Here is a 72,089-nt window from a genome sequence, read left to right on the forward strand (position 1 = left end):
ATTCAGGACCTAGGCATAGGAAGGACTTCATGACCAAAACACCAAAAGCATTGGCAACAAAAGCCAAAATAGACAAATGGGATCCAATCAAACTCCACAGCTTCTGCACGGCAAAAGAAACAGTCATTAGAGTGAATCAGCAACCAACAGAATGGGAAAACATTTTTGCAGTTTACCATCTGACTAAGGGCTGGTATCCAGAATCTACAAAGAATTCAAACAGATTTACAAGAACAAAACAAATAAGCCCATTCAAAAATGGGCAAAGGATATGAACAGACACTTTACAAAACAAGACATACATGAGGCCAACAAACATATGAAAAAATGCTCATCATCGCTGGTCATTAGAGAAATGCAAATCAAAACCACATTGAGATACCATCTCACGCCAGTTAGAATGGCGATCATTAAAAAATCTGGAGACAACAGATGCTGGAGAGGATGTGGAGAAATAGGAACACTTTTACACTGCTGGTGGGAGTGTAAGTTCAACCATTGTGGAAGACAGTGTGGTGATTCCTCAAGGACCTAGAAATAGAAATTCCACTTGACCCAGCAATCCCATTACTGGCTATATATCCAAAGGACTGTAAATTGTTCTACTATAAGGACACATGCACACGAATGTTCATTGCAGCACTGTTTACAATAGCAAAGACCTGGAATCAAACAAAATGCCCATCAATGATAGACTGGACAGGGAAAATGTGGCACATATACACCATGGAATATTATGGAGCCATCAAAAATGATGAATTCGTGTCCTTTGTAGGGACATAGATGAACCTGGAGACCATCATTCTCAGCAAACTGACACAAGAACTGAAAATCAAACACCACATGTTCTCACTCATAGGTGGGTGTTGAACAGTGAGAACACATGGACACAGGGAGGGGAGCGTCACACACTGGGGTCTGTTGGGGGGAATAGGGAAAGGACAGTGGGGGGTGGGGAGTTGGGGAGAGATAGCATGGGGAGAAATGCCAGATATAGGTGAAGGGGAGGAAGGCAGCAAATCACACTGCTACGTGTGTACCTATGCAACTATCTTTCATGTTCTTCACACGTACCCCAAAACCTAAAATGCAAAAAGAAAACAAAACAAAACAAAACAAAATGTATAGCAGAGCTGGGCATGGTGGCTCAAACCTGCAATCCCAGTACTTTGGAGGGCTGAGGCGGGTGGATCACTTGAGGTCAGGAGTTTGAGACCACCCTGGCCAACATGGTGAAACCCCTCTCTACAAAAATACAAAAAAATTAGCCAGGTGTGGTGGTGGTGCCCACCTGTAATTCCAGCTACTCAGGAGGCTGAGGCAGGAGAATTTCTTGAACCTGGATAGTAAAGGTTGCAATGAGCCAAGATCACACCTCTGCACTCCAACCTGGGTGACAAAGCGAGACTTCATCTCAAAAACCAAACAAGACAAAACAAAAACCGTTCAGCAAACCAAGAGATGTTTTTCTGTTCTTGAATCTCAGGGTCACCTTTAGCTAAAGGTGGTTGCTTTCAGTGACTGAAAATATAAATATACGAGTAGGACTTAGGAGTTATTTTCCCCAAGGGTATCAGCAAAGCTCGGTTGCTTAAGACACTTAAAATCCATGACTTATCAAGGTATCTGCTCTTTTGGACTCTTATGCCCCTGGTTTGGAGGCTTTTAATGTAAGTCCAGACTTCAACTGCAAGCCTGTAGCAAGCCCAGATGCAGTCCACCCTCCACTCCGCCTCCACCTGTGTAAATTGCGCTGTCCGGGCTTGAAGACTCAGCTCAGATTCATCTCTCCCTTAGACCTTCCCAGAGAGCTGTAGCTGGAAGTGACCTCTCTCCTCTCCCAGCCAGTTCTTCCGCAGACCTTTCTTCCTCCTCCTCCTGTTCTTTCTCTTATTCCTTCTTATTTTTCTAGCACATTTCTCTTACTCACTTTGTTAGTTAACTTTTATTCTTCCACTTGGGTGAAAGCCCCTTGAAATCAGGAGCCATGATTATTCTTTACATATTTCCTAAGCACTACGCTTAATGCTGGTCTTATGGTAAGCAACAAGTGGAAATTGTTGGGTGGACTCATCAGCGAATTCTCGCTGCTCTATTAACTCAGCTGTTACTTATTGAGAGCGTTAGGACTCGGGGACCCAGTTGCCCAGTTGCTTTCCATTCACACGATAAAGCATTGGTTCAGGATAACTCTGAGGTTTCCTAGCCTTGGGTGACCCGACTCAGCATAATTCATAGTGGGCACATGGAGCTTTCTCCAAGGTAGCTTAGCTATCTGTCTGTGTGCGGGAACTACAGGCTGTCATTCAGGGTGATGGGGGTTACTGACAAGCACCATGCTACACGCTGCTGCAAATGCTCAGAAGAGTGAGAAACATCCGCTGAAACATCAAAGCCTGTGCTTGATACTAGGACCAGGGCAGGTGATGTAGCGCAGCACTGTCCAACGTCAGTCATTTGTATAACTTCTTGATGTTTTTCTTAGACTGAAAAAAATTTAAATAAAGGTTTCTTTTTAAAGGAAACCTTATATCACACTGGAAATGGAAAAGTAGCCTCGTTTGCCATAACGAGTTAAAGCATGAACATATAATGAATGTTTACTCATATGACACTCCAAGTTGTACGGGCACACGTGTCCCAGCACTGCTGTAAGCCATGGTGCATGTCAATCTGGAAGGCCCTGGGGAGAAAGAGGCCCTTGTGTTTGGGCCTGCTATTGATCAGTTGTGTTGTTTGGGAAAAGTTACTTAACGCATTTGAATTTCCATTTCCTCATCAAAAGAAAGGGAATAAATACTGTTGCTCCAGAACAATAAGGTATGTAAAGTCATATTTGGCCCACTGCCTGGCAAACAAAAAGACAGGAAAGTAAATAATTTGGAGCCTTCTTTGTGCTTTCTCCATGAGCAAATATGACGAGAGTTTTTATCAGAGCAGGGAAATAGCAAGTACTGGATGTGCTTTGTACATCAGCCATCACTGAACTTGAGTGACACCTTTTCATACTTGAACCATTTCACGTGTGTGTGTGTTTGGTGGAAAAGGCTTAGGAACGTTCTTGTGTTCCCCCTAGAGCCCAGGTCACGGTAGCAGAGGTGTGAGAATCAAGTCTTCACACTGACGCGATCTCGTTTCTTTACCGTCCCTTTCTCCGTGACCCTGTTTATCCCTGGAGTGGCTTCCTCTATCCTCAGCCTCCAACAAAGTCCTTTTATTTGACTTCCTCTGGGAGATTCTGTTGTTTCCTTCTCTGAGTCAGGTGAGAGAGAGTAGAGTGAGACGAGGTAACTGGGAAGAACTCAGGACGGCCGCTGCTCAGCCAGGCTCCATCCAGCCAGGCGGGAGAGGCTCCGTGGGCTCCGGCTATGTGCCTGGGGCATCTCAGGACCAGGCGCCTCTGAGTCCTTCCACCAGCCCCACCTCCCCACTCCAGTCTTGGGGGAGCCATTTCTCCTAGAAATAACCTTGCGCCAACTGGACCGCAGCTCCCTGGGCCCCTGTGCTGTGCCTACCATCGCCAGTCCTTCTGCGGGCTGTGACGTGTGAGGAACTCTGAGGGTCTCACTCTTGTCAGGGGACAGTAAGATTTACAGGAGCCAGATGGCTTCATGATGAGGGGTTATAGAAATAGAAGCAGGTTGGGCACAGTGGTTCATGTCTATAATTCCAGTCCTTTGGGAGGCTGAGGTGAGCAGATGGTTTAAATCCAGAAGTTCGAGACCACCCTGAGCAACATGCAAAACCCCATCTCTACAAAAAACACAAAATTAGCTGGGTGCGGTGATGTGTGCTTGTGGTCCCAGGCACTCTGGAGGCTGAGGTGGGAGGATCGCTTGAGCCTAGGAGGTGTAATAAGCAGTAATCATGGCTCCATACTCCATCCTGGGCAACAGAGTAAGACCTCGTCTCAAAAAATAAATTAATAAATAGATAAATAAAATAAAATAAAAAACGGAAACAGAAACATCCAGTGTCTCTGGATGAAACACTGGATGAAGCGGAAATATCCAGCTTCCCAAAGCCCTCTCCTTTTCCTTTGTGGATGAGTGAGTGAAGTCACAGGAAATGGAGGAACTTCTCCAAGGCTGGAGACTCTGCTGCTTCTAATTCACCTGCTTGGAGTAAATTTTTGAGTTTGCTGATGGCAGCTCAGGAGTCGTTTATTTCACGATTCTTGATAATTTATCATTATCATGTATTGATGATTTTTTACCATAATTTATTAATTGTTACTATGAAGGTTGGATGCCTAGATGAGGCTACAAAAACCCTCTAACTCATATTTTGACTCATATTGCAATGGAAAACTTGCAATACGATACAATTTTTCAGTGTTTACGATTATATTGTAAAAAGCAATACATGAAAAATTAGTTAAAGAATTTTAGATTGGCATCTAGTGATTGAGGGCAGAAGGCGTGCCCTTAGGGTGGATGGGGGCCAGGTGAGGCTTCTACTTGGAGTCGGGAGTTATTTTCTCTTTCCTTCCCCCATTTCCATCCTCTGTTCCTGCCATCTTCCTCAAATGTGTATTGAACACATGGCACATTACACACTTTAGGCACAAGTAGGAAAAACTATATAGTTCCTGTCCAACTGTAGAAACTCAGCATGACAAAAACTCAATGCAATGAGTTTATCAAGAAAGAAACTCAGAGTCACGTCCATATGTGCACAGATGCACCTGTGTGGGCATGTACCTGTGTGTGTCTGTGAGGGCTGGGCTTGCCAGCGAGGTATTTTCATAGAAAGCCACATTTTAGTTTCTAGAGCTGAAATTTCAATGGAAAGAGGGCAGTGACATGAAAAGCAGGTGGTGACATTTGGGGCTAAGGGAACACATGCAGAGACGCGGAGAACTGAGAAAGCCAGCCATGTCAGGACCAGCCATAAGAGTGCAGTGTGCTTGGCAGTGGCAGCAGGAAATGGAGGAGCCAGGGAAATTGGAGGTCCCAGGGGCCTCGGTGCTATGCTAAGGTCTCAGACTTTCTCTGAAGGTGATGGTGACCTTCTAGAAAATTGCAAACAAGGCCTAACTAACTATGGTAGGATGGCCGTGGGAGGACTGGGAATCAATGCATTGGAGGTGGGAGCCATTGAGAGACAGTAGCGTGTGGTGAAGAAGACAGGCAGGCGAGGAGCTAGTAACAGGGCATCTGTTTAACATTCTAATCTCTGTCTGCTCTTTCCTCCCCACTGCTGCCTATGCAAACAGCCTTGTCTCCTTTCGAGCTCACCTTGGTGCTCTTTCGACAGCCTTCCTAAATCTACCTTGCCATCCCTTCCTTCTGTTCTCGGTTATTTTTATCACGTCCAAATATCATATCACTCACCTCAATCTCAAAACTCCCACTGGACTAGAAAGGCTGCAAGGACTCCCTACCTATCTGACACTTCCCTTCCCGACCGTCCCTCGTCTGCTGGATTTTAGTGCCGCTTCTGACACTCATTGGTCATGGGACTTGAAGCAGAACCCTCTAGACTTTGGTTTTCCTTACATGAGAAAATAAAATTTATAGGCCTATTTTCAGCGTCATCATGAAGACTAAATGAGATGGATGGCTCAAGAATAAATGCTTGACACAGAAGTAGACAGAAGTGGAATTTCATGAAGATTACTTTCCTTCTAGTTATCAGTTTTCTTTGCTCTTTGATAAATTTGGAAGTAATGCAAATGTTTCACTACAGACAGAAACCCAGAAAGAAAGAATTTGTGTTAAGTTGGCTAATAAAATTCTGATGACGGCCAGGCATGGTGGCTCATGCCTGTAATCCCAGCACTTTGGGAGGCCGAGGTGGGTGGATCACCAGGTCAAGAGATCGAGACCATCCTGGCCAACATGGTGAAACCCCATCTCTACTAAAAATGCAAACATTAGCTGGGTGTGGTGGCGCCCACCTGTAGTCCCAGCTAATCGGGAGGCTGAGGCAGGAGAATTGCTTGAACCTGGGAGGCAGAGGTTGCAGTGAGCTGAGATCGCGCCACTGCACTCCAGCCTGGCAACTGGTGACAGAGCAAGACTCTGTCTCAAAAAACAAAACAAACGAGCAAAAAAACCCAACAAAACAAAACAAATTCTGATGACTACCTCAGAAAATTCTGATGGTAGCTACTACACTAATCTATCCACCTATCTATCCAACATCCATCCATCCATCCCCCACCTCACACAGACACAAATACATATAAATACAAATAGGGATAGCAACCTTCCTTCCAGCTAAAAGGGCCTGTTTTAAATCTGAAGAGTTTCCATGTAAGTAATTAAAAACAGATGACAATGTGGACCCCTGGCCCTCAGATTTGTCTTTCTAATTGCTTCCTGTCCATCTCCATGTTGATGTCTGAAAATCCTGTTCTAAGGTTGACCTTGATATTTGCTCCTCTTCTTAACATTTTTTCATCTTGGTTAATGGAATCATTATTTGCCCACAAAGTCAGCTAAGCCAGAAACCAAAGCCATGCCACATTTAGTTTTCTTTTTTCTCGTGTAGTGTCCCCTGATCCGTGCTTCCTAAACATTCTGGGTCCCATCCCCTGCCTGCCCTCTCCCCTCCCATAGCCACATCACCGTGACTGGGGTCTGTAGAAGTGGGAGGGAAGATGATCATCACTTGGAAGACAAAACGGACTCTCCATTTCTTGAGACAATTTTCTATAACACTTTCCCAAGTGAAATTGATAATTACAGGCATGGAGGGGAGCTCTGAACACAGGAGTGGGGTCTTCCTGTGCGGAGTGTGTATCCTGGTCACACATCCTTCCTGCTTCCTGCCCTCAGACCCTGGGCCTCACCTGTCCCTTTGAAGCTGTGAAACTGTGACTTAAAATAGATTATCTAGTTTCTATCACATATTTTGAGTTCCTTTCATTTAGTACACCTTTGATTTCCAGTTCCCATCTTTTTCTAAATCCCTATCTTAAAAAAAAACAACAATGTTTGAAGCCTTTGCGTTTTTGTTTCTTTCATGTAGTCCTTAAAAATCTCATAATTTTAATTGTAATTATTTTTATGGATTACAATATAATATTCCTAAAGAATTTTAATTTTCTTCTCCTATGTTTGGCTGAAGTGCTCTATGTATTCAGGTACACTTTTTTTTTTCTAGATTAAAGAGCTTCTTAATGTTTCTACTGTGTCCTTAGTTTCTTGAGTCCCCTAACTACTAACTTCTAATCCACTATTTCTTTATAAGAAAGAATTTGGCTGGTCATTTTCCGTGGTTTCTGGGAGGAAACCTCTAAACCTTGGGAACTTCCTCAGCGATGGGAGTGTCCTTGTTATTCATGGTGGGGCCCTTAGACCATGCCTGAGTTTATGCCAACGAGGTGACTCATGGAGCATCACTGGACAGCTTCAGGATGGGGGCTGCCATGCTCTAAAGACCAACAGTGTGATTAGAGGGCTGGGGTTTTGAGCCATGTAATTTCAACCTGATACCTTGACCTTTGGGGAGGAAGAGAGGCTAGAGATTGAGTTCAATCACATGGCCAGTTCGTCAATCAATCCTTCATGCAATGAAGCCCCAGTAAAAACTCTGGACACCTGAAGCTCAAGTGAGCTTTCCCAGTTGATGATTCACATTGACGTGCCAGCAGAGCAATCCATCCTGAGATTTGTGGTCCTCACAGACCTCCCTGCGTGTCTCTTTATTGGTCTGGTCTGAGCTGCATCCTTTCTAATGACTGTTGTCATAAGAACAGCGCTTTCTTGAATTATTTGAGTCATTCTAGTCAATTATCAAACCTGAGGGGATCAAGCTAAGCCCTGAATTTGTAGCTAGTTTGTTAGATGTGAAGGTGGCCTGGGCACCCTGGAGCCTGAGGCTGACATCTGAAGTGAGAGCAGTCTTGTCCAGGGCTGTGAAGTTGGACCCAACTCCAGGCAGTTAGTAGGAGAATTGCACTGCAGGGGAAAATGGCCTTCGATACATTCCTTCCTTCCCGCAGGGCTTCTATTTCACAGGACTGACTTGCTCTCTGCTCAGCTGGAGTGCTGCGCTCCTTCAACCTCTGACCGGGATGCCTTTCCTCTCCTCTTCCACAGTTCTTTTCACCCATCAAGGTTTGACTTTCGTGTCACCTCCTTTGGGGAATTTTTCCTTATTACTCCCTTTCTGGCTGCCCTCTCCCTTTATTGAACTCCCACAACACTGGAAATTACTGTTTACTTTCAGAATATATTATTTTCCCAACAGGATAATAAGAGACACTGAGGCTCTTATCTTAAAAAACGTCTCCTGCTTGACTTAGCACAGTAGTGAGCGCTCACAGCCTACTATGTACCAGAAAACTGAGCAGCGATTGAGTAAAGGGATACTTGTGCCAGCGTTTGTATAGACTCTAGGCTTTCCCAACTCACAGAAGAGGTTCATAGAGCTTTAAATTTGGAAGAGACTTTGATGGTCATCTGGTAAAATCTCTTCCTTTTGTTTATTAGGTACTCCACAAATATTTGTTTAATGAATAAAATAAGGGAAAATGAGCCCCTGAGATGATACTTGACCTGTCCCAAGTCCCAAAGCTATTTTTTTTTGTTATTGAGAAATAGCTGGTTCTTTTTTTTATTGCATTTTAGGTTTGGGGGTACATGTGCAGAACTTGGAAGATAGTTGCATAGGTACACACGTGGCAGTGTGATTTGCTGCCTTCCTCCCCTTCATCCACATCTGGCATTTCTCCCCATGCTATCCCTCCCCAGCTCCCCCCGCTGCTGTCCCTCCCCTATTCCCCCCAATAGACCCCAGTGTGTAGTGCTCCCTCTCTGTGTCCATGTGTTCTCATTGTTCATCACCCGCCTATGAGGGGGAACATGTGGTATTTCATTTTCTGTTCTTGTGTCAGTTTGCTGACAATGATGTTCTCCAGATTCATCCATGTCCCTACAAAGGACATGAACTCATCATTTTTGATTGCTGCATAATATTCCATGGTGTATATGTGCCACATTTTCCCAGTCCAGTCTATCATCAATGGGCATTTGGGTTGGTCCCAGGTCTTTGCTATTGTAAACAGTGCTGCAATGAACATTCATGTGCATGTGTCCTTATAGTAGAATGATTTATAGTCCTTTGGATATATAGCCAGTAATGGGATTGCTGGGTTAAATGGAATTTCTATTTCTAGGTCCTTGAGGAATCACCACACTGTCTTCCACAATGGTTGAACTAATTTACACTCCCACCAGCAGTGTAAAAGTGTTCCTATTTCTCCACATCCTCTCCAGCATCTGTTGTCTCTGGACTTTTTAATGATCGCCATTCTAACTGGCATGAGATGGTATCTCGATGTAGTTTTGATTTGCATTTCTCTAATGACCAGTGATGATGAGCATTTTTTCATATGTTTGCTGGCCTCATGCATGTCTTCTTTTGAAAAGTGTCTGTTCATATCCTTTATATGCATTGAACTGATGACTCCAGGCCAACCCAAGATTGTAATAGGATCCCGCTGTCTCCTTTCTGTGTGATCTCACTCAGTGGATGCATTCTCTGCACCCACTCCATCATTGGAAACAGAGTAAAAGTCCCCTTTCTAGAACTAATACAATTCAAATGATCTTAAATATCTTAGAGGGTAAATGGCTTTTTATTCCTTCTTTCTGAAATAGAAAGATGTGGCCTGAGATCAAGCAGGCGAACAGTAGAAAATCACATGAAGGCCTTTAAATCCTTCATGAACATTTCCTCTTGGAAGACTTATTTTATGTATAATGAAATAAATCTATAATCCTAATATCTAGGGTGAAAGGGAAATAGGAAAATAGCAATACCCAAATGTGAGGTCTAGTTACTAACTATGTGTAAATCTTAATTATTTCCTTCTTCTTTTTTTTTGGAGACAGAGTCTTGCTATGTTGCCAGGCGCCAAGCTGGAGTGCAGTGGGGCGATCTCGGCTCACCGCAACCTCCACCTCCTGGGTTCAGGCAATTCTCCTGCCTCAGCCTCCCAAGTAGCTGGGACTACAGGCATGTGCCACCATGCCCAGCTAATTTTTGTATTTTTTAGTAGAGACAGGGTTTCACCATATTGGCCAGGATGGTCTTGATCTCCTGACCTCGTGATCTACCCACCTCGGCCTCCCAAAGTGCTGGGTTTACAGGCTTGAGCCACAGCGCTCAGCCAAATCTTAATTATTTCTATTAAAATACCTGTATATTTACTTCTCAACAACAGCACAAGTATTCTATTGCTTAGAAAGATGTTTTGAGTATTTTAAAGTAATTTTACAGCAATTTTGTTGATTTTCCAGATGAGCAGTGCTGCTGGTGATGAACTTGATAATTCACTAACGGAAGACTGTAGAGAATCCCTGCTTCCTTTTAGAACTTTAAGTAAAATTATTTTCATGGTATCTTGTCACTCCCCTCCACCAGGATTGGCTTGGAAGAGGTCTGGAAGGGAGACTCTAACAAGTAGTCTTGGGTTACACAATCTTATTTTCCTCTAAAACACAACAAAAGTGGGTATGTTCAGAGCATGTGGGAGGCAGTGGAAGAAGAAAACACACTGTGATTGGGATGCTGTCCGTGTTTGCTGGGAGTGAAGCAGAAACCTGGGGCTGCCCTGGCATGCCTGTGGCCAGGGCACCGGGTGCAGAAGTCCTTGGGTCCTCTGGAGGCAGCTACCCTCCCATGCAGCTGCAAATGGGCCTCAGCATCCATGGAGCCAGCACCATAGGGATGCTTTCCACATGATGAGGATCTCAGAAGAGGTCGAACCGGCTTCTTCCTGAGAGAGGGTGGGACTGGCCATGAAGGGAGATGAGGGTTAAGAGCGTTGTTTTCTGTGCAGGGACTCCTCATAATGACACCAGGATGGGAGCAGCCCTGGACTGAATTGTCTGACTTTAGCACGTTCTTTATCTTTCACAGATCTTCATTTTCCACGTGTAAAATGGCAACAACCGTCCCCACCCAGTCAGACATTCTGTAAGGACCGAATGTGATTATGTGCACAGAGACTGCAGTGCCCAACACGGAGAACATGTGCAATAGCTGTTGAGGGTGAACTTACGCAGAGTCACAAGTGCTGACCATCTTGTCTATCCTGTATGGGATGTGACACGTGCGCGTCAGGGCTATAAAGGAGGAAGGACACTGAACGCAGCCTGCTTGGGGCAGGGGCACGGTCCAGTACTCAAGGGAGGTCCTCTCCAGGGGTTTACCTTGGTTCTCCAGCTGGGACTGACTTAGATAAGTTGTCCTTTCCTCATCTCTGAGGCCCTGGAGACAAAGTCTCAGACAGTGAAGATGAGGGAGGGGGAGGAAAACCAGAATTTCTTTCTCTCTGTGTTTGAAAGGCCCGTTCCTGGAGCCTCTGGCGGGTGAAGGGGAGAACTGGGCTTTCACTGTTTGGTGGAGATTCCTGGGCCCTGGTCTTGACTCCAGTGCTGGGGTGTTTATTTAGGTTAAAATGTATTCATTGTTCCTTTTAGTGCATTCCTTACCTTAAGTGCTTATTAACTTTCTAGGGAAATCTGATGGATTTGTTTAAAGATGATTTCAAAGTATTCTGAGTTCTTTTAAAGTATGCTTTTTGTTGTGTTTTAGAGGACAATAAGATTGTGTAACCCAAGGCTACTTGTTAAGAGTTCAGTGAATATTAATGGGATAATACAAAAGCGAAGATCAAAGCCGCCTGTTTAGGGTTTAGTCAGTGGCTAGCCCATCCGCGTGGACATACGGCTGTTATCTGAGAAGAGGGAAAAGTGGCTGCTCAGAACACAGGAACTGCAAAGGAAGCTGACTTCATCAGTCCTCGGTGGCCTAGGTCATAAGGACAGGGTCCCCAGTCTGGGGCTGTCTAGCCCTCACTGCCTGTTAGGCGGCTGATCAGCATTGTCTTCCAGCTCTACCTTTGCAACTATCCCATGAGATTTTACATATTGTGTTTAAAATCAAAGAACATTACATCTCCCCTGCTCTGCCGTAGGGTCTTTCCATTGGCCTGGAATAGATAATATCCATTTGCATAGTCTGTGATGAAAGGGTTTGTTAAGCAAAATATCAGTATAAACAAGACTTCAGAGAGGATGTTTCCAGTGCAAACACTTGGAAGCACTCACGAGTCAAGTGCAAGCAGTTTACAAACTACAGATGTCTGAGCTGGGGAGTGTGTGCTTAGGGATGTCTCTGTGTTTGTACTTCTATTTTTACAATCCATCCAAGTAGGTCCTATTACAATCCTCATTTAACAGAAAAAGAAACTAGGGGTCCGAGTGATTGAGTAGACCTTCTAAGGTCACATAGCCAGAAAACAGCAAAGCCACACCGTAGTTTTACCAGCAAAGACAGAGTCTCAAGAAACATGTGTATCTGATGTGTGAAGGGTGAGAGAATGTCCAAGGGAGCAGGTAAGAGCACAACCAACTGAAGCGGCTTACACACCTGGGGATGACTTTTCTCCCTTAACGAGAAGGCCACAGAGAAGCGTTTTCCAGGGTTTGTTCTGTTGTTTGGCAATGCCTAGGGGGCTGTCCTTGTGATGCTAGGGGTGGTTTTGAACATCTTTCCCTCACAGGACAATGTTGGAAGGCAGGAGGGAGGGCTGGCAAAGTGTGCTCTACTCATGTGTGTCTCATTTTTTAAACAGAGAGAAAAATCTCTCCCAGAAGTTTTCCTTGGAAAATTTTTCCTTCCAGACCAGGCTGGTCACAGGCTCTTGCCCAGCTGCAGTGCACTGCTGGGGATTCGTGGGCTCAGCAACGGGAGGAGACGCTTCTGTTAAAGCAAGTGTGGGAGAATGCTTTTCCTGCTGCAGTAGCCTTAACCCCCCGAGAACTGGGAGCTGTCCGAAGCCCCAGCTTTGAGCACCTCTGCAGTAAAGACTACAAGTCTATAATAAGGCTGTAAACTTGGGTGGGACGCCTTTGTCCTCTCTTGGTGACTGTTTGATTATTATAACTCGTTTTTAAACAAAGAAAGGATGAACTGTTGGAGCACTGAACTAAATGGGGAAAAGTTTTTGAAAACACCTTCCACCCAGTAAGAAGGTGAGTGTAAATGACAGCTGTGGTAACAACGGCTAGCGTGGACCACAGGCTGTGCTAAGAACTTGGCCTGTGTTATTCTCATTAATCTTCATCACAACGAGGAGAATCCCTATTTTATTTTATTGAGACAAGGTCTTACTCTCTCGCCCAGACTGGAGTGCGGTGGCGTGATCTTGGCTCACTGCAACCTCTGTCTCCCAGGTTCAAGTGAGAATCCCCATTTTATAGCTGAAAAGACTGAGGCTTCCAGAGGCTAAAGCAATTTGCCCACCACCACATGGCTAATACCTCACACAGCCAGCCCGGAAGCACAGCACCTCGTGACGCCCCTCCTGTGCTGCCTCTGGGTTAGTGGGTTAGGTTCCTTTCCCTGTTTGCTCTGAGAGAGGCCCTTTATTGGGGTGCAACAAAGCAGTCACTACTCCCCATGTCCCCTCAGTAGTTCCTGGGGCTCTGTCCTTTTGGTCTCTTTCTTAACCAGCTCCTGGGTCCTGGGGATGCTGTCCTCTTTTGAACTTTGCTTTGTTCCCTGCTGGTCACTCCTCTACTTCCTTGTCACCTGAAGGGCCATCCACAGTAGCATCCTCTGCAGGGGATGAGGCAGGGTAGGACCGTGGTCCTGATTGAATCCTCTATTCGAGCCTCCTTTAGACTGTCACGTTGGTTTCCCACTCCTTTGCAAAATAAAGTATGTGTGGAAGTTTTGGAATCACAATTCTCCTGATGGAATCACATTCCCAGGTATTTTCTTGCCTAACCAGCCTTTATAACCAGAAATGCAATAGTGGAAAGATTCTTCTGCTGTCCAAAGCCAGTCTCTAGGCTTGTGGGCTGGTCTTTTTTGTTCCTGATGTCTCTTGCACCTCAGGGAGGAAATGAACAGGTCAGGAACCTGGGCACAAAGATATTATGCAACCTTGAAATTCGTCTCCACTCTGTACTGCCTGGGGCATCTTCTCTACTGGCGCGAAGACCTAGTATTTATTGCTTATCTCATTATTTAACATTTCATGTGTGGTGGAGGCTCCAGATTGAGCAGAAGCTGGGGTTACAGACATGTCTGGGCGTCTGATGAACTCACTGAGGCAAGCTCAGAGCCAGTGTAGATTTGCATGGTCTTTATTTAAGAAAAGAGGAGCATGAAGTGGTGAGCTCAGCCAGTGATGTTTGTCCTGGAGACGGGTCCCTCTGCCCTGCACCAGGAATGTGAGTCTGAGCCTCTCACTGGAGAGTGAGGCTTCAGGCACAAGTGAAGGATCAAAAGTCTGGGAGTCTTGGAGGCACAAGAAGCCTTCTGGGGAAGCCAAACATGACCCAAAGTTAGGGAAGGGACGATTCTAGTTTCTGTAAGGGGCAGAGCATGGCTTTCTTGCATGCAATGTGCACAGTAGGTACCCAATGACTATGCACTCATTGGAAAGGAGAGGGGAGGAAAGGAAAGAGGGACAAAAGGAAAGAGGGAAGGACACTTGAGGAATTTAGAGGGCTAAGCATCACCTGAAGGACATATACTTTGAGAGTCCTAGAACACTCTACTCAAGTCACACACTTCTCAGCTATCATGCTGAGTCCTGAATCTAGGCCATGAAGGCCCTTGAGAAGTCCTGGGACAGCATTCATGAGCAAAGGATGTCTAAGAAGAGTACAGAGAATACTAGGTAGTGAAGTCTAATTTTACAGAAACACCCTCCAGCCCCACAGGAAGAACCAGGTGAGGCTTTGTGGGTGTAACCTGGGTGGTATGCCTTTGTACTCTCTTGGGTACAAAGAGAGTGGGTGGGTGGAAGCAGGCTGTGGGACATGATTGTTTAGCTGTGAAGGGCACAAGGTACCTGGCTGTGGGGTGATGGGCTCAAAATCCACCCTGCTATCTGCTTGTGAAGCTTTGGCTGGGTCTGGCTGCAGTCACCGAAGGAGCTGCCTTATTCTAAGTGCACATGGACTAGCAGCGGCTTCCAGAGGAGCGGTGACTTTGACTCTGTTTGTCACAGGGCTGGGAAGCCCCCAAGGAGACTTTGAATACATGCTGTACAGGGACAGTTGTCTTCCTTGTGGCAACTTTTCAGCAATCATTTATTGATCAATTCATTATTGCTTACTTTGGTCTTATGAAACTGACAGAGATACAATTGTATTTCTAGCTATATAGCTGGACGTAAATTTTCAACCTTGATTGTAAACCAAAGGCATAGAAGTGTGGGGCTAAGAGGCAGGAGCACGTGATCTGGGTTGGAATTATACCTCTGCCTTTGGAAGACTGATTGAAACTCTCTGTGCCTCTGCTTCTTACTTTGTAGGATTTTCATGAGGATTAAATGGGCTGGCATTCATAAAGCTCCTAGGACCTGCTTGGTGCTTGCACAGAGGTCAAATGTGCCAATTTGTGGTTTACATGGAATACCTCCATTCCTGCCTGTCCTCCTGTCTCCACCTGCTGCCACTGGAGGGGTTGCTTGGAGCTTTGCAATAATCTTTCTTTCATCCATGGAGAAAGGAGAAGGCGGTCCAAGGCAGGGAGTGCTTGGGGGAGCCTCCTGCAGGAATGCGCTCTGTGGACCTTGCTCAGTTCAGACCAACAGGTGTTCTTTGCATTCCAGGCCTGTTTTCTTCCAGGAATGCACAGGTGAGTATTTCATGGTCCCTTCTTCATTTCCTCCTGTGGGTATTTTCAGGTATCCTTGACAATATAAATACTTCTGGGTAGTTTGCAGGCATATCACGAGGTGGCTCGGCTCAGTCAGACTCCTTTCTTAGTTGCATGGAGGCATGGGGATTATAACAGGGTGGCATGGAAGCTTGGGGATTAAAACAGGGTCTCATGGAGGCGTGGGGAGTGTAACAGTGTGGCATGGAGGTGTGGGGATTATAACAGGGTGGCACGGAGGCATGGGGAGTGTAACAGGGTGGCATGGAGACGGGATTATGACAGGGTGGCATGAAGGTGTGGGAATTATGACAGGGTGGCATGAAGGCATGGGGATTAAACAGGGTGGCATGGAGGTGGGATTATAATAGGGTGGCATGGAGGCGTGGGGAGTGTAAAGGGTGGCATGGAGGCATAGGGATTATAACAGGGTGGCATGGAGGCATGGGGATTATGACAGGATGGCATGGAGGCGTGGGGATTATGACAGGGTGGCATGAAGGCATGGGGATTAAACAGGGTGGCATGGAGGCATGGGGAGTGTAAAGGGTGGCATGGAGGCATAGGGATTATAACAGGGTGGCATGGAGGCATGGGGATTGTGACAGGGTGGCATGGAGGCATGGGGATTGTGACAGGGTGGCATGGAGACATGGGGAGTGTGACAGGGTGGCATGGAGGTGTGGGGATTATGACAGGGTGGCATAGGGGCTTGGGGATTATGACAGGGTGGCATGGAGGCATGGGGAGTGTAACAAGGCGGCATGGAGGCGTGGGATTATAATAGGATGGCATGGAGATGTGGGGGGTGTAACATGGTGGCATGGAGGCATGCATGGAGGTGTGGGGATTATGACAGGGTGGCATGGAGGCATGGGGATTATGACAGGTGGCATGGAGGTGTGGGGATTATGACGGGGTGGCACGGAGGTGTGGGGATTATGACAGGGTGGCATGGAGACATGGGGAGTGTGACAGGGTGGCATGGAGGTATGGGGATTATGACAGGGTGGCATAGGGGCTTGGGGATTATGACAGGGTGACATGGAGGCATGGGGAGTGTAACAAGGTGGCATGGAGGCGTGGGATTATAATAGGATGGCATGGAGATGTGGGGGGTGTAACATGGTGGCATGGAGGCATGCATGGAGGCGTGGGGATTATGACAGGGTGGCACGGAGGTATGGGGATTATGACAGGGTGGCACAGAGGCGAGGGGAGTGTAACAGGATGGCATGGAGGCATGGGCATTATGACAGGGTGTCATGGGGGTGTGGAGATTATAACAGGGTGGCATGGAGGCATGGGGAGTGTAAGAGGGTGGCATGGAGGCATGAGGGATTTTGACTGAGAAGAGAGCAGACTTACTCATTTTGAAAGTGGGAACATTTGAGGGTCTCACCAAAAGTGAGCAACATCATGGGAGAGGGCTTTAGAAAGGGCACAGAGGACTGGCAAACTCAAATTCACCTCTTTTCCAAAGCTCACAATGGGTCCCCCTGAGCAGTGCATGGAAGGAGGAGACACTGTTTCTTCTCTTGGTCCCACTTTCTAATGGCGAGTCCCTCTTGTTGGGACCCAGAACTCTTAATAAAACAGTACCTACTTAGTACCTACTTTGTGGATTAAATAATCTTTTGCTATGTAGCCTAAGAAAATGACTCTGTCATTCACTCCAGCCTCTTGAGGGAGCTCCACCCCCCAGTGTCCTTTCCCTACCTGGCATCCCCTACTCTCTCACTCCCCGAAATGTCCTGTGTCAGGGCCAAGGAATCTCCTGGCTGGGGGTGCTGGTGGGAAGGGGAAAGTAGTTAGGGGCTCTTGGGTCCTCACGGCTATGCTCATTCACATCACCCTCTTTCAGGGAGTAGCAGGTGAGAGCAGAGTTTATGCTTTTTCAGCTCTTGGCCCTTTTATTGTGCATTAGTCCGTCTGCATAAAGAAACACATGAGGCTGGGTAATTTATAAAGAGAAGAGGTTTCTTTGTCTCATGGTCTGCAGGCTGTACAAGCATGGCGCCAGCATCTGCTTTTGGGGAGGCCTCAGGAAGCTTCCACTTATGGTAGAAGGTAAAGGGGGAGCAGGTGTGTCACACAGTGAGAGAAGGAGCAAGAGAGCTCTCAGGCTCTTTTAAACAACCAACACTTATGGGAGCGAACAGAGCAAGAACTCACTATTTCTGTGGGGAGGCCACGAAGCCACTCATGAGGGGCCCACCTGTGACCCAAACGCCTTCCAGCAGGACCCACCTCCAACATTCCAACATTGGGATCACATTGCAACTTGAGATTTGGAGGGGAGAAACATCCAAACTACATTACGGAGATACACTGTTTTCCCACATGGTGTGAAAGGATGGGCTAGGGTGACGGATGAGCCTGGGACACCTTCCATGTAAGGGAGCTCCCTCTAGCTCTGCTCTAGGTCTTGGGAACAAATAAATGTGTATCTTCCCTTTGCTCTTCTATTCTGAAGAGAAATGAGCCCTGCTAGGGGCTGAATTGCATCCCCTTATGTCTCCCATCCAAACTTGTATGCTAGAGTCCCAATTCCCAGTACCGAAAAATTCGGCCTTATTTGGAGATAAGACCTTTAAGAGGCAATTTGGTTAATACTGGGGCAGTGTGCTGGGTGCTACTCCAATCAGACTGGCGTCTTCATAAGAAAAGAAAATTTGGACACACACAGTGATACCAGGGGTGCTCACACAGAGGAAAGGCTGTGTGGAGACCCAGCAAGGAGGAAGCCACCTAGAAGATGATGAGGAAGGCCCCAGGAGAGCCCACACTTCCTGACACCTTGATCCTAGACTTCCTGACTACGGAACTGTGGGACTACAGATGTCTGTTTAAGCACCCCAGGCCTTGGGACACTGTCATGATGGCCTGAGCAGACAAATACAAGCACCATCCATTCTCCGTGCTCCACCAAAGACCAGAATCAGTGCATGGAGCAAGAGGAAAGGGACAGAAATAAACCAGCTTATGAGGCAGAGATTCTGTGGCCCACACATTGTTCCCATCTCAATCAGCCGGCTCAGGGGCGGGGCCTGTGAGTAACAAAGGGGCAGGGCCTGTGAGTAACAGACAGGGAGCATCTGTCCTTGCTATCTTCCTTGCCTTCCACTCCAGAGAGGGAGAACCTGCAGCTGATCCGGGTGCGTGTCTGGATAAGGGCTAGGATTTGGCCAAATATCATTCCATCTCATCACACAATTAACACTAATTGTCATTTATAACTTCACTGTCGTTGGAAAACATGTTCTAAACTACTAACAAGAGTTTACACATCTTATTTTTGGATTGCAACTGGACTGGCAATATTTGTAGATGTATTATCTACTCTCAAATTGTATACACTTTTTTTTTTAACTGATGTATCGTATAGTTCAACCTTTGCCCTAATTTAGGCGAATCTTTCTGTAATTAGTTCTAATTGCTGTACCTGTCAGGTTGAGTAAATGGTTTTGAAAGATTTTGTATAGATAAGTCATAGGCTAAAGAAGTCCTTTTTATGGTACTGTAACTAACAGACAAAACTGATGGGAAATTTTAGCATTTTGGTATTTGAGATGCTGTCTCCTATTTGTAGAAAACACTAACTTTGACACATTGAAATGCTAGGAGTGGGCAATGTTTTGCTAAATGAATTGCCGTGAAATATTTTGACTTTTGCCGCAGTCCTCAGTACCTTATAAAAGGAAATGGGAAATGATGTGGGGAGTTGGGGAGGGATAACTTGGGGAGAATTGCCAGATATAGGTGAAGGGGAGGAAGGCAGCAAATCACACTGCCATGTGTGTACCTATGCAACAATCTTGCATGTTCTTCACATGTTCCCCAAAAACCTAAAACACAATAAAAAATATATAAAATAAATAAAAGGCAATGATGCACTTACTATGCATCCTTTAAAAGGGTAAGTTCCACAGACATTGTCTCAAACAATGTAGGTGAATATTTCCAACCAGCTCATAGCTATCAAATCCTGCTTGAGGTTTTATAAAAACGATTTGAAAAACATTTTTTAAAAGCTCACTCTGTTCCTAGCACTGAGCTAGGATGAATGAAGTTTGGTGCTTGCCCTAAAGGGACCTACAATTTAGTAGATCTGATTCATAGTCACTAAAGAAATTCCCTTTAATGCTCATTATTTCTGGAAATGAAAGGAGATAATCATATAATAAAGTTCTAGGCCAAATGCTAGGCCTATAATCTAGTGTTCCATAAATGTTAGCTATTATTGTCATTATTATAAGACAGAGTAAAAGAAATACAATGGTATACTTTTTTGTTTTCTGTCTTGTTTTACCCACTAGTCACCTTCAGGGCAATGCTTGTAAAAGTAATGTTAATGATTACAGAAGTCTATAAATGCCTTCTCAAGCGTTTGCTGACTACAGTATCACCTTTTCTATGGAGGGATAAAAAAAAAGCAGTCACTTTCCGTGGGTAACAACGTGCTGATCTTCAAGCATTTTGCAATTCAGATGTTCCATTTCACTCTCTCTAACAGCTTGGAGAGTTATTTTCATTTTATCTGGTTGTAGGACCCAGGTTTGAAGGTTTAACATACCCCTTTACCCCCATCTTCTTGCCAGCATTAGCTGTTATCCACTGATTCTTTTTTCTTTTACAGGAGTGAGGCCTCAGGATTTAAGACTTTTGGTTGCTGTTTGACTTACATTTTTTCACTTTAGGGTAATGCATGTACTGGGAAAAATAAACGATTGTAGCTGAAGGATGAGGCCCAGATGAAGCTCAGGGAAGTGGGGGATCCCTGGCAAGAGTGTGGCCCCATGTGCGCGAGCCCTCTCTGTGCTGTTTTGATGGGGGAGGGCCGCTCACAGGGCTCACGGGAAAGGAAGCAAGCCTGGTGGGGTGGCTGCATTGTAAGAATAAATTCCATCTGATTTACAAAGTCCTCGTGGCAGCTTTCTGTGACTCTGGCAACTAACCGATCCCACTAATGGACAGGGCGTGGCCTTGTGCCTGGCTTCTGATGTGCCCTTGCTGTAATCCCACCCCCACCATGGTCTTGCCACACTGGGTGGCCGCTGGCTACTCGCTGCTCTGCTTTCATCTGCTGGGACTTCTCCCATGGCTGGACCACATTAGGGCGTGCTGGGTGGCTGCCTGGGATGCATTTTCCACCACGGATGGCCATGACTGGGGGCAGATGGGCCTCCTGAAGGTAGTTCCATCCCGACTGCAGCGGACACAGTGCTCTTGAGAAACTCAGTTGCTGGTAAGTGTGGTTTTCCAAACACCTTATCTGGGTAAGCCCTGTCATGGAGTCAAAGATGCTGCTTGCCTTTTTCTTTAGCGTAGACATTCCTTAATTAGAGATGTAAATATGGCCTTTAAACAATTCTATAGGAGGAGGGACATTATTTTATTTTATTTATTTATTTATTTTTTTGAGATGGAGTTTTGCTCTTGTCTAGGCTGGAGTGCAGTGGCCTGATCTCAGCTCACTGTAATCTCCGCCTCCTGGGTTCAAGCGATTCTCCTGCCTCAGCCTCCCGGAATTATAAGCACCAGGCACCATGCCTGGCTAATTTTTGTATTTTTAGAGACAGGGTTTCACCATGTTTGCCAGGTTGGTCTTGAACACCTGACGTCAGGAGATCCACCTGCCTTGGCCTCCCAAAGTGCTGGGATTACAGGCATGAGCCACCATGCCCAGTGTTTTTTCTTTTATACATGGGAAAGATCCATTTGTTTAACAAAGAACACGGACCAAATCTCACCATGTGGCTCACAGGGAGGTGAAGACAGATACGTGGAAAGACAGAATTTCACAGCGAGGATCTTTCAAAGAAACCTCAACAAAATAGAAGGACAAATCTGGAGGTGTTCAGGCCTCATCCCTACATGGGCAGGCAGAGCTGACTGTGGGTACAACAGGGAGCAGGAAAACAGACTTGCAGTAGGAAACCCCCTTGGGCTGGGGGCAGGAGACCTGGTCCTAGTCTAAGGGCTGTGGAGTTGGGAGGAGCTGGGTAAAATGGAGAAGGTGGGTGGACCTCCAGGGTGTCCAGATTGGTATCATTTCCTCAGGAAGCCCCACTGCTCATCACTGTCTAGGCTGGCTTCTCTTGCGGCTTCATGCATGTGTCCTTGTTGAAGCCATCGCTGGTAGTCACTGTGACAGTCTGCTGGGGCTTCCACTGTGCCTCCTGGGTCTCATTACCAGAAAGTAGCCCAGCTCTGGCACAGAGTGGACACTCAGTGCATATTCGTGAGGGTGATGGAGGAGAGCAGAGGAAAAAGGAGGAGGTGAAAAATAATGGAAGGCAGGAGAGATGTGAGAGCCAACGTGAGGAGAGGACGGAGGGATGGGGGAGGAAGGAAGCGGGAAGGGAGGGAAGTAAGGGGATTCACTATTGCACTCTGCAAAACTCTTCTCTATTGTAAAACAAATGTCAGAGTTGGAGAAAGTCGATCATTTGCAAAATAATGTATTTGTGAACTGATAAGAAAACAATGCAGTATGAAAGTATGATTTTGGATCCGGTAATCCCATAGTGAGTGTAATCACTTCTTCACCCACGTATTATTTCACAGTTAGATCAAAACTCTGTGTGTATTCTAAGTCACCTTTATCCTATTTAGACTTATGAATCTACAAAAAGTTGGCTGTTGAGTGTCGTACTAGTGGGATGGATCAGGGCAAATCTTAATTTAAAAGTCCCAAGTTTGAGTTGGTGTACAAGATTGAAAGCAAGCTATCTGAACGGTACTGCCTTTAGAGAATTACAATTAATGCTGACTTCAGTGACATGGATTGCCTGCCATCAGTCCACTTGGAGTGCTGGCCCCAGAGTCCTGGGGCCGCCTCTCTGTTCTTTGTTATTGGAGAGCAGTGCTGGGAGTATTTGGTAAGCTCTAAATCTTAAGAGGGTCTGATGTCCCCACTCAGATTTTGTCAGGGCCAATATTTGTCTCTGTACTATACAGAACTTAAAGAAGAGAAATGTGATATTTTACAAATTTGGTATGTTTCCTTTCAGGAGCTCTTCAGATGCCTACTGAATGTTTAAAAATAAGTGGCCTTTGTCATAGATGTTGTAAAATGATCATTGTAACTGGTCAAATGTGTTACAAGGTCTGAGGGAAAGGTCAGTTTCTTGGGCATAAAGCTGCTGTTTGTATGTGAACTGATTTAAGCCATAGGAAGTCTATTTTCAGAAGCAGTTTTCTATGAGTAGCTTTGAGGAGGAAAGGGTTTGAGGTCTGGACAGTGCAAATGAGGAATTACTGAAGGGTAAGTCACTTTCCCGGGAAGCTCTTCTACCCAGTCCAAGGAAACTGACATCTTTGCTGAAGATGTGTGTTCTGTTCTCTGTTATTTCTGTTCCCTGCGCTCTGGGAATCTCAGTGGCAGAAGCTCCCAGGGACCCAGTGGTGGGGGCAGAGTGAGGACTGGATCAAATTCCATTTTATCCCCTGAATCCAGGCCCTTGGGCTATTGGATAATTTTACTAAGAATACTTTGTGTTGATATAACAGTGAACAGCTTATAAAGCACTTTAATATATATTAGAATCAGAATTTTAGACCTGAAAGGAATATCAGGAATCCTCTAATATTAGGGATATAAGAATATCAAGGATCCTCATTGCCTTCATTTTGGTCCCTCCAAGGACCCCCCACTGTAGGAAGAGCTGGCTATTTAGGTCATTCAGGGTATGCTTAAATTACAGATAAAGAAACGAAAACTTAGACAACAGCAGTGTCTTGTCTGAGCCACGTGACTGGTAGGCAAGAAAACCAGGCCTCTAAGGCAGTTGCTCTGGCCCTGACATCTTGCTGCCACCGGCCACCTCCCTGCCCAGAAGTATTGCCACAGTCCCAGTTGTCCACAGCCTCCTGCCCACTCTTAGGGCAGCTGCAGACCTTTCCTTCAAATTAAGGAAAATTTAACTAGAGGCAACTAAATGGAGGACTTTAGCGAGAATTAATTACTGGGATCTATTATTCACAACACAAAAGGGCAATTTTCCCTGCATGGGTTAGGCAAGGATAGTGGATTTTGCAATAGGTTTTAAAGACAGAAAGTGCAGGTTTCGTCACTTGTCACCTTTGGCCCATTTTCTTGCCACCTGCTGACTTCAAGAAAAATTTGTCTGAAGATGAGGATTAATGTAATGTCTGATTCCATGACTTCTGTACTTCTCGGATGAAATTTGATCATTCTGCTTCACATTCCTTCTCCTCACCTGCTCAGGAAAGCAAATTGAATTCTTTGAAAGAAAATTCAGTCCAGACCAGAACACACACAGAACCAGCCCCTCTTAAAACATAAGGGGCTCGTCTTGGTCACAAACATTTCTCTTCTGGTTTGTTTACATTCACAGTTTATTCCATTAAGGTCCAATTTCAGGTGCTCAGTAAAACCCAGATGGTTCAAGGCTGGCCCTGAAGAATCTAACCACCCATAAGTAAACAATTTCTTAGACTGACTTCCCTAAGGATTTGCTTGGAGTTCCCTGGGAACTCGGCTGGCAAAGGGCTTGCTAAACTCCAGAGCTGTGGGTTGTTCTTTAATGAGTCAGCCCATCTAAGCTGGGCATCTGTTTGCTAACCCAGCAAATGGATGGCTCTGTGCATCCTGGGAAGGAGGCGCATCCCTCCTTTAGGACCTCCTGGAGTCACTGCCTCCTGCTCCTGAGCTCCTGGTGCAGGCTGCAGCTGCTTGGTAGCTCAGCAAAGACAATATCATCCAAATCACGGTGTCTCCTACCCCTACATTTTAAAAATAGCTTTTTGTCCCAGTTTTTTCCCCTTAGAAACTTCTAATATGTATACAGCATATAATTGACACTCTTTGCTGTATCAGGATTTGTAGCTAGAGGGACTAATATATTTCATTTTGTGGTTGAGCAAACTGAGGTGCAGGGAGGTTAAGTCACATGTCTGAGGCCCCCAAACCGGTGAATGCTGGAGCCGAGAGGGCAATCCTGATGTGATGCAGAGTCCAGGACCACCTGTGGCCTCTGGATGTGGCCTCAGGCCCTCCTTCCTCTGAGGTCAAACTCCAGTTTCTCTCCCCTGTGACTCCAGCCTACTGGAATCTTTCCCCTTTTGAGCTGTTTTTGCACTTAAAGCGCAGGCCATACAAACGAACACTGAGGAGTTCTTGTGCTGATTGAGGACGCTGGTTTTCTCCTCCCGGTGAATCTGTAAGGTCCATAGGGATTGCATGGTCCACTTCTTCTGTGTTTGGGGAAAAGCCCAGTAAAGCTAAATACACATCTAGTAAATGCGGCTTGATTGATTGTTGATGTGTGACCGTGTGTGTCCTAGCTGCCACTCCGACTTTAAGTCCAGTAGAGTAAGGGTGTGCTCTGTTGAGCCTGGCGGATGTGGTGTATTCTGTGATCTGCTTGTTGGCAACCACAATCCGCCTCCTCTGGATTACTCTCCACACTCAGCTACCACCCCTTTCCCCACTGCTTTCCATCATCAACTGCTCCGGGTCCTCTTCACTGGCTCCTTGCTTCCTCGCTCCATTCATTCTGTCTAAAGAGCTCTTCCCTTCATACTCGTCCTTACAGGAGGGCTCAGTGTCACTGCCTATGTGGGAAAATGGCATCATTTCCTGTCTGCCCCACAGTGCCGTGCATCTCCTGGGTCTAGAGCTTGCCTGCTTGTGGTCGGGTCATTTGCTTGCATACCTCCCTCTCCATCAAGCCTGGGTGTCCCCAGAGAGCCAGGACCTGTCTGCTGTATCTTTGCACCTGCCTTGCCTCAGGGCCTGGCACGGAGCTCTGAACTGGAGTGCTTCAAAATATTTGTTGAAGGGAATGACTGACTTGGCATGCATTGTCAGACAAGGTAGTGGAAAGACAATGCACACGGGGGTTCGCTAAGAATTCCTGACTGCGCCATAGCATGCTCTAAGCACTCACTGTATGCAGACCATAGAACTTTGAGGGGCATGAGAAGTTTCCTAAACTTCTAGAAGGCCCAGGCCCTGTCCTTAGTAAAACTTTTCATCTGTTGGGGAAAACTGAGTGTAAAGGCAAGTTTATCATGATGCTAATGGAACTTAAACTTCAGGAACTTGCTTGCCCAGACCCCTTCTAACGTCTTATACTAAATTTTGGACTTGCCATTTTGTTTGTTTGTTTTTTTTTTTTCTTAAAAGAGAGCTTATAAAATGTAAACCTTCAGACCCGCACGCTGGCATCTGCACCTGGCCTCAGGGTGCCTTTTGGATCTGCCCCGGCAGATGCACAGGATCACGCAAGTCACTCTCCAGAGCTGAAGGCATGGGCTGGGCAATTCCGGAGCAGTTAATTCAGGAGTCTTGCTGAGGACCCCGGGATTCTTTAGTGGATGAGATCTGTGCTCCTTCTAGCCCATTTTTCTCTCTTTCACAGTTATACAAAGGAATATTTTAGAGAAAGTAGAGCACTTATTCTCAGTGATATCTGCCTTAAAATGACAGAATCACATATGAGAGGTATCTTTAATTAAATAAATACACATGCCTAGTGCTGTGGTTTGAATGTGTTCCCCAAAGTTCATGTGTTTGAAACTTAATTCCCAATGCAATAGTGTTGAACCTAATGGGAGGTGTTTACATCAGGAGGGCTCTGCCCTCCTGAACAGATTAATGTTGTGGTTGAGGGAGTGGGTTCATTACTGCAGGAGTGGGTTTGTTATAAAAGTGAGTTTGAGCCCCCTTTGCACTCTCTCTCTCTTGCTCTTGCCCTCTCTTGCCCAACCACCTCTCACCATGGGATGGCACAGTAGAAAGCTCCTTGCCAGCAGATGCTGGTGCCATGCTTCTGGACTTCCCAGCCTCCAGAACTGTGAGCTAATAAATTCCTGTTCTGTAGAAATTGCCCAGCCTCCAGTATGCTGTTATAGCAGCACACATGATCTAAGATACACAGTGTGTTTAAATCGTGTCGTGCTTTTCAAAAAGTGTTCACATTTGTTACACCATTCAGTCTTTCCACGTGCCCTGGAAGGAAGGTCAAGATAAGGCTCACCATCTGTATTAGCAGATGAAGAATCTGAGGCTGGTGCCAATCACTCTTGGAAGGCCACGGGGCCACCCAAGTGCGAATTGAGGGAGGACTTGAATCTCCTCTAAGTTACAGTTTGTCTTTTCCATGAGCTTCAGAGAGAAAAAGCATTATAAACCATGTACTGAGAAAAGCACGGACTTTCTTTTCCTCCAAAAAGGGTTCCATTGTCAGAAGCATGGGGGCTGGAGGAAGTGATCAGATTGGAAGGGGTCAAGACAGGGAAGAGAGAGAGAGAGAGAGTGTGTGTGTGTGTGTGTGTGTGTGTGTGTTTAGGGAAGTGTAGGTGATGTGTGTGTATGTGGAAAGAGTGGGTGGTGTGTGTGTAGTGTAGGGAAGAGAGTGTGTGTGTAGGGAAGAGTGTGTGTAGGGAAGAGTGTGTGTGTAGGGAAGAGTGTGTGTGTAAGGAAGAGACTGTGTAGGGAAGACTGTGTGTGTAGGGAAGAGTGTGTGTGTAGAGGGTGTAGGTGGTGTGTATGTATTTAGGGAAGAATGGGTGGTGTGTGTGTAGGGAAGTGTGTGTCTGTGTGTGTGTATGTAGGGAAGAAAGTATGTGTGTAGGGAAGAGTGTGTGTAGGGAAGAGTGTGTGTGTAGGGAAGAGTGTGTGTGTAAGGAAGAGACTGTGTAGGGAAGACTGTGTGTTTAGGCAAGAGTGTGTGTGTAGAGGGTGTAGGTGGTGTGTATGTATTTAGGGAAGAATGGGTGGTGTGTGTGTAGGGAAGTGTGTGTCTGTGTGTGTGTATGTAGGGAAGAAAGTATGTGTGTAGGGAAGAGTGTGTGTAGGGAAGAGTGTGTGTGTAGGGAAGAGTGTGTGTGTAAGGAAGAGACTGTGTAGGGAAGACTGTGTGTGTAGGGAAGAGTGTGTGTGTAGAGGGTGTAGGTGGTGTGTATGTATTTAGGGAAGAATGGGTGGTGTGTGTGTAGGGAAGAGTGTGTGTGTAAGGAAGAGACTGTGTAGGGAAGACTGTGTGTGTAGGGAAGAGTGTGTGTGTAGAGGGTGTAGGTGGTGTGTATGTATTTAGGGAAGAATGGGTGGTGTGTGTGTAGGGAAGTGTGTGTCTGTGTGTGTGTATGTAGGGAAGAAAGTATGTGTGTAGGGAAGAGTGGGTGTTCGTGTGTAGGGAAGGTGGGTAGTGTGTGTGGGTGTGTATGCAGGTATTGGAGAGTGTGTGCCGCCTAAGGAGATACTGAAGTCAGAAGTCCATGGGCCAGCATATATCAAGCCTACAAATGAAACCTCGAGGGAAGGATGGGTTCCAGTCAATCGAGGGCAATGGTGATTTGATTCACTGACACATTTGGTGCATTCTTATGAACACAGCCTACGGCATGGATTGAAAGAGGCAGCTGTAGCTTAGATATTTTTAGAATCTAACACCTATTTAATATTTTGTTTCTTAATTTAGTGCCCCCTCCCCAAAGAAACTAAAACACTTCCCCTAACTTCATGCCAAGGTTGCTACGTGAAACAAAACTACTGCAAAGATGGTTTCCCAGAGGCTCCCATGTGACTATATCTGAGGCTACTCAAAAGTCCCTCCTGTATCTTCCTAGTGAATTCCAGGCACTTTAGAAACATTTCCTAATGAATCTTCACAATCTACTCATGAAATAAATGGCAGTGTTGGTGTGAGTGTCACAGCTGGGACAGAGCAATGGCAATACTGCGCTTTTTAGTTTTCGCCGGCACATATGTATCCCGCCAAGGCGTAAGACAGAACTAGATCTCCTGTCTGCAGATGGACGAGTGTCGGCAACTTCTTTCTTATTTTACGTTTTGGGCAACATGCCGCAGTCGCTTGTGGTAATCATTTCTTCAACCTAGGTCTGTGTAAGTTAACTTGCCTGGGAAAAACTGATACTAAAACCCCAAAAGATATTGATAAATTCTGCATTCTGATATGTCTTTATGAAGATGCAGGGTTATAAATAGGCAAGTCACATCATTGTCTGGAACTGCGATCAGAACTCCAGCTACAGAACTTCCTGAGTGCTTTGCTTGCTTTACGGCCATTGGTCTATATCCCTTCTTTAATGGTCTAGTGTCTAGTTTCATACGCAGCTATGTGAGCCAAACATTTTCATAAATAGATGCACATCTTTGCATTCTACTATCCGACAGAACTAGTGCTGTGAACCCTCCGTGGGAGCTGCAGCCACACGGCCTGAGAGTCTAAGATGGGGAGGAAGAGAGAGAATGAGGCCTTGTCATTCTGGGTGAATGCAGTGGTGCCATTTTTAGGTACAAGAGGGTCTGAGGGTGGAATAAAAAGCCTGGGGCCACAGAAGGTGAGCGTGGAGATAGCAGTTGAACCAATGGATTAGGGAGATGAAAAAGGGAGAAAGACGAGAGGTAGAGGATTAGCAGGAAAGAAGCGTCAACTCCAGAAGAGAAGCCTTGGGTTTTGTGGAATGTGCTCCACGTAAAAAATAACTGCATTTTCATGTCTCTCTCAGGCTTTTCATAGTTAAGACAGCTGCAGAGGACGAGAAAAATCCAGAGCCCTAAACAGAAGCGTTTTCAGAAGATGTGCGACTCGCATGAAAAGTCCCCAGAGGGTGAGCTGAACACTGGCCTCTTTACGATATCACACACAACTCCACTAGCCTGGCTGGGCCAGCAACCAGATCCTGGCTCTGTTGTGGCACTTTCTGGAAAGCATTGAACCGCTTGCAGAGGCACTGTTATGAGCCAGCATACGGCAAACACACAGGCTGGCAACTGTAAGCTGCCACGCTCCTCTTTTGAACATGCAGTTAGTCCACGTTGTGCCTCTTGATATTCGAGCACAGCTAAGTGTGTGGGTGCACATGTGAGCACACCACACACCCACACCCACAACCCCCTATGCCTTCCCCCCTCCCCACACAGATGCACACTCCGGAGATGGGTTAGAAAATGTGAAAGTTCAGCTTTGTCCCTGGGTGTCGTTAAAGCACTTAATCGGAGGCAATGCGCATTTGCAAACAAAAGGACTGTCACTTTGATGCCTGAATACAGAAAGCTGTGCTTGTCGGCCACCAAATAGCTCCATTTCCACACAGTTAATCTTCAGAGCGTCTGTTCAGGTGAACTCCGGTTTGTGCTCTGTAGAGACTTGCTTTTGCTGTTTGGACAGGTGAGAGCATCCACCGAGCAGTTCTGTTAAAATAATAACTTGTTTGTGTGAGGAGGGAAGCATTCGAGCATGTACCAGTTATCTTTAATGTCTATTTTGATGGCTTTTTATTTATGGAATATCGGTGCATTTTTATCTGCAACGCCTCTCAGTTGTTTTCGGAGAGGGCTTTAGATACAAATGAGTGATGGGCACAGCCATGGACAGCCCATCTTAAATTAAATATTCTCTGCTTGATCTTGCCATTTTATTTTTAAAAAAGAGAAATTAGCATGAGTTCATTTCATATCTTATACTGTCCAAGCCAGAAATAATACCATAATCCTAGGGGTCGCCCTATTTAATGCCTTCAAACAGCTCTTTAAATACATATGTCTTTGTCTTTGCTTTTGACTTTCTTTCATGTTTCTTAGGCATTTGACTTTGGAGTCTGTCTGAGTCACACTCCTGTTTTTGCAAATTCTCCTTGAAGCTGTCCTCTTTTGGGAAGTCCTTGCAGGGCTGATGGTCAATCAGAATTCCTATATTTATCCTGGGCACTGAGGGAATTCATCATCCTTTTTTATTCTGGGCAAGGGGGACCAGATGAAAGTGGGCATCTGGTCTGTCTTTTAACAAAAATACAAAATATGCTTTTTAAAACACCATATTGAAACCATCCACGCAATGTTGTGGGGACAGCTGGGGGTCCAGATCATTTGCCTGTCATGGTTCTCTGTTTATTAGGAAACATTGTAGCTCCTGGACAGCCCTACCTCACTTGGGGATCCGTCGGTTGAAGCCGAGTTTTGATACATGTTATATCACGAAGCCCATGGGAAGTGCTCTGAGCATAAAATCTCAGGAATGCAGTTTCTCTGAGATCTTTTCCCTATTTCCCATTTCTAGTGATGTAGTTAGATGTACTTAGAATTTCAGAGTCTGTTGCAATTTGGTTGATGGTTACACCTAAGGTGGGCTCCAGTCAAAATTATAACATTGGCAAAGAGCCTCCTCGGAGGCTTTTCCCCAGGTGCTCAGAACCTGTTCAGGTGTACCTGGGACCCCACCGCCCTCCCCGTTGGGCCAGACATTGTCCCAGGCCAGGACCCCGTAGTTCCCATCCACTTCTAATCTCTCAGTAGAGATCTTGTCTGTTCGTTCATTCATCCATTCATTTAACACACGTTGAGAGGCTGCTGAGAACCAGGTCTTCCAATCAGACCTGGGGATACAGAGGGAGCATGCAGTGGCTGCCTTCAGGACCTTTACAATGTGTGTGCAAGTTACAGAAGCAATTAAATAATGATGCCGTGTCAGATCAGGTGAGAGAGGTAGCAGGAGGGGGAGGGAACCAACTAATGGGAAAGCTTCGCCAGGAGGTGAGGCATCTGCTTGCAAGAATCCAGAAGGAAACCAGTGTGGCTGGGAAAGAGGATGGACTCCGCCGCTCTTGGCACCTTCTGAAGGTATCTCAGCAGTTGCACTTGACTCTTTCTGTTTTGTTTTTCAGGGTACTATTTTAAGGAATATTTAATTTATTGATTTCCAAGAGGCATAAGGTAAGTTGGACTTCTTATGGATATATTCAATGTTCAGAAAGGTTGATTTTTGTTATCAGCAACCACAGTTTCAACATTTCATCTGACCTTTTTCAGTAGGTAACAATTTCCTTTGACTTTATGTTGATGTAATTTCTTAACTTGCCAAAGTTTTGGAATGTTTAGCATTTTTTTTTTTCAATTTCTCAATTAGCACATCAAGTTTCCTTTTTTCCAGGACTTGATAGCTAACTTCCCTTAAATGTGGTATTTGTTGCTGCTGTTACTGCTCCTTTCTAGGTCATTCCTTACGTTGCTCATCGTCAGCATTTCCTAAGTTGGTCATTTCAATGATTTTCGGCGAATTGGCCCTATCTCACATCTCTCTTTCTAAACTTACTTTCATTACGTTTTTATTTTAAATTGTTCTGTTTACATATGTTTAGTTCTTGTGAAACTTCCATTATACTTTGAAGTTTGCATGAATATAAATTCCAAGTAAATACATTAATTTCTCCTCTTCCCTCATCGATCTCCAGCATCCTTCACTAATTAAATATTTATTGAAGGCCCGTTCTGTGCCTTGCATAATGATAGGCTTTGGGAATAGAAAGAAGGAATAGAATCTTTGTCCTCTACATGTATGGACACTAAATAATGGAGTTTATTTGCGGTCTCTTATTCTGTTAGGCAATATTTTACTTCAGTGAATTTAGTTTCTTACTCTATAGAAATGCACGATGCACTTATCATGTCTTATGATCAGCCCAGCTGTGGGAAGTGATATTAGCTTTTTAGTTTCTCAGAAAGACATACAAGGCTTCGCCAAGCCTTTGGCATAACCTCCTTTTCTTTTTTTTTCTTTCTATGAACTAACTTTTAAGTCTGGTGTCGATAGCACTTGACTGTGTTATTCTGATTTTTGAAAACCTAAAACTTACCTTCTTAAAATTTAGTAGCTTATTCTCTACTTCTTTCTTCTTCTTCTAAAAAAAAATACAGAAAGGAAAAAGAAAAAGAAAGCGTCCTCATGACATCATTAGCTCTAAGTTTCTCTGGGCCCTTCAAGTGTTTGGGTCAAGTGGCTTCTATATAGGGTCTATACAGGTTCCTTGCTGAATGTCTAAGTGAATTTCCAATGATACAAATATACTAATGTCTCCTCCTCCCCAGTTAATATGGTACTCAATAAAGCCAACCCTGTTGCTACTACTTGGTGGGCATTTTCCAAGATGGTTCCTGGGACTTTGGTGTTTGGCAAACCGTGGCATGGTCACTAAGAACTTGCCAATTTTAACAGCCTACGATTGTTTTACAGTGATCAGATCTATGCACACTTACCTCCAAAGTCCGAGGAAGCTGAGAGGCTGAAGAAAGTGGCCAACACATCCATTTTCTCAGAAAGAAACATTTAATGGGGACTTAGGAACAGAAGCCAGAGTCTCAGGCAGTCGCCAAACAGGATGATGGATCCCCACACCATCACTTCCAGACCCAGGACTTATACACCAGTGCAGCCGACTCCTCAGGGAAAGGCAAGAGTGCTGTTCGAATCTGCCTAATGGCAAGAATTATGGTCAAGGTTCTGTTTTCTGTTTTTTTGAGGTGGAGTCTTGCTCTTGTCACCCAGGCTAGAGTGCAGTGGTGTAATCTTAGCTCACTACAATCTCCGCCTCCTTGGTTCAAGTGATTCTCCTGCCTCAGCCTCCCGAGTACCTGGGATTACAGGTACCTGCCACCATGCCTGGCTATTTTTTGTATTTTTAGTAGAGACAGGGTTTTACCATGTTGGTCAGGCTGGTCTTGAACTCCTGACCTTAGGTGATCTGCCTGCCTGGGCCTCCCAAGGTGCTGGGATCATAGGTGTGAGGCACCGTATTTGGCCAGTCAAGGTTCTTTTTTTGACCTAAGGGTAGGATTTATGGTAACAATAGATAAAGTAGAAATCTTAGAGTTGTTCCTAGAACAGGGATTCATCAGAAGTCACCACAGTGGATCAGATACAAGGTGGGGCTTTAGGCTCCACAGTGATCTTCGTGGATTCAAGCTTGGTGCTGCACAAACTGACCTATGAGACAGCCAATAAAACATTACAGATGTGGAATGTGTTTTATTTCCTGTGCCAGTCAAGGTTCAGGGCAGAACGCAGAATCTACTTGATGTATCTTAAGCAGAATGACTGTATATTAATGAATTGGGTGCTCACACAATTGTTGTTGGGGCTGGATAACCAGGTTCCAGTCTAGAACTCTGAAAATAATGCCCAGGTGCCAGAGAGTCTGGTGCTGACCCCTGGGCCTGTAAGATTCAGGACCACACTCTTTTTTTTTTAATTTAAATTTTTATTTTTTATTTTACTTTAAGTTCTGGGGTACGTGTGTAGAACTTGCAGGATTGTTACATAGGTATACACATGCCCTGGTGGTTTGCTATCTCCATCCCCCCGTCACCTACATTAGGTATTTCTCCTGTTATCCCTCCCTAATCTCCTCATCCCCTGCTATTCCTCCCCCAGCTTCCCACCCCCTACAGACCCTGGTGTGTGATTTTTCTCCTCCCTGTGACCATGTGTTCTTATTGTTCAACTCCAAATTCTGAGTGAGAACATCCAGTGTTTGGTTTTCTGTTCTTGTGTCAGTTTGCTGAGAATGATGGTTTCCAGCTTCATCCATGTCCCTGCAAAGGACATGAACTCATCCTTTTTTATGGCTGCATACTATTCCATCATGTATATGTGCCACATTTTCTTTATCCAGTCTATCGTTGATGGGCATTTGGGTTGATTCCAAGTCTTCACTACTGTAAACAGTGCTGCAATGAACATACATGTGCATATATCTTTATAATAGAAATGATTTATAATCCTTTGGGTATATACCCAGTAATAGGATCGCTGGGTCAAATGATATTTCTAGTTGTAGATCCTAGAGGAACTGCCACACTGGCTTCCACAATGGTTGAACTAATTTACATTCCTACCAACAGTGTAAAAGCGTTTCTATTTCTCCATGTCCTCTCCAGCATCTGTTGTCTCCAGATTTTTTAATGATCGCCATTCTAACTGGCATGAGATGGTATCTCAATGTGGTTTTGATTTGCATTTCTCTAATGACCAGTGATGAGCATTTTTTCATGTTTGTCGGCCACATAAATGTCTTCTTTTTAGAAGTATCTGTTCATATCCTTTGCCTACTATTTGATGGGGTTGTTTTTTTCTTGTATATTTGTTTTAGTTTTTTGTAGATTCTGGATATTATCCCTTTGTCGGATGGGTAGATTGCAAAAATTTTTTCCCATTCTGTTGGTCGCTGGTTCACTGTAATGATTGTTTCTTTTGCTGTGCAGAAGCTCTTAAGTTTAATTAGATCCAATTTGTCTATTTTGGCTTTTGTTGCCATTGCTTTTGGTGTTTTAGTCATGAAGTCCTTGCCCATGCCTATGTCTGGGCCACACTCTTAAGGCTGAGAGCCACTGATACATTGGAAAGCCCTATTGCTAGGGTGGCAGTGGCCTCTCTATACCCACAAAGCTGGAGATGGACTTTCAGAGGCAGAATGAGGTCCCTGTCTCACCTGTAACTGCCTCTTAATACCGAGGAAGCTGGAGATGGGGCACTAAAGCACAGCAATAGGTAGAAACCTCATATTCCTAAGACCTTGTTATCAGCTGATAAGAAGCCAGAGGGCACCAGTCTCTCCTTTACCTGGCTTCCCCCTTTAAAATCTCAGTGACTTTTAACATCCTCAGGTCTTTTGCTGAAAAGAAGTCTAGGAAATGTAGATTTTAGCCTCTCGGGTTCTATAGTGCAGGAAAGCACCCTAGAAAGGGTTGAGAATGAATGCTGAGTGCAAACTAATTACATGCAATACAATTGTATACGCACAAAGTAGTGTAATGTGCTGCTGAATACCACATGATGAGCAGCTAGGCAAAATATCTTGTATAAGGAGAGGGCCTCCTGGAGTTTGTTTTATTGGAATCTTCTGCCATTAGGGCAACCAACCCTCCCTGCTTATGTCATACTTGAAATAAGAACTTTCAGGAAAATTTCAGTAAGGCTAGTCCTGTGTAGAGAAGAGAGAGAAAGTAAGGTGTGCATGAAGTCCCAGGAGATTTAAGAGAGCTGAAGTTTACCCTAATTCTCCCCATGTCAAAATGAGTGGAATCTATACTCGTGATACAAGCAGCAGGAATGAATCTGGACTGAATTTCTTACTTGCATATAATTCATGTGGCATTATGTGAGTTGGGAAGCACTAGTAAACCAGATACTTGAGAACATTGTGATGTTAGATGTCATGTATCATTAATGAAGTCAGCACACATTCCTTAGGCCACACCACCTATGTGAAGGCCTTTGGAGCAAGACCGCCATTAGGTGACATTGTCCTCAGTTCACTGGGAAGGAGTGTATTAGTCTGTTCTTATGCTGCAATGAAGAAATACCCAAGACTGGGTAATCGATAAAGAAAAAGGTTTAATTGACTCACAGTTATGCATGGCTGAAGAGGCCTCAGCAAACTTAGAATCATGGCGGCAGGCACCTCTTCACAGGGCAGCAGGAGAGAGAATAGGTGCAAGAAGGGGAAATGTCAGATGCTTATAAAACCATCAGATCTTGTGAGACTCACTATCATGAGAACAGCATGGGGGAAACTGCCCCCATGACCACATTGCCTCCACCTGGTTCCACCCTTGACATATGGGGATTATAATTCAAGGTGAAATTTGGGTGGGGACACAGATTCAAACCATATCATTCTGCACCTGGCCCCTCTCAAATCTCATGTCCTTACATTTCAAAACACAATCATGCCTTTCCAACAGTCCTCAAAGTGTTAGTCTTAACTCATTCCAGCATGAACCCAGAAGTCCAAGTCCAAAGTCTCACCTGAGACAAGGTAAGTCTATTCTGCCTAGGAGCCTGTGAAATCAAAAGCAAAAGCAAGTTAGTTACTTCCCAGATACAATGGGGGTACAGGTATTGGGTAAAAGCAGCCATTCCAAATGGGAGAAATTGGCCCAAACAAAGGCCCCAGGCAAGTCTGTAATCTAATAGCGCAGTCATTAAATCACAAAGTTCCAAAATGATCTCCTTTGACTCCCTGTCTCACATCCAGGTCATGCTGATGCAAGAGGTAGGCTTCCACAGCCTTGGGCAACTTCACCCCTGTGACTTTGCAGGGTACAGCTCCCCTCCCTCCCAGCTGCTTTCATTGAGTGTCTGCTGCTTTTCTAGGTACACAGTGCAAACTGTCAATGAATCTACCATTCTGGGGTCTGGAAGATGGTGGTCCTCTTCTCATAGCTCCACTAGGCAGTGCCCCAGTGGGTACTTTGTGTGGGGGCTCCAACTCCATATTTCCCTTCAGCATTGCCCTAGCAGAAGTTCTCCATGAGGGAGAAAACTTCTGCCTGGACATCCATGCATTTCCCTATATCATCTGAAATCTAGGTGGAGGTTCCCAAACCTAAATTTTTGACTTCTGTGCACCCACAGGCTCAACATCACGTGGAAGTCACCAAGGCTTGGGACTTGCACTCTCTGAAGCAATGGCCTGAGCTGTACCTTGGCTCCTTTTAGCCACAGCTGGAGCTGAAACAGCTGGGATGCAGGGCACCATGTCCTGAAGCTGTGTAGATCAGGGGGGTCCTAGGCCCTGCCCTCAAAACAATTTTTTTCTTCCTAGGCCTCCAGGCCTGTGATGGTAGGGCTGCCTTGGAGGTCTCTGACATTCCCTGGAGACATTTCCCTCATTGTGTTGGTGATGAACATTCAGCTCTTCATTACATATACACATTTCTGTAGTGGGCTTGAATTTCTCCCTAGAGAATGGGTTTTTCTTTTCCAATGCCTTGCCAAGCTGCACATTTTCCAAACTTTAAAGCTCTGCTTCTTCTTGAACACTTTGCCACTTAGAAATTTCTTCTGCCAGATATGCTAAATCATCTCTGTCAAGTTCAAAGTTCCACAGATCTCTAGGACAAGGGCAAAATGCCACCAGTCTCTTTGCTAAAACATAGCAAGAGTGAAAGTATAACCCCAGTTACCAACAAGTTTCTCATCTCCATCTGAGACCACCTCAGCCTGAACTTCATTGTCTGGTTCACTATCAGCATTTTGGTCAAAGTCATTCAAGTCTCTAGGAAGTTCCAAACTTTCCTACATTTTCCTGTTTTCTTCTGAGCCCTCCAAAATGTTCCAACCTTTGTGTGTTACCCAGTTCCAAAGTCATTTCCACATTTATGTGTATTTTTACAGCAGCACCCCGCTCTTGGTACCAATTTACTGTAGTCCGTTCTCATGCTGCTACGAATACCCAAGAAAAGAGGTTTAATTGACTCACAGTTCCATATAGCTGGGGAGGCCTTAGAAAACTTACAATCATGGTGAAAGGAGCCTCTTCACAGGGTGGCAGGTGAGAGAATGAATGCAAGCAGGGGAAATGCCAGATGCTTATAAAACCATCAGATCTCATGAGACTTACTACCTATCATGAGAACAGCATGGAGGAAACCACCCCCATGATCCTATTACTTCCACCTGGTCTTGCCCTTGACATGTGGGGATTATGGGGATCACAAGTCAAGGTGAGATTTGGGTGGAGACACGGAGTCAAACCATATAAAGGAGGCACCAACTGTGCCACAGACAGCCAGGATTTGAAGCCACCCAAAGCCTCATTAGGAGCAAGTGTTCACTGCAGGCTGGGACACCAGGGTGAGCCTTGTTGATTCAGAAGACTAGACAAGTGAAACATTTTGTTCCTGCCATTTTGGCATTGGATAGAGACTGGCTGCAATTTATCATTCACCAGAACAATTTTTGGACAGAGCTTTGTAAGAGAACTCTTGCTTTGGTTTCGACAAGGCCTTGTGGCCTTAAGAAACCAAGAGATTTTGTGGTTTGGTCTTATTTTCATAGAAAGACAAACAAAACAAAACAAAACAAAAACCTCTGGAATACAAACCAATTCTGTATTTTAGATTTGTCATATAGCTTCTGACAACCACAAAGTGCTTGAGCTTTCAAACTTAGGTTAACTAAATGAGTAAGGATTTCTTCTAATTCAAAGAAACCTGTGAACATGGCAGGGATTCCATCAGTGCTGCTTGCCTACTGTTGGCCACATGCTTCTTTTTAGTTACAAGGATTGAGACCATGAGTCACCTATAATTTTATGGTCCTTGAAAGCTTTCCTGAGAAGTCATCTTCAGAAATCTCCTTTCAAATTCGATATCAGACTTTTACTGCATTCATATTTTATGTTAAAAATGCCTTGTACATTGCTGTGCCAACTGGGATGGAGTCTTTATCCAAATGGGCTTAAATATCTGATGAAAATTGTATTTTCATGGGAAACAAAGAAAAAAATGAGGGCCTGATACTTCCTCATAGCTTTGTTTCTGCCATTGGATCCAACATTTGGGCGTGAATTTTTATTTTTTAACTCCCCATACTATCATTCCCAATGGGCATGACTTATTTTTTTTGAGGTTTTCTTCTTTTTTAGACTTTAGTTACTATTTTCTCACATGACTCTTTCCTCCCCACCTAATATAATTATAATATTTGTTGGAACCCAAAGATGTTGAAACATTACAGAGGATGTAAACCCACTTTGCTGGTCTACAGCTTTGCAGTGTTTCTTCCTGCTACTCAAAAGCCTGTCGAGCTCCTGGAGTCAGCCTCCTGTCTTGGTTGTCAGCCTCTGTGGCTGTGAACCTACAGTGACCTTTGAGAAGTGCTTTGGTGGTCACTCAGGCACTTCCTGCTCAGGTTCAGAGTGACCCAAAACCAGGATATTCCAATCCACACAGGTGCAGTCATGCAAATTCTGAGTGGAATCCTTAGGGAGTTGACCCAGTGGCTGTGGTCAGAATCTGTACAAGACTTTTTGCGAAGACATATTTCTTGGCTTCAGTACACTCCATTCAGCCAGGGGAGAGGGGAATCATGAGCACTGCAGTGACAACAGCATGAAGAATGTAGATTTCAATCTGCAGCTTGCAGTTCACTTCAGATTTATGCACTGTGGGATGTAGGGACCCACCCTACTCTGGCTGTGTACTCATTTACTTCTGGCTAAATGCCAGCTGTGACAGGAGATGGTAGCATTTTCTCAGATGGGCCACTTCTCATCCAGTGGGGCAGTGGGGCCGGTGGAGCCTGGTGCTGGTATGTATTATTTTTAAGTTCCTTGGATGATTCTGGGCAGCTGGGTTTGGAACCTCTGACCTACAGGATTTAAAAATTTGAACATTCCAAGTAAACTCTGGTATTCCCTACCCCTCAGACTGGGCCAGTGATGAGCTGGTCCTTTGGAGGACTCACAGGCCCGAAGCTCCTTCCAGTGCTTAGTGGTCTTTCTGAGGCCTGCCGGAGGCATCCAGCCAGCATAATGCAAATGCTGAGCTCTGAGAAGTGACATCGCATGTGGTGTTGGCAGGTGAAAGCATGCCCAGTGGAGATGAACCACTGTTACTGATGTTACTGATGCCTACAGACCACTTCCCTCCACCCCCAGGGGTGGTGCTGGGCACTGGGTGGATTTGGCCTCACAGAGATCCCAAAATGAATGAACAACAGAGAGAGGAAAGAAAGACTTGTGTGCATTGTAATTTCCTTCTTGGAGGCAAAATTCTGCACCTTTAATGATTTGGGTGCACACACGGAGTATACCTATGTGTAACAGCAGACACGGAAGGACATTCTAACCTAACTTGGCTCGGCCCGGAGGATCCCAGAAGAGAACAAGAGTGTAGGGATCTCTAGCTGCCCACTCTCCTCTGCTAGTGAGCATCGCAGCCAGCAGTCACTCCTTCGATGACAAGGAAGGTGACTACTGACGGGGACAGTCACCGTCTTAGACTTGGAAGTCGATACTGCCAGTGGAAAAGGAATCCCAGGCCTGCTGAGCCACGGCATGCACTCTGCTATTCCAGAACATGGTTTTGAACTGAAAGCAGTTTTGTGGGTTGCAATCAATGAGTAGGACAGAATCTTCCTATTACTCAGAGGAATATGATCACATAAGTGGTCCCAAGTCAGCAGATGGAGGGGCAGATGGGTACTCAGAGGACAGGAAGGTCAAGTCCTTTGGAGTCTTTTCTATATTATAAAAGACAACAACCTTTCCCTGACCACATCATACATGTTCACAGGAGAAAACAGAAGACTTTTTTGAACAAAATGTTTAAAAAGTGTGCTACCTTAAGATAAAAAGGTCAGCTCTAGGGAGAATAATACACTACAGTTGCTCTGATGTTATTCAGTAAATGGATTACTGTGAAAATATCATTGCCCTGTCAGAATAGATGTTTAAAATATATGCAGTTGATTTTAACCCTCTCTCATGGATTCTTCCCCTTTCCCTGCTGCCGCCACCCTCCCCCTGTGAGGGTGCATGCCCATCCCGAGCCTGGAACAACAGCCTTGGTCTCCACCATCCCCATCTGACCATTTGTGGTGCATCCTCCTGGCCGGCCCTCACTACACTTGCTAGGGGACACCTTCACCTTCTCCCTCTGTCAAAATCAGGTTCACATATCTCAGTAGTTTCCACCTGCAGCACGTTGCTCATACCTCTGCCATAAGACAGGATTGCATCGCATGGTAATTTATTTCATTGCTTACTGCACTGGGGAATCTAACAACCAGACATTTGTCTCATGGGTCTTTGTATTCCTAGGGCCCTGCAAAGCCTCTAAAGCATGCAGGCACTTTGCAAAAGCTTCCTGCTGAATGAAAGGAGGAGCTCCTGCGAGTCACACTGCACACAGGCAGCAGGGAGCAGCATCACCTTCCTCCCTGGATATGTGGAGGGTTTCAGGGGTGGGAGGATGGTACCTGGAAGGGAGCATGTTGGATGGCGTCCCCAGTGAGAACACATGGCCCCACCGTCACTCAGCTCCCAGTAAATAGTAAGTGCTCACAAATGTTGTTTGAGCACGAAAACCTTAAAATATGCATTGTGGGCACTACTGACTATTTTTGGAGGAGGAGACCAGGTCCTAAAGTGAGATGAGTCTTACCAGGTGTCACCCAGCGGTTCTGGGACCATGTGAGGCTCCTGTTCTGGTTCCCAGCCATAAGCTCAGCTTTTACTTCCCCTGGGAGGTTCTGTGGTTGAGGACAGATTGTGGAAGACCTGAAGGCAGTTGGTACATAGCCACAGACTTCTCTGTTATGGGATTTACTTCTCAAAGAATGTAAATCTGGATGCCTACTGCAATTGAGCCGAGTGTTCCATTCCCATGGGTGTGAGCTGGAGGGGAGCTGCTGCCTGGGCACACTGTCTTCCAAGTCACCTGTATCACAAACAGCACACAAAATTCCCAAGGACCTCAAGTCCTGCGAAGCAGTGAGCGCATCTGCATGAGGGCTTCCATCTGTCACTGTCAACTCCAGAATTCACATCGATTTTGCTGTTTCTAACATAAACTGTGACTATTGCTGTGGTTTGAGGGTTTGTAACAAGCAATAAAATACAAGTGGACGTTCAATTTACTTAAAGCTTATACATGTCAGCACCTAACCAAATAAAAAAGAGGAGGAAAAATAAACTGACAATGATTAATATCACTAATGATTTGTTTTGCTTATTTTCTAAAGTAGAAACTTGATCCTCTCTGTTTAAAATAGACAGAGACATGATACCAGGAAGCACGAAAGCAGTTTAGCTTCTGTGTTTACTTGTCCCTCTGCCACAGTTAGGAATTTTTTTACTTTCAGTGGAATTAAATGTGAAAACACTAATTTTTACTAAATAAGAAAAGTGTAAATGAGGTTGTGAATATGTTAATAAGAGATGAACATGTCTAATCTAATAATGATTCTTTTTTTTTTTTTTTGAGATAGAAACTCTCTTGCTTTTTTGCCTAGGCTGGAATGCAGTGGCACGATTTTGGCTCACTGCAATGTCTGCCTCTCCTGCCTGAGCCTCCTTAGTAGCTGGAATTACAGGTGCATGCCACCACCGCCTGGCTAATTTTTGTATTTTTAGTAGAGATGGGGTTTCACCAGGTTGGCCAGGCTGTTCTTGAACTCCTGACCTCAAGTGATCTACCCTCTTCAGCCTCCCAAAGTGCTGGGATTACAGGTGTGAGTCACTGAGCCTGGCCTAATTATGATTCTTTATATAAACTAATACACTAACAATGCAATGGGTGTTGAAATCTGAATTTTCTAGCATCTAGAGACATAAGCTGGAAAGTCCTTCATTGGCTAGCTGTATTTCCTGTGAAAGAAGTCATTAAAGGTGATTACTGGCAAGATGGCCAAATAGGAACAGCTCTGGGGTGCAGCTACCAGTGAGATTGATGCAAAAGGCTGCTGATCTCTGCCTTTCCAACTGAGGTACCTGGTTCATCTCACTGGGACTGGTTGGACAGCGGGTGCAGCCCAAGGAGGGTGAGCTGAAGCAGGGTGAGGCATCACCTCACCCAGGAAGTGCAAGGGGCTGGGGAACTCCCTTTCTTTGCCAAAAGAAGCCATTAGGGACTTTACTTTGCACTCCAGCCCAGATACTGCACTTTTCCCATGGTCTTCACAATCTGCAGATCAGGAGATCTCCTCTGGTGCCTAGAACACCAGGGTCCTGAGTTTACAGCACAAAACTAGGTGGCCATTTGAGAAGACACTGAGCTAGCTGCAGCAGTTTTTTTTTCATACCACAGTGGCACCTGGAATTCCAGAGAGCTAGAACCATTCAATCCCCTGAATCAGAGAGCCAAGTGATCTGGCTAAACAAGTCCTAACCCCACAAAACTCAGCAAGCTAAGATCCACTGGCTTTAAATTCGTGCAGCCAGCACAGCAGTCTGAGCTCAACCTGGAACATTTGAGCTTTGTAGAGGGAGGGGCATCCACCATTGCTGAGGCTTGACTAGGTGGCAGGGAAGTTTGAACTAGGCAGAGCCCATGGCAGCTCAGTAAGGCCTCTGCAGGAAGACTGTGTCACTGGATTCTCTCCTCGCTGGACAAGGCATCTTTGAAAAAAGGCAGCAGCACCTCAGGAACTTATAAATAAAGCTCCCACCTTCCGGGGACAGAGCATCTAGGAAAAGGGGCAGTTGTGGGTACAGCTTCAACAGACTTAAACATCCCTGCCTGGCAGCTCCAAAGAGAGCAGCAAATCTCCCAGCACAGTGTTCAAGCTCTGATAAGAGACAGGCTGCCTCCTCAAGTGGCTCCCTGATTCCTGTGTATTCTGACTGGGAGATTCAGACGGGGCCAACAGACACTTCATACAGGAGAGCTCTGGCTGGCATCTGGCAGGTACCATTCTGGGATGAAGCTACCAGAGGAAAGAACAGGCAACAATATCTGCTGTTCTGCAGCCCCCACTGGTGATGCCAGGCAAGCAGGGTCTGGAGTGGACCTCCAGCAAACTCCAGCAGACCTGCAGCAGAAGGGCCTGACTGTTAGAAGGAAAACTAAGAAACAGAAATAGTTTCAACATCAACAAAAAGGGTGTCCACTCAGAGATCCCATCCAAAGGTCACCAACCTCAAAGGCCAAAGGTAGATAAATCCATCAAGATGGGAAGAAACCAGCACAAAAAGGCTGAAAATTCCCTAAACCAGAAGGCCTCTTCTCCTCCAAGGGATCACAACTTCTCACCAGCAAGGGAACAAAATTGAGCATAGAATGAGTTTGGCAAATTGACAGAAGCAGGCTTCAGAAGGTGGATAATAATAAACTTCTCCAAGCTAAAGGAGCATGTTCTAACAGAATAGAAGGAAGCCAAGAACCTTGAAAAAAGGTTAGATGAAATGCTAACTAGAATAACCAGTTTAGAGAACAATATAAATGACCTGATGGAGTTGAAAAACAGAGCAAAAGAACTTCATGAAGCATACACAAGTTTCAGTAACCTAATTGATCAAGCAGAAGAAAGGATATCAGAGTTTGAAGATTAACTCAATGAAATAAAGCAAGAAGACAATATTGGAGAGAAAAAGAGTGAAAAGAAATGAACAAGGCCTCCAAGAAATACGGGATTACATGAAACCACAAATCTACGTTTGATCAGTGTACCTGAAAGTGATGGGGAGAATGAAACCAAGTTGGAAAACACTCTTCAGGATATTATCCAGGAGAACTTCCCCAACCTAGCAAGACAGGTCAACATTCAAATTCAGGAAATACAGAGAACACCACCAAGATACTCCTTGAGATGAGCAATTGCAAGACACACAATCGTTAGATTCACCAGGTTGAAATGAAGGAAAAAATGCTAAGGGAAACCAGAGAGAAAGGTTGGGTTACCCACAAAGGGAAGCTCATCAGACTCACAGCTATCTCTTGGCAGAAACCCTACAAGCCAGAAGAGAGTGGGGGGGGGGGTAATATTCAACACCCTTAAAGAAAAGAACTTTCAACCCAGAATTTTATACCCAGCTAAACTAAGCTTCATAAGTGAGGGAAAAATAAAAATTTTTATGGATAACAACTGCTGAGAGATTTTGTCACCACCATCTGCCTTACAATTGCTCCTGAAGGAAGCACTAAACATGGAAAAGAACAACCAGTACCAGCCACTGCAAAAACATGTCAAATTGTAAAGACCATCAATGCTATGAAGAAACTGCATCAACTAATGAGCAAAATAAACAGCTAGCAATATTAACCTTCAATGTAAATGGGCTAAATGCCCCAATTAAAAGACACAGACTGGCAAATTGGATAAACAGTCAAGGCCTGTTGGTTTGTTGTATCCAGGAGACCAATCTCATGTGCAAAGACACACATAGGCTCAAAATAAAGGGTTGAAGGACTATTTACCAAGCAATGGAAAGAAAAAAAGAAGCAGGGTTGCAATCCTAGTCTCTGATAAAACAGACTTTAAACCAACAATGATCAAAATAGACAAAGAAGGGCATTACATAATGGCAAGGGGATCAATACAACAAGAAAACCTAACTATCCTACATATGCATGCACCCAACACAGGAGCACCCAGATTCATAAAGGAAGTTCTTAGAGACCTACAAAGAGACTAAGATTCCCACACAATAATGTTGGGAAACTTTAACGCCCTACTGTCAATATTAGACAGATCAATAAGACAGAAAATTAACAAGGGTATCCATGACTTGAACTCAGCTAATAGACATCTACAGAACTCTTCACCCCAAATCAACAGAATATACATTCTTCTCAGCACCAAATCACACTTCTTCTAAAATTGACCATGTAATTGTAAGTAAAGCACTCCTCAGCAAATGCAAAAGAATGGAAATCATAACAAACAGTCTCTCAGACCATAGTGTAATCAAATTAGAACTCAGGATTAAGAAACTCACTCAAAACCACACAACTACATGAAAATGAACAACTTGCTCCTGAATGACTATGGATAAATAACAAAATGAAGGTAGAAATAAAGATGTTCTTTGAAGCCAATGAGAACAAAGACACAAGATACCAGAATCTCTGGGACACATTTATAGCAGTGTATAGAAGGAAATTTATATCACTACATGCCCACAAGAGAAATCAGAAAAGATCTAAAATTGACACCCTACTGTAATAATTAAAAGAACTAGAGGAGCAAGAACAAACAAATTCAAAAGATAGAAGACAAGAAATAACTAAGATCAGAGCAGAACTGATAGAGACATGAAAACCTCTTAAAAAAATCGGTGAATCCAGGAGCTGTTTTTCTTAAAGATCAACGAAATAGATAGACTGCTAGTCAGACTGATAAAGAAGAAAAGAGAGAATAATTAAATAGATGTAATAAAAAATGATAAATGGGATATCACCACCAATCCCACAGAAATACAAACTATTATCAGAGAGTATTATGAACATCTCTATGCAAATACACCAGAAAATCTAGAAGAAATAGATAAATTCTTGGACACTTACACCCTACCAGGACTAAACCAGGAAGAAGTCGAATCCCTGAATAGACCAATAACAAGTTCTGAAATTGAGGCAACAATTAATAGCATACCAACAACAACAACAAAAAATCCAGCACCAGATGGGTTCACAGCTGAGTGCTACCAGAGGTACAAAGAGGAGCTGGTACCATTCCTTCTGAAACTATTCCAAACAACAGAAAAGGAGGAAATCCTCTCTAACACATTTTATGAGACCAACATCATCCTGATACCAAAAGCCAACAGAGACACAACTGAAAAAGCAAATTTCAGGCCAATATCCCTGGTGAACATCAATGCAAAAATCCTCAATAAAATACTGGCAAACTGAATTCAACAGCACATAAAAAAGCTTATCCATCATGATCAAGTTGGCTTCATCCCTGGCATGCAAGCCTGGTTCAACATGCACAAATCAATAAATCCATCACATAAACAGATCCAAAGACAAAAACCACATGATTATCTCAATAGATGTAGAGAAGGTCTTCGACAAAATTCAACAGCCCTTTATGCTAAAAACGCTCAAGAAACTAGGTGTCAATGGAAAGTATCTCAAAATAATAAGAGCTATTTGTGACACATCCACAGCCAATATCATACTGAATGGGCAAAGCTGGAAGCATTCTCTTTGAAAACCAGCACAAGACAAAGATGCCCTCTCTCACCAATTCTATTCAACATAGTATTGGAAGTTCTGGCTGGGGCAATCAGGCGAAAGAAAGAAATAAAATGTATTCAATCAAGAAAAGAGGAAGTCAAACTGTCTCTGTTTGCAGACAACATGACTGTATATTTGGAAGACCCCACTGTCACAGCCCAAAATCTCCTTAAGATGAAAAGCAACTTCAGCAAAGTCTCAGGATACAAAATCAATGTGCAAAATTCACAAATATTCCTATACACCAATAACAGGCAAACAGCACCAAATCATGAGTGAACTCCCACTCACAACTGCTACAAAAATAATAAAATACCTAGGAATACAACTAACAAGAGATGTGAAGGACCTATTCAAAAAGAACTACAAACCACTGCTCAAGGAAATAAGAGAGGACACAAACAAATGGAAAAACATTTCATGCTGATGGATAGGAAGAATCAATATCATGAAAATGGCCATAGTGCTCAAAGTAACTTATAGATTCAATGCTATCCCCATCAAGCTACCACTGAATTTCTTCACAGCACTGGAAAAAGCCAGCTTGAACTTCATATGGAACCAAAAAAGAGCCTGCATAGCCAAGACAATTCTAAGCAAAAAAAGGCTGGAGGCATTATGCTACCTAACTTCAAACTATACTATAAATCTACAGTAATCAAAACAGCATGGTACTGGTACCAAAGCAGAGATATAGACCAATGGAACAGAACAGAGGCCTCAGAAATAATGCCACACATCTACAACCATCTGATCTTTGACAAACCTGACAAAAGCAAGTAATGGGGCAAGGACTTCCTACTTAATAAATGGTGTTGAGAAAACTGGCTAGCCATGTGCAGAAATCTGAAACTGGATCTCTTCCTAACATCTTATACAAAAATTAACTCCAGATGGATTAAAGATTTAAACATAAGACCTAAAACCATAAAAACCCTAGAAGAAAACCTAGGCAATACCATTCAGGACATAGGCATGGACAAGGACTTCATGACTAAAACACCAAAAGCAATGGCAACAAAAGCCAAAATAGACAAATGAGATCTAATTAAACTAAAGAGCTTCTGCACAGCAAAGGAAACTATCATCAGAGTGAACAGGAAACCTACAGGATGAAAGAAAATTTTTGCAGACTACCCATTGACAAAGGGCTAATATCCAGAATCTACAAAGAACTTATTACTAGAAAAAAACAACCCCATCAAAAGTAGATGAAGGATATGAACAGACACTTCTCAAAAGAAGACATTTGTGCAGTCAACAAACATATGGAAAAAAGCTCATCACCACTAGTCATCAGAGGAATGTAAATCCAAATCACAATGAGATATCATGTTATACCACTTAGAATGGCAATCATTAAAAAGGAGACAACAGATGCTGGAGAGGATGTGGAGAAATATGAACACTTTGTTACACTGTTGGTGGAAGTGTAAATGAGTTCAACCATTGTGGAAAACAGTGTGGCAATTCCTCAAGAATCTAGAACTAGAAATACCATTTGACTCAGCAATCCCATTACTGAGTATATACTCAAAGGATTATAAATCATTCTATTATAAAGACACATGCTCACATGTTTATTGCAGCACTGTTCACAATAGTGAAGACTTGGAGCCAAACCAAATGCCCATCAATGAGACGGGATAAAGAAAATGTGGCACATATACACCATGGAATACAGTCAAAAAAACTGTATGCAATCAGAAAAAAAAAAAAAAAGAGTTCGTGTCCTTTGCAGGGACATAGATGAAGCTGGAAACCATCATTGTCAGCAAACTGACACAAGAACAGAAAACCAAACACCGGTTGTTCTCACTCATAATTTGGAGCTGAACAACGAGAGCACATGGACACAGGGAGGGGAACATCACACACCAGGGCCTGTCGGGGGGTGGGTGGTTAGGGAAGGGATAGCATTAGGAGAAATAGCTAATGTAGATGACGGGGTGATGGATGTAGCAAACCACCATGTCACTTGTATGACTATGTAACAAACCTATATGTTCTGCACATGTACTGCAGAACTTAAAGTATAATAAAAAGATAAAGAAGTCATTAAAACATGTTTAGTGTTGGCAAATTTTGCTTCCCCTTGTTTGGACAAATCAAGAATGATAACAGATTTGGAGAGGACAGGGCCTTTGAGAACTGGTTGTGATACAATCAAGCCCTTGCTTTTAGGTGAATGCTCTTCTGCTTTTTATTTAGCACTGGCAGGTTCTCCTAAGCTCTCAGTGTGCTATCCTCCATGTTATTTCTTTTCTTTTCACATTGTATTTGAGAGCAAAGTGATTTCAGGCATCACTCACCCTTTTTTGGAGCTTCTCTGGATGGATGACTTGGGCAGTTGTGGGCCATGTTGTAATTTGCCACAGGAATTCCAGCATGCCCCACAAAAGAAGGCTAGATATTGCCAATTAAATCATACCATAATGTTACTCTGAGTGGCAGATTTGGGCTGCAAAGGAATTAGCAGTCAAGATTTAAAGAGAGGCAGATTGTCTCAAAATGGTACTAGCTCGTGAACCACAACAGCAGGCACTCGCTGGAAAGGGAAACTCGGTGTCTGAACCTTTGCTTGGCATCTCCTTCCTGCAGGGGAAGCTGTTAGGGTAGGGAGTGCCTGGGTTTTGTCGTATTAGTGAACAATGGTCAGTCAACTGCTTCCATGGTTGTCAGGGGGTGGTCTTGAAATGAACAAGATGAGAGGGCAAACCATGTTCCTTCAAGACCCACAAGGCTCGGGGGCCCTTATCTTCGCCTGTGAGGCCCTGGTGGTTGACTTCTTCCTTACCCAAAAGAAAAAGTAAGATCTCATATGTATTATTACTGGCTCATGAAAACTGCTGAGTAAAAACAGGTTATGGAAAAATAACATGTTAATTTTAAAATGCTTGCTATGCTCTCAAGTGGGTATTAGCAAACTGTGGACCATGGCTGAATGCAGCCTGACACCTGTTTTTCATGTAAAGCTGTATTGGAGCACAACCCTGCTTGTTTGTTTACATATTGTGTGTGGGTTCTTTTCCTGTAACAGTGACGGGATGGTATGGCTTCCAAAGACTAAACAATTTACTATCTGGCCTAGTTCTCAAAAAGTTGCTTACCCTGGCTGTAGAGTAGACTTGTCCAATAGAAATACAAGGTGGGTAATCTGGTGGCTTTTGACTGATTTGTATTAATGGAGGAGGTAGACACCTGTCATTTGCTCTTTGAGAGTAGAGGCTCTGGGTTCACCCTGAACCTCAGTGAGGTCACATGGTAGCTAATATCAGTCTTAATTCACTCCTGTAATCATGGGACTTTCGGAGGCTGAGGTGGGCAGATCATTAGGTCAAGAGATGGAGACCATCCTGGCCAACATGGTGAAACCCCATCTCTACAAATAATACAAAAATTAGCCGGGTGTGCTGGCACACACCTATGGTCCCAGTTACTCAGGAGGCTAAGGAGGAAGAATTGCTTGAACTCAGGCGGAGGAGGTTGCAGTGAGCCGAGATTGCACCACTGCACTCCAGCCTGGTGACAGAGGAAGACTTCATCTCAAAAAAAAAGAAAAAAGAAAAAAGAGTCAAGACCCATTGGTGTGCTGTATTCAGGAGACCCATCTCATATGCAAAGACACACATAGGCTCAAGATAAAGGGATGAAGGATATACCCAAAGGATTATAAATTATTCTACTATAAAGACATATGCACATATATGTTTATTGCAGCACCATTTGCAATAGGAAAGACTTGGAAACAACCCAAATGCCCATCAGTGATAGACTGGATAAAGAAAATGGGGCACATATAAACCATGGAATACTATGCAGTCATAAAAAGTGAGTTCATGTCCTGAAGCAATCATTCTCAGCAAACTAACACAGGAACAGAAAACCAAACACTGCATGTTCTCACTCACAAGTGGGAGTTGAACAATGAGAACACATGGACACAGGGAGGGGAACAACTCACATGGGGCTTATTGGGTATGGAGGGCAAGGGGAGGGAGAGCATTAGGACAGATACCTCATCCACGTAGGGCTTAAAACCTAGATGACAAGTTGATATGTGCAGCAAACAACCATGGCATGTGTATACCCTATATAACAAACCTGCACATTCTGCAGATGTATCCCAGAACTTTAAGTAAAATAAAATAAAAAAGTGAGTGGCTTTCCCAGTGGGTTACAATATAATATTTAGGAATTTCTCTCAACAGTAAAGAGAAAAAAGTATAACAAGAGATAACTGATTTTAATAAAGAAGGACTAAGAAGGCATAGGTTAAGAAAATGATTTTATTCTGAATTTCTTTAACTCTGAGCTGCTTGATGGTCTGTCCCAGAAAAACAAGCCTCTGTATTACAGAATGATAGGTTCAGAGAGTGCACTGTGCCTCTAGTGTTGGAGCATTGCAACCTGGGCTCCTGTGAAGAGCCTTTGTCATGAAGGCGGAAGATCTTATACAATCTCATCAGTACTATTGTTAGCTTTGGAAGATGCAGGCAATCTTTATTTCGTGTGAAGTCTGATTACCTATTGAACAAACAAGAAAAGAAAATTTGGAAGTAATTGCTTTGGAAAGCACACAAAATACCTATTTTCTTGCCAGAGTTTTTATCTGAAAGTGGAAAAAACAGGGTTTAGAATATCTGTTTGGGAAGCAAGGATGCTTTTAGCTCTGATGTCTTCTATTTAACAGGAGATTCTAATTTTTAAACATTTGTTCTGCTGGGTCTTGGAGATCTGCTGGTGTTGGAAGGATCTTAGCCATAAAAACATTTTAACAGGTCCTGTTATTTAGTAATGAAATAGTAGAGATATACACAGCATTCACTTAGAAATATTTTCTTAAATAGATCATGGGGAGACAACTTGATGATTCATTTTAAGTCTGGAAGTTTGAAATTTAGGAAACTCCTTCAGGAAGGTTGTTGACACCACTAGTGTTGTGGTCATAAAGATACGTAACAAGGTTCTTATTTGTCAGAGAAAATGGAAGTATGGATTTGCCTGAAGGAGGGGTAGGAATTAGATGATTTTTCAAGTTGCTTTTAGTACTTAAATGTTAGAATGTTCAAGAAAATATGAGAAACTCCATTAGTTGAATTAATTGGGATGATGGTTTGTCTCTCTTCCTCCTTCTTGCTCCTCTTTTGAGGCTATGGTGGGGGTCTTTTCGTTTTAAATACACCTATTGTATTAGTCTGTTTTCATGCTGCTGATAAAGACATACTTGAGACTGGGCAATTTACAAAAGAAAGAGGTTTAATGGATGCACAGTTTTACATGGCTGGGGAGGCCTCACAATCATGGCAGAAGGCAAGGAGGAGCAAGTCACATCTTACATGGATGGTGGCAGGCAAAGAGTGCTTGTGCATGGAAACTCCAGTTCTTAGAAACCATCAGATCCCAGGAGACCCATTCACTATCACAAGAACAGCAAGGGAAAGACCTGCACCATAATCCAATCTTCTCCCTTCAGGTCCCTCTCACAACATGGGAATTATGGGAGTTACAAGATGAGATTTGGGTGGGGACAGAGCCAAACTATATCATTCCACCCCTGGTCCCTCCCAAATCTCATATCTTCACATTTCAAAACCAATCATGCCTTCCCAACAGTCCCCCAAAGTCTCAACTCATTTTAGCATTAACTCAAAAGTTCACAGTCCAAAGTCTTGTCAGAGACAAGGCAATTCCCTTCCACCTGTGAGCCTGTAAAATCAAAAGCAAGGTAGTCACTTCCTAGATATAATGGGGGTACAAATATTGGGTACATACAGCCATTCCAAATGTGAGAAATTGGCCAAAACAAAGGGCTACAGGCCCCATGCAAGTCCAAAGTCTAGTGGGCAGTCAAATCTCAAAGCTCCAAATGATCTCCTTTGACTGCATGTCTCATATCCAGGACACACCAATGCAAGAGGTAGGTTCCCATACTCTTGGCCAGCTGTGCCCCTGTGGCTTTGCTGCCCAAGACTATGGGTCCTGGCTGCCTTCAAAGGCTGGTATTGAGTGTTTGCAGCTTTTCCAGGTGCACAGTGCAAGCTGTCAATGGATCTACCATTCTGGGGTCTGGAGGATGGTGGCCCTCTTCTCACAGCTCTACTAGGTGGTGCCCCCATAGGAACTTTGTGTGGGGGTTCCCACCGCACATTTCCTTTCTGCACTGCTCTAGCAGAGGTTCTCCATGAGGACTTGGCCCCTACAGCAAACTTCTGCCTGGGCATCCAGGTATTTCCATGTATCTTCTGAAATCTAGGCAGAGATTCCCAAACCAATACTTGACTTCTTTGCACTCACAAGCTCAACACCACGTGGAATCAGTGAAGGCTTCAGGCTCACACCCTCTAAAACCATGGTCTGAGCTCTATGTTGGCCCTTATTAATCATGGCTGGAGCGGTGAGATGCAGTGCATCAAGTCCCTAGACTGCACGCAGCAGAGGATGCTGGGCCTGGCCTACAAAACCATTTTTTCCTCCTAAACCTCTGGGCTTGTGATGGGATGGGCTGCCACAAGGTCTCTGACATGCCCTGGAGACATTTTCCCCATTGGGTTGCTGATTCACATTCGGGTCTTTGTTAGTTATGCAAATTTCTGCAGTCAGCTTGAATTTCTCCTCAGAAAAAGAGATTTTCTTTTCTTTTGCATTGTCAGGCTGTAAAATTTTCAGTCTTTTATGCCCCATTTCCCTTTTAAAAGCAAATGCCTTTAACAGCACTGAAGTCACCTTTTGAATGCTCAGCTGCTTAAAAATTTCTTCTGCCAGATACCCTAAATCATCTCTCTCAAGTTCAAAGTTCCACAAACCTCTAGGGCAGGGAAAATGCTGCCAGTCTCTTTGCTAAAACATAACTATTGCCTTTGCTCCAGTTCCCAACAAATACCTCACCTGCATTTGAGACCACCTCTGTCTGGATTTCATTGTCCATATCATTATCAGCATTTTGTCGAAGACATTCAGGAAGTCTCTAGGGAGTTCCAAACTTTCCTACATTTTCGTATCTTCTTCTGAGCCTTCCAAACTGTTCCACTCTCTGCCTGTTACCCACTTCCAAAGTCACTTCCACATTTTTGGATATCTTTTCAGCAGTGCCACACTATACTGGTACCAATTTTCTGTATCAGTCTGTTTTCATGCTGCCGTTAAGAACATACCCAAGACTGGGCATTTTACAAAAGAAAGAGGTTTAATTGGACTCACAGTTTTACGTGGCTGGGGAGGCCTCACAATCATGGTGGAATGCAAAGAGGAGCAAGTCACATTTTATGTGGATGGCAGCAGGCAAAGAGAGCTTGTGCATGGAAATTTCCATTTTAAAAAACCATCACGAGAACAGCGTGGGAAAGACCCAGCCCTGTGATTCAACCAACTCCCACCAGGTCCCTCCCACAACACATGGGAATTAGGAGCTATAAGATGAGATTTGGTGGGGACACAGAGCCAAACCATGTCACCTATATATAGTCCTCATATCATTCTCCTTACAAATATCCATTTTTGTCCATTAATAGCATCTTTTAGTGTTGTGGCACACTTCACCATTCAGAGACAGTTTGTCTTATTTTTTTTTTTTTTGAAACAAGGTCTTGCTCTGTTGCCCAGGCTGGAGTGCAGTGGCATGCTCCTGGCTCATTGCAGCCTTGACCTCCCCAGGTTTAGGCGGTCCTCCCATCTCAGCCTCCTGAGTAGCTGGAACTATAGGCACATGCCACCATGCCCAGCTAATTTATCTGTTTAGTGGAGATGGAGTTTCACCATGTTTCCCAGGCTGGTCTCTAACTTCTGGGCTCAAGCCATCTGCCCATCTCAGACTCCCAAAGTGGTAGGATTACAGGTGTGTGCCACCATGCCAAGCCAGTTTGGCTTCTTAATTCTTTGCACATCACTTCCCTGAATATTCATCTTTCCATCCCTTTCAGGACCAGCTCCCTTTGCCCCTTTGCTGCTTTTACCTTTTTATCTTTTATTTTCTGGAAGGTAGGCTGTATGGTAGAGGCAGTATATAAATTATCTGTTACTTCTTAGCTGTGTAATTTAGAAAATGTTACCTAACCCCAATTTTATTCTTTGCACAATGTGAATAATCACATTCACTTTACAAGGATTTAGGAAATAAAATGATTGAAAAGTAGTTGGCACTTGGTACATTTATTGAAAACATTTAAAAATGGATGTATGGGTGACATGGGAAGCATCTGACAAATTCCTTTAAATGACTGGTTGGATTGCTAAGTCATGCTCTTTTGTCCTTAGTTCAGGTATTTCATTTTCTTTTGTTTTTTTGTCCTTTGCTCTATCACCCAGGCTGGAGTGCAGCAGCATGATTTTGGCTCACTGCAGCCTCCACCTCCCGGGTTCACACAATTCTCCTGCCTCGGCCTTCCAAGTCGCTGAGATTGTAGGTGCACGCCACCACACCTGGCTAATATTTGTAGTTTTAATAGAGATGGAGTTTCTCCATGTTGGCCATGCTGGTCTCGAATTCCTGACCTCAAGTGGTCCACCTGCCTTGGCCTCCCAAAGTGCTGGATTACAGGTGTGAACCACACGTCTGGCCAGCACTTCCTATTTTTAAAGGCCACTTTGTTGTGTCTCATGGACAGAGAATCAAACTCTTTGTTAATGCTCTGCTCTGTTTTTCTCTGTAATCTCATGTTACCACCACATGGGTCAGCAGGTAGAGGAGTCTTCTTGTTTCCAAACAGGAGAAATATATCATGCATAATTTAAACAATTTAAATCCTGAATTGCCAATATAAAATGCTAAGTGTTAGACAGCACCATTCCAGCTTTAGCAAACTATGAAACTAGGTGAAATTTCTAAGAAACGGGCATTTCTCCCTGACCATCTCCTGCCAGGTGTGAATTTTCCTGGTTGGTATAAATTGTGCTTGGGAGGTGATATGTCTCAAAAGATTTCCAAGTAGAAGAAGTTGTAGACTGCAACCAAAATGATGATCCTCACCAGCTAATGTGTTCTAAGTGGCTGATGGCTTCAGACGTTGTGCTTGTTCATGCTGACTAGGATTAGAGTGCTGATAGAGGTAGGGCGGAGAGCTAGGGCTGCAAAATTCTCTGGTTTAGTTTTTTGTATAACTGAAACTGCTTAGCGAATTATTCCATTTGCTTTACCATTTGCTGGCTTAAGAATGACCACAGAGGCAAAAGAAAGGGTCTGGCACCAACCTGCTCATTTGGCAAATTTTCTTGACACCATCTTTAGCCCCAGTGCATGCTATGCTGAACATCTTAGACTTTACAGTAGAGAGAAAAATCTACAAGTTTATGTATATGTATGAAAAACTTCACTTAAAAATCTTATCTTTAATTTTTTTTCTTTTTCTTAAATAATTTCAACTTTTATTTTAGATTCAGGGGGCACATGTGCGGGTTTGTTACAATGCTGTATTGCATGACACTGAGGTTTGGGGTATGAATGATCCCGTCCCCCAGGTAGTGAGCATGGAACTCAACAGGTAATTTTTCAGCCCTTTTTCTCCTCCTCCTCTTCCCACTCTGGTAGTCCCCAGTGTCTATTATTCCCATCTTTATGTTCATATGTACCCAATGTTTAGATCTCATTTATAAGCAAGAACATGTGGTATTTGGTTTTCTGTTCTTACATTAACTCCCTTAGGATAATGACCTCCAGTTTCATCATGTTGCTACAGAGGACATGATTTCATTCTTTTTTCTGGTTGTGTAGCATTCCGTGGTGTATATGGACCACATTTTCTTTGTTCAGCCCACTGTTGATGGGCATGTAGGTTGATCCCATGTCTTTGGTATTGCAAATGATGCTGCAATAAGCATACCGGTGCAGGTGTCCTTTGTATAGAGTGATTGATTTTCCTTTGGGTATATACCCAGCAGTGAAATTGCTGAGTCAAATGGTAGTTCTTTTTTCAGTTCTTTGAGAAATCTTCAAACTGCTTTCCAAAGTGACTGGACTAATTTACATTTCCATCAGAAGTGTATAAGCGTTCCTTTTTTCTCTGTAGCCTCACCAGCATTTGTTATTTTTTGTCTTTAAAAAATCTCATCTTTAAAGTCATCGGAAGAAAATAGTGGAGAAAGCCCTTATTTATCAATTTAACAAACATTTGTTGAGCTTCTATTGTGTAGAAAATACCTGCCAGTGCTAAAGATAAAAAGAAAAAATAGGCTGAGGAGTCTCTGCCCTTGAGCAGTCAGCAGTCAACTGGAGAGACACAGTTATGTTAATGTGATAAAGACTCCGATAGAGAAATACGTAAGGTGTCATGGAAATGCATAGGTGAAACTCAAGGTAAGAGGTCTGGGAAGTCTTTCTTGTGCCTTATTCAACATCAGATATTGACACTGCGAGCACATGCTGAAGTCTAATATCAATGAGAAACCCTTCCGGCATACATTAGCTCTTGTTTTCCATCATAACATTCATAATGGAAAGATGCACCATATAAAAGCAGTGCCTAAAAGCTTTATGCTGTGGCACAGTCCTTCCCAAACATTAAAGGAATCAAGCAGGAGAGAAATAATGAATGCAAAGAATGTTTTAGTCCAGACTTCTGTATTCAATCATTAAATAAGTAACGAGTGCATCCATATACCAGGCACTGCTCTAAGACTAGGGATACAGATGTGTACAAACAATGTCCCTGCCTTAAGAGAACTTTGATTTTCAGCTGGGCAGGAACAGAAAAGACACCTATACACAAATATATAATGCAGTATCATTTCAGATATTGAGAAGTGCTATGAACAACCTAATGTAGGGCCATGAGCTGGGGAGTGACTTAAGAGATGAATGGTGTCTGCTGTCATTAGGGTGGTCAAGGGTGGTGACATTGAATGAGAACTAAAAGATGCATCATGTCTAGAGTTCCTGAGAAGGGAATGGGCTTGGGATGTCTGAGTAATAAAAGGGATTCCAGTGTTTGTTAGAGCTGTGTGATCCAGGCGGGAGGGAGGCAGTGAGGCCAGGGAGATAGACGAGACGGCATCAGAAGACACAGCAGTCATCTCATAGCAGGGATGCCCATGCCAAAAATGGCAATGGGGAAATTGCCAATGGAGGCACATCTCACATCGAGTATGAGAAGACTCATTATTAAAAAAACAAACTCTATATTTAAGGAATGTGGAAAAGCCTCAGACATAACTCATGCTTCTGTAATCATAAGAGAATTCAAACTAGTGAGAAATTCTCTACAGGAAAGTAACATGGAAGACTCACCTCCCCCACAGATCATCTTCTCCTCTCCATCAGAGGTTTTGTGATTGTACCCTGTGATTGCAATTCATGTGAAATTTAACATCTCCCAGTCCTGAGGGATTCATACAGGAGAGTAATCTTGGGAATGCAATGGGGGTGCATCAAGATGTTAAATGCTGTGTTCTGTGGTTTTAATCTAGTCATAAGTGGTATTTTATAGATTCCTTTTAGAGTTGCTAGTTAAGAAAGGTGAAACCAGACACACTCATCTAGGGGTAAGAAGGGCCTGGGGCCGATGAACAAATGTTCCGTGAATCTTTATGGAATGCTCTTGCTGAACAGTATTTTCTTTCTAAGAAAGCAGAACTTTGGAAGACAAGGTTGTCAGTGTCAGTGAAATGGGTCCGTAAGAAGTGGTTCGCTAAGCCTCACTTAATGGTGGTTTGTCTGCCTGCCTACCACATACACCAAACACTTACTAGAACGGCGGTCACGCACCCACACACAGTGCACAATCTGCATTAACAGGACTTTACCATTGCGTTGACTTCATTGGCATAATGTTGCTGTTACTGGAAGACTCACCTAGGCAAATAGCTTTATTGTTTATTACAGGAACTTCCAGAAAAACCATCAACTTTTCCCTAGAAATCTTTCCCCTCACCTCCAAACCTTTGTCTTGCTGCTTCTACCAATCACAAACAATTAGGTTATAATCCTTCTTCATTCTTAATCAGCCACCTGTACTGAAAGATCAATCTTAAACCACCTTCAAAGTACCAATAAAATCTGATCTTGCTTTTCTCTTTCTGAGACTGTTTCAAAGCCCTGGTTGGGTGGTGTCTTCCCTTGCAGTGGTAAGCAATGAACTAGGCCCTCTGTATCACCAGGTTGCATTGATGATATTTGGAGATTGTACTGACATGTCAGAATTTGGGAGAGGGGGAATATACCAAGAAAAATGGGATAGAGCCTGGGAGCCTTCATCTTGATTCTTGAGACAGGCTAAAAATATAACAAAATCAACAGGTTGAAAAGACAAACCATAGACTTGGAGAAAATGTTTGCAAGATTCATGCCTGATAAAGGTCTGGTATCAAGATAAACAAGCAATTCTCAAAACTCAACAAGAACACATCAAATAACCCAATTAAAAAGTGGGCAAAAGATCTGAACAAATACCTCACCAAAGAAGATATACAGATGGCAAATAGCATCGGAAAAGGTGCTACACACCATAAGTCATTAGGGAACTGCAAATTAAAATACGGAGATGCCACCTATTAGAATGACCAACATCTAAAACACTGAGAGCACCAAATGCTGGCAATGGTTTAGAACAACAGAAGTTCTCATTCTTTGATGGAGGGAATGCAAAAATTGTACAGCTGCTTTGAAAGACAGCTTGGCAGTTTCTTACAAAACTAAACACACTCTTACTGCTATAGATTGAGTGTGTCTCCCTATAATTGGTTACGGAAACCAAACTCCCCAAGGTGATGGTGTTGGGATGTGATTAGGTCATGAGGGTGAGACTCATTGATGAAGGCTTCATTATAAAAGGTGCTCTAAATTCTAAGCAAAAAAAAAAAACAAAGCTGGAGGCATCCTGCTACCTGAACTATACTTCAAACTATACTATAAGGCTACAGGAACCAAAACAGCATGATACTAGTTCCAAAATAGACGCATAGACCAATGGAACAGAACAGAGATCTCAGACATATGACCACACATATACACACATTTGATCTTTGACAAACTTGACAAAAATAAGCAATGCAGAAAGGATACCCTATTTAATAAATGGTACTAGGACTACTGGCTAGCCATGTGCATTGTATAAGGTATAAGGAAAACTGGACCTTTTCCTTACACCTTATACAAAAATTAACTCAAGATGGATTAAAGACTTAAATGTAAAATCCAAAACTATAAAAATCCTAAAAGAAAATCTGGGCAATACCATTCAAAACATATGCATGAGAAAATATTTTATTACAAAAACATCAAAGGCAATTGCAATACAAGCCAAAATTGACAAATGGGACCTAATTAAACTAAAGAGCTTCTGCACAGCAAAATAAATTATCAGAGTGAACAGACAATCTACAGAATGGGAGAAAATATTTGCAATCTGTTCATCTGACAAAGGTCTAATATCCAGAATCTACAAGGAACTTAAACAAATTTACAAGAAAAAAACAAACAACCCATCAAAAAGTGGGCAAAGGACATGAGCAGACACTTCTCAAAAGAAGACATTTATGTGGCCAACAAACATCTGACAAAAAGCTTAACTTCATTGACCATTAGAAAAATGCAAATCAAAACCACAATTATATACCATCTCACACTAGTCAGAACAGTGATTATTAAAAAGTTGAGAAACAACAGATGCTGATGAGGTTGGGGAGAAATAGGAACATTTTTATGCTGTTGGTGGGAATGTAAATTAATTCAATCATTGTGGAAGACTGTGATAATTCCTCAAATATTTAGAACTAAAAATACCATCTGACCCAGTGATCCCATTACTGGCTATATACTCAAAGGAATATAAATCATTCTATTATAAAGATACATGGATGCATATGTTCACTGCAGCACATTCACAATAGCAAAGACATCAATTCAAATGCCCATCAGTGATAGACTGGATAAAGAAAATGTGGTACACATTTACCATGGAATAGTATGCAGCCATAAAAAGGAACGAGATCATGTCCTTTGCAGGTACATGGATGAAGCTGGAAACCTTTATTCTCAGCAAAGAACAAGGACTAGAAAACCAAACACTGCATGTTCTCACTCATAAGTGGGAGGTGAACAGTGAGAACACATGGACACAGGGAGGGGAACATCACACACTGGGACCTGTTGTGGGGTGGGAGGAGGGAGGATCAGGATAAACAGCTAATGCATATGGAGCTTAAAACCTAGGTGATGGATTGATAGGGGCAGCAAACCACCATGGCACATGTTTGCCCATGTAATAAACCTGCACATCCTGCACATGTACCCTGAACTTAAAATAAAATATATATAAAAAAGAAAAAAGCTGTTAAAATAGTTGATCTCAAAAATAAACATTGATATTTTAAAATGATTTTAATGTAAAATAATAAACATTTCAAAATAAACATTAAAAAAGGGGGGTCTAGAGAGCTCCCTTGCCCCTTCTACCATGTGAAGACACAGTGAGAGGACTGCCATCTATTAGGGCTAGTGCAAAAGTAAATGCAGTTTTTGCCCTTAAAAGTACTTACTTCCTGGCTCACCCTTTTGATATGAGCCAGGAAGCAGGCCCTCACCAAACACTCAATCTGCCACACCTTGGACTGCTAACCTCCAACACTGCAAGAAATACATTTCTGTTGTTTAGAAGCCACCCGGTGTGTGGTATTCTGTTTATAGCAGCCCAAACTGACTCAGGTGGGAAATCATACTCCTTGGTGTTTATCCAAATGAGTTGAAAGTTTATATCCACACAAAAACCTGCATGTGAATATTTAGGGCAGCTGTATTCACAATTTCTAAAGCTTGGAAGCCACTCAAGATGCCCTTCAGCAGGTAAACAGATGAATAGACCGTGGTATACCAGGCAATGGAGATCTACTCAGTGATAAACAGAACCGAGCAACATGAAGGAAATTTAAATGCATATTACTAAGTGAAAGAAGCCAATCTTAAAAGACCAGAGATAAATACTGTACAATTCTAAGTACGTAACATTCTGGAAAAGCTAAAACTATGGGGCTATTAAAAAGATCAGTGGTGTCCAGGGGCTTGGAAGAGAGAGATGAGTAGCTGGAGCACGGAGGATTTTCAGGGCAGTGAAACTATCCTGCATAAGACTATCATGAGACACACTACATCCTACACTAGTTGAAACCCATAGAAGGCACTACACCAAGAGTGAACTCTCATGTCAACTATGGACGTATAGTTGTATCAATATTGGCTCCTCAATTATATCGACTGTATCACACTAATGCAAGCTATTAATCACGGGAAGATAGGTGCTGGTGGTGGTGGTGGGGTGATGAGGTATATGGGAAGCCTCTCTACTTTCCGCTCAATTTTTTTTTTGTAAACTAGAAGCCTTTCAAGAAATAAGACTTATAATTAACCCTCCCCCAAAATCCCAGATAATTAAAATATGGGGAGATTGAGTCATTTGGTAGAGATAGGCATCCAGCAGAATGAATCACCTCTTAGCAGACTGCTGACCTGGATGCCGGGGAGTGGAGGGATAAACTTCATAGGAAATTCTTTTCAGCAGAGCCCTGGAGTGAGGGTGGATTTGGCAGGTGGCAAGGAGCACAAGGGCATTGCAAGTGAATGAACGCCCGCGGTATCCAAGTGGGGGTCTCTGGGGGTTCCAGTTCTGCTGCAGTGCAGGCTGCAAGGGAGGAGAGATGGGTGGGGCTAAGTCATAAAGGGGATCCCTGCCATGCTCAGGAGGGAAGAGACTGCCGTTAGAAGGGGCGAGAAGTGGTCGGTGTGCATCTAGGACCATCAGTCCGATTGCGGTGGAGAGGTGATCATAAGGGCAAAGTGAGCAGTCGTAGGGCTGATGAGGATGCCGCTGGAGCAAACCAAGGATGAAGATCGTGCCGGATCCACCTCCGTGCCTGTGGTGCTTGGCGCCGCATTGAAGGCTCTGTGCAAACCTGGGTAGCATTCGCTGAATGCTGAGGGTGAGCAGTAGGACTGGTGCTTATTTTCTATTATTGGACTTGAAGCATCTTCTCTCTTGACCTCCTCAGCCTTCTCCTCTACTACATCTAAAATGATAGAACAAACATTTTTTCTGAACCCTAAATTGGAAGATATCATCTGATAACTGTAAAATATTGAACATGGTGAGTTGCCTCTGAAAATCTGGGCTATGTGGTGTCTCTGCTTGAAAGAGTGACAGGAACAACATTTCTCTTTACTATCTTTCAGAGACGGAGATATTTCATTCTGAGCTCTTGCCTGAAAAAGTAGGAAAAAGAATTGATAAAAAAAAAAAAAACAGAAAAGAAAAGGTCTAGAACGTGTTTCATTTATATAGTAAAAGACTTCTAGGCTATATAACAGCATGACTTTTCAAAGTGCATAATGACCCTCTTTATTAGTTTTAGCAACTTATTAGAGTATTTTGGAGGCAGAATTTTCTATGAATAGGTAGAAGACACATATAGAAAAGAGTGCTCCTGAGGCATTCTTGCTGACAGCATAATAATAGCTCTGCCCCTGGCATTACAGAACAGACGGCCACACAGCACCCCGACTTCAAAGTCACTTTGTATTCAGAGAAATGTACTGTAATTCCTCACAAAAAAGGACCTTTGAAAATCACATTTAACATATTGTATCCCTATAATCCTTCATGTTTTTGCCTTCCTATAATTTGTGCTGAAGACATTATCCGTTAAAAGCAAATTTTAAAATATAAGATCAACGTTTATTCAAGGTATGAAAGAAGGCCGTTTAGATCAGCTCACACGTTTGGCGCGCCCGCTCTCTCTTGCTTGTACTCATCAGTGGCTCTTTACAGGATGCCTCCTTCCTCCGAGGCTTTAGTGCAGGGTTAATAATACCAGTATTGTTTCTTTAGTTCTGATATCAGTGCAGGGCCTTGCCTTTGCGCAGCTGAAGATGGCGTTTGGTTTCCAAACTTTGTTACATGGAGCCCAAAGATTTCACAAAGGGCTTCCAGGAGAAGCGCCGGGATCCAAAATTCCTATTGAGCCAGAGCTCTTTTGCCTTGATCTCTTTCATCTTTGGGAACCCCTCTGTACGATTTAATTTGGAGATCAGTCTCCCGGCTTAAACAGACAAGCAAAAAAGGGTGAAAACACATGGTCTTGATTAGACCACGCGTATGTAAGTGTTCCTTACTACAGCAGTCTCACTAGCTCAGTTCTCATTGTCCTAACTAAGTGACCAGATAGATTTAGATACCATTTTGGATCAATTCTCTGCTGTCTGAAACTCCGGAATCAGATACATTAGATGATATTAATCTCTGGCTATCCAAACCTGTGAACTGAATACATTTGTATTAATGTATCAAGCAATAATCCTACATAGTCTTGCACACTCGTGTGAATACAACTTTAAGACTGAGAAAAAGAACAGAATGAACTTTCTGCTTTTCCTTATCACATTTTTTCACTGCCCTAGAGCAAGTGAGTGTGTGTGTGTGTGTGTGTGTGTATGGGGAAGGAATCTTCTTAGATTTCATTTTCAAACATTGCAACAGAAATAGTATTATGAAAAGTTAAGTAGTTAGGAAGTATTATGTCTGCATATTTCAGATTTGACAGTTAAGAAATTTCAATTTCCAGGCTGGGTGCAGTGGCTCATGCCTGCCATCTTGGCATTTTGGGAGGCTAAGGTGGGCAATCACTTGAGCTCAGGAGTTCAAGTCCAGCCTGGGTGACATGGTGAAACCTTGTCTCTACCAAAAATACAAAAACTTAGCCAGGTATGGTGCCATGTGCCTGAAGTCCCAGCTACTTGGTAGACTGAGGTGGGAGGATCGCTTGAGACCAGGAGGCAGAGGTTGCAGTGAACTGAGATCATGCCATTGCACTCTAGCCTGGGTGACAGAGTAGTAAGACCTTGTCTCAAAAAAAAAAAAGAAAATAAATAAATAAATAAATTTCAATTTCCCATAGAATTTAATTTCAATTTCCCATAGAATTTTCCCCAAGTTTTAATTTTTTAAAAAGTTCAGCATGGAATTTCAGCACATGGGTGGAGTTAGGAGTGGAGTGAGCCCTTGGAGAACTGGTGTCTGGGAAGGAGTTCTGTGTCCTGACACACGAGGTTCAAATTCCCATTCTGGTACTCTCTAGTTGGTGACTATCTCTCTACATCTCAGTTCTGCATATATAAACTCTCAAATCTCATGACTTTTTTGGGTATTCAAATTTTTTCCTATGATGACTGTGCAAATAATACAAAAAACTAACACGTTTATACGACTCTCTCCTGTTAATCTGCCTGTTGTCAGTCTATTTTATACACCTAGGAGGGTAGAAGGAAAGTCTCTTCTCCTCTGCAAATGCTAATAACAGTAACAAAAAAGTGAGATGAGATTCAATTGAGCTTTCCAATTTGCACGCCATTCCAACGTATTCTATGTGTATGGAAAATTGTATATAAATCTCAGTATTGTGGAGAGTATGGTCTCCATACTCAAATGGACAAAGCAGAGGTGTTGTTACAACCTATTTTAATTAATCTACATTTCGGTCCTGTGAAATTCTTCCAAACAAGTAAAAGAGCTAATAGTAGCATCATTAAAAAGTGCTTGTTTAAGTGATGCCACACATTTACAAAGCATGCCATTTGGCTGGAGGGGAGGATGAAAGCATGGATGTCTTCTTACAGTTTGTGGTCAGTCATCCTCCCCAGAAAAGGGAGAGCATATGGTCTGAGAAGGAAGGTAGCAGACTCATCAGCACTTTGACGAGGAAACCCAGTGGGGTCAGCTGGCATCCCAGCTTTGGGCCGGTTGCTTGGTGACATCAGGTAAGTGCCAAAAATATCAAAGGCTGATACTTAATTCTGAATCCTTTGGCCTTCCATTGGTATTTATTACCTCTAATGGCTACTTCGGTAGTCATGGGAGGTTTCCCGATTCAAAGAAAGTGAAGTGAGATCACCGTAAGAAGGAGTGGTATTCTCAACCAGCTGACACTTTTAGGGGCAATGTCCTGAGTCACAGTCAGCAAGAGGCCTCAGAAAGGCCTTTTGGATTGAGGTGGATGAGCCTCTGGGGAGACTGCCATTTGGAAAATCTTAACCATACTTTTATTCCCAGGAGGCTTCTGCAACTGGGGGCCACTGACTTGTACAGATAATTTTCTGTCATTACAGACAGCACCAGTGGATTTTAACACTTTCCTTGCTGTCAAAAGCAAGGCAAAGTATCCCTCAAAATTGCTGCCCTCTGGAAATGAAGCCGTGTGTCTAGAGGGAGGCTGAACCTCTGAGACTCACTTCACCTCTTTTGATGTGTCTTTTGTTAAACTCTGAATAGTCTTGATTCGGATGTCAGTGAAGTCAAGAAGATGATCACAAAACATAAAAAGCTGATGAATCTTTTGGGAAATTAACAATTTTCTTTTGGAGTTGTTCTCTTCACTGTGTAAAATGATCCCTCCCGGTTTACCACCCATGACCCATTCCACATAGCTGTGTCAGAAGGGAGGTGAAGTAGAAGGACCCACGTGAATTTCTCCCTGCTGTTTCCATGTCCTTTCCCCCATTCAGACATGACCCCCTTTCAAACGTTGCAAGCGGGAAGCAACCTACTGGTTATGGGTATTCTGAGAATACTGTAGAAAAGCCTAGTCCCAGAGGACACTCAGAGAGAAGCCGTAGAGCTAAGAGACTGGATTCTAGTTCTGATCCTCTAAGTAGCTATGCAACCTGTGGTTAAAAAAAAAGAAGGGAACTTGACTATATTGACAAATTACCATGTATCAAGCACTTTACATGCATTTGCTTGTTTAATCCTCACATGGTACTCCTAAGAAAGTAGTTTTCTACTTATTTTGTAGATAAATTATGATTCAGAAAGAGTCTGTGAACTATTCCAAGTTAACATCAGTAATATGCACATACAAAAGAAAACTCGGAAATCAATTTGGATTTCTGGATGAAAACAGACTGAATTAGAAAAGCCCCAGGCAAGGGGTCGACGGGCCATGCCCCTCCATAGGGAGGTGGGTCACCTGAGGAGGTCTCTATGGGACAAGAATGGCTTGGGATCTGGATAGGGCATAAGGCCCCTTGGCAGCTTGTGCCTCTCGGGCTATATGACAGTGTATGGAGACATATTTGAATGTCACAAGTGAGACAGAACCTAATGCTCTCCCGAAGCTGGAGGCCGGGAGTGCTGGGACACCCCCACAACGCCCAGACTGCCCCCGCACCAAGGAATCCTCTGCTCTACAATGTCCGTGTGCCAAGGCTGGGAAACTGTGCCTGGTGTGCCCTTCTAAATTATGGAATCAGTTGGTGAAGGACTAAAGGAATCTGAGAAAGTGGGGCTCAACTTGGTTGTTTGGGTCTCTGGAGATGTGGGCTGTTCGCCCTTGAGGACAACGCCCTTTATATGCTCAGCCCCCAAACTCCCCCAGGGCTGCTGCTGCAGGAGGGCGCTCTGGGCTTGGGGAGGGATGGGGTTGGTGGGGGCAGCAGGCTTTGGTGCAGGAGACTGCTGAATCAGAAGCAGGTCGCTGAAGTGAGGTTAGAGAGAAGGGTGAGCCGACCAATTTGGAGCCTAAGATTCCAACTGGCCACCTGCCATTTTGGAAGCCTCAGCCTGGAGGTCCTGAGGGTTGGACTGCAGTGGATCTGGGGTCCTCACGGACCAGGTGGAAGTGGCATGCCACACCATCTCTTGTTTTTCTGGTCTGAAGAAACCATGTACCAACCCAAGCAGAGTCCTGCTGCTCATACAGTGGACCAGGCCAGCTACCACCACAGGCGTAGCACGTGCTCTGCCTGCAATACCCGTTCCTCCGGGGCTTTGCTTGTCTGTTCCCTCACAATGGGCAAGCTTCTGGCTGGAATCACCTTTTCAGGAAAACCATCCTGCTCTTAAGAAAGTCGTCACCCACCTCTCCCACAAGAATTCCAGTTTCATGAGAGGAGCGCTATTGCTTGTCTTGGTCACTGCTTCACTCTGTGTTGCTGATTATACGGCATAGTTTTCAATTTCAAATAAAAAAGTGTGTGTGGTGTGTATGTGTATGGTGTGTATCTGTTGTGTAATGTTTGCAGTATGTGTGGATGTTTGTGGTATGTGTGCAGTGTATGTATGTGTGTGGTGTATTTGTATAGTGTGTGTGGTGTTTGTGACTGAAGAATGTGTGTGTGTCTGTGAAAAGATTTTACAAGTTTTAAGCGATGTGTGTGTGGGAGGTGTGTGATGTGTGTTTTTCTGAGGGATGTGTACATGTGGATGGTGTGTGTTGTGGGTGTGGTGTGTGGGACGTGTGGTATGTGATATGTATGGTGTGCGTGTGTCTGTAAAGAATGTGTATGTGGGGTATGTGATGTGTGTATTTCTCTAAGGGATGCATATGTAATGGTGTGTGGAGTGTGGGGTGTGTGGGGTGTCTGAAATGCATACGAGGTGTGTGTGATGTCTGTAAGGGATGTGTATGTGGGATGTGTGATGTGTGTTTCTATGAGGGATGTGTGTGGGGGTGTGTGGGGTGCATATGAGGTGTGTGGTGTGTGTTATGTGTGGGGTGCATGTGTGGTATATGCTATGTAGTGTGTGTCTGTACAGGATGTATATATGGGGTGTGTGATGTCTGTGTGTCTGTGAGGGGTGTGTGATGTCTGTGTGTCTGTGAGGGATGTGGTATGTTGTGTGGTGTGTTGTGTGTGGGGGTATGTGGTGTGTGTGGGGTGCATATGAGGTGTGTGGTGTGTGGTGTGTGTAGGGGGATGTGTATGGTATGTGGGGTGTGTGATGTGTGTTTCTGTGAGGGATGCGTGTGTATTGTGTGGTGTCTGGTGTGTCTGTGTGGTGTGTGTATGTATTGTGTGGGGGGGTATGTGGTGTGTTTGGGGTGCATATGAGGTGTGGGGTATGTGGTGTGTGTCTGTAAGGGGTGTGTCTGTAAGGGATGTGTATGTAGGATGTGATGTGTGTGTGTGTCTGTGAGGAATGTGTGTGTGGTGTGTTGTGTGTATGTGATATGTGAATGTTGTGTGGGGAGTATGTGTGTGTGGTGTCTGGTGTATGTGAGGTGCATATGACGTGTGGGGTGTGTGGTGTGTGTCTGTAAGGGATGTGTATGTGTGGGGTGTTGTGTGTGGGGTACATATAAGGTATGTGGGTGTGTGGTGTGTGTCTGTAAGGGATGTGTATGTGGGGTATGTGATGTGTGTGAGGGATGTGTGTGTATTGTGTTTGGGGTGTGTGTGGTGCCTTGGGGGTGTGTGTGGAGTGTGTGGTATGTGTGGGGTGCATATGAGGTGTGGGGGGTGTGTGGTGTGTGTCTGTAAGGGATGTGCCTATGGGGTGTGTGAAGTCTGTGTGTGAGGGATGTGTTATGTTGTGTGTGTATAATGTGTGTGTGGTGCATATGAGGTATGGGGTGTGTGGTGTGTGTCTGTAAGTGAAGTGTATGTGGGGTGTGTGATGTGTGTTTCTGTGAGGGATGTGTGTGGGTATGTGGTGAGGAATGTGTGTATGGGATGTGTGTGTGTGTGTGTGTGTGTGTTGTGTTGTTTGTGGGGTGTGTCACTGACCAAGCACACTCTTTTAGGCCCACTGAATTGCCCAATTCCAGGCACAGCAGATCTGAGTAAGGAGAGCAAAATCTTGAGAGATTATTTCTCACTCAAACTCGGGCCTCTTGTAGACACGACCTGACAAGGCCCCAAGGCAGCCCAGTGCATGACTTCTCAGGGCCTGGCCAGCTGGTCTTTCATCGCTGTCGAACACTGGGCTGGGCAGCATTTATTTGGAGTTTAACAAAAACTCCACTCAGACCATCTGTTTCAGTCGCTAAATAAACAGAAAATACAAATTTAAAAATAATTAGGAAAACAGCACGTTGGGCAGTCGCTTGCCCATTTAGGAAAGAGTGATAGTCGTGTTATGCTCAAAGTATCTCAGTCATTCCTAATTGATCAAAATATCCTGATGTTTACAGCAAATGAGAGAGTGACTCAGAATGAAATGAAGTCAGCGAAATGCCAGAAGTTTTTACATCCAAAACAGAGACATGGCCCATATGTTCAGAAATACTTTTGTCCTTAGGAAATGTTTACGAAAAAAAACCCAAATAGGCAGTTCCTCCAAAAAGAGCCTCAAATAATAGTAATAGGATTCAGATAACAGAAGCATTTTTTCCATTAAGATGACTTTCCCTTTTTTTTTCTAATTGGCCCACGCTTGTGTTTGAGAGATCGTTCAGAGAACAAATGCAAAAGACTCCATTCATGGCACATTCATTTTCACGTGCCAAACTTTGAGAAGGCTGAAAGATTTTTAGAAGGTTTTTCATGCTGCCATCCGTATACTGTTTATGGTAAATAAACATGATAAAAGAGATAACGTCATTGTCTTCTAATATATAAAATATCTACACAAATATTTATAAGCAACTGTATATCTCTTATTTGCTCTCTGTATAATCCCATCCATTTACACTGGGGCATAGAACACTGTGGTGTTAATCACGTGTTGAGGTTTTAAAGTGAGAAAATGTTTAAATAGTGGAAAATAAGGGTACTGCTAAGACCAGGCAGGACAGGTGCTGGTGTGGGGCACTGCGGGACCCGGGGAGAGTAAGTGAGAGCCGCTGTGAGACTCCTGCCTTCAGAAAGCACCGCAGTCGGGGCTTATCAGGCAGCTCTGAGCGTAGAGGGTCCTGAACCCTCGTGCAGGGCAGCGTGTGCCTGGGAACTGCTCCCGGCAGGTGCCCTGCACTGCCCCTGCTGTGGATGTCTTCTGTGCCTGGGAAGCTAAAGGGACTGTGGTCCGGGCCTGCTGCATGCCTCCCAAGAACCCCACCTCCTGCTGAAACCCCTCTTCCTGAGCATGGGTGAGACCTGAAGACTCGCTTTTAACAAATAGAACACAGAAAAGATGTCTTTTAGGCTGTTATAAAATGACTGTGACTTCGTGGGACTCTCTGTCCCTCACTCTGCAAATCTCTGGCTCTGGGGTGACAGACTCCCCACTGTGAGCTCCCCCATGGAGAAGCCCATGAGGCATGGACCCATGTCTGGGCGTAGCCAGCAAGAACCTAAGACCTGCCAGTGCCCCCTGTGTGAGCCTGGAAGCCACCTTCCTGAGTCCGGCCTGGAGAGGGCTCCAGCCCCAGCCTGCACCTGGAATGCAGCCTCACAAAAGGCCTTGAGTGAGAGACCCCAGTTCAGCTGTGCTCACTGGCCTATCTGCAGAAACTGCAAGATAATACATGTTTGTTTTCTAAGCCTTTACATTTGAGGGTCATTTGTGTCATAGAAAGAGATAATAAATACAGGGACCTTAAAATGTGGCATCCTAACTGATTAGTTTCCAGGGTTGATAGTGAAAGATAGCTATCTATCAACACAGTGCAGATACCAGGCATGGACGCGAGCCCAGGACAGAGCAGTGAGTGGCAGCCTAGCTCTGTGGACATCTGTCTCCCTGAGCTGAGCCTTCTTCTTTTTAAAGGAAGGTGCGAGATGGATCTAAGCCTGGGATTATAAACTCGTGTAACTACAGGTACCAAGCAGACAGCATGAAGGAATAAAGTGAGCCACTCATAAAGTCATACGTGGCCACTGACGCTTGGCCTGGCAGTGGGGAGGCAGTGTGTGGAGAGGAAGGCAGCCTGCAGACTGCAAGCTCATTCAGAGGAAGAAGGCAAAACCACGTGGGCTCAACCTGTGCATATGTGTCCTTTGCCCACGCAGCGTAGGTGGTTTGATCGTGGGACCTATATCAACATTCAAACCCTGGGAGGGGCCATGTGGAAACCAAACCAAGGTTCCGGCTTCACCTGGGTTATTGGAAGAGGAGGCACAGGCACCACCAGCTATTGCTGGTCACCTTGTCCGGCAGGGCCTGCACCCACACCAGGGTCTCCCTCTGGTGCTGGGTGTGACCGTGTCCGCTGATTTCTTTCCTCCCACTTCCCCACCCGTTCATCCTCCACATCAGTGACTGGCACTGGTTCCGTTGCCTTTTCCAGAAATCCAGTCGAGGCTGGATCTGTGAATGGAGCCGTCTCAGGGTGCAGGAGTGGGTTGGCACTGGGGTCAGTTGAGCCGCCTTTTCTGTTGGTAGTTCCAGCGGAAAACAGGCACATGTGGACCCTGCAGACAGACTGAGACCAGGAGTCTCTGAGTGATCTCAAGAACACATGGACCTTGATTTGTTTACATTCCCATTTCACCGAAGGAAAATAGAAACTGATTTTTTTTTTTTTGGTTTTCTGTTATGTGAACACTGTCCCCTTGAATTTAATTGAATTTAAACTT

At 44.0% G+C, this 72,089-nt stretch overlaps 1 long non-coding RNA gene across 1 annotated transcript; it reads left to right on the forward strand.

Annotated features, from left to right (window-relative positions):
* The first annotated feature begins 18,748 nt into the window (after positions 1–18,748).
* On the forward strand, positions 18,749–42,030 carry LOC118153915 (uncharacterized). Its single transcript, XR_013536419.1, has 3 exons — positions 18,749–18,800; positions 29,146–29,247; positions 29,561–42,030. It is a non-coding gene; the product is annotated as an uncharacterized LOC118153915 (long non-coding RNA).
* The last annotated feature ends 30,059 nt before the right edge of the window (positions 42,031–72,089 follow it).

This window comes from Callithrix jacchus, chromosome 5 (assembly GCF_049354715.1).
Source record: "Callithrix jacchus isolate 240 chromosome 5, calJac240_pri, whole genome shotgun sequence".
In the NCBI taxonomy this organism is placed as follows: Eukaryota; Metazoa; Chordata; class Mammalia; order Primates; family Cebidae; genus Callithrix; species Callithrix jacchus.